Source organism: Xyrauchen texanus, chromosome 8, assembly GCF_025860055.1.
Source record: "Xyrauchen texanus isolate HMW12.3.18 chromosome 8, RBS_HiC_50CHRs, whole genome shotgun sequence".
In the NCBI taxonomy this organism is placed as follows: domain Eukaryota; kingdom Metazoa; phylum Chordata; class Actinopteri; order Cypriniformes; family Catostomidae; genus Xyrauchen; species Xyrauchen texanus.
The window spans coordinates 46,608,665-46,680,753 of NC_068283.1; the positions used below are offsets into that span (position 1 = coordinate 46,608,665).

General features: G+C 40.3%; 2 protein-coding genes across 5 annotated transcripts; both read left to right on the plus strand.

Annotated features, from left to right (window-relative positions):
- The first annotated feature begins 4,673 nt into the window (after window positions 1–4,673).
- LOC127648310 (nuclear factor 7, ovary-like) lies at window positions 4,674–33,860 on the plus strand. Of its 4 annotated transcripts, XR_007971152.1 has the most exons (7): window positions 4,674–5,270; window positions 6,239–6,334; window positions 6,431–6,664; window positions 6,747–6,769; window positions 6,839–6,957; window positions 8,631–9,266; window positions 33,625–33,856. XR_007971152.1 is itself a non-coding variant. In XM_052132965.1 (6 exons), the coding sequence occupies exons 1-6, from the start codon at window positions 4,890–4,892 to the stop codon at window positions 33,526–33,528; spliced, it is 1,464 nt and encodes a 487-aa protein (XP_051988925.1). In that variant the 5' UTR covers window positions 4,674–4,889; the 3' UTR covers window positions 33,529–33,858. The 4 variants fall into 4 exon arrangements, 3 of the variants coding, with proteins under 3 accessions (XP_051988925.1, XP_051988927.1, XP_051988926.1); XM_052132965.1 differs by lacking the exon at window positions 8,631–9,266 and having other exon boundaries at window positions 32,918–33,858; XM_052132967.1 differs by lacking the exon at window positions 33,625–33,856 and having other exon boundaries at window positions 8,631–10,298.
- Window positions 33,861–64,144: 30,284 nt separating this feature from the next.
- Window positions 64,145–71,945, plus strand: txn2 (thioredoxin 2). Its single transcript, XM_052133014.1, has 4 exons — window positions 64,145–64,192; window positions 66,095–66,345; window positions 68,312–68,435; window positions 71,204–71,945. The coding sequence occupies exons 2-4, from the start codon at window positions 66,095–66,097 to the stop codon at window positions 71,318–71,320; spliced, it is 492 nt and encodes a 163-aa protein (XP_051988974.1). The 5' UTR covers window positions 64,145–64,192; the 3' UTR covers window positions 71,321–71,945.
- The last annotated feature ends 144 nt before the right edge of the window (window positions 71,946–72,089 follow it).

Sequence of the window (72,089 nt, forward strand, 5' to 3'; positions counted from 1 at the left end):
ATATTTGTTTTGCAAGAAGAATAACTGGAGACAGAATTCCAAGGGGATCATAAATGGAGCTGACCATAGGCAAAATCCCTCTTCTTGTCAATGGTTTTTCCTGCAGATTCACTTTGAACTGAAAAGTGTCTGTCTCTGTACACCACTGCACTCCCAAGGCCCTTTCCATTGGCAACCTGTCCTTTTCCAAATCCAAGTCTTTTACTGTTTTTGCTCTGTCTTCTTCACGGACAGATGTCAACACAATGCGACTGTTGGAAATCCACTTGGTTAAATTGAACCCTCCAAATGCACATACAGCTCGCTGATCATGAATCAATGCAATGCAAATGCCGAGACGATGTGGCACCGAATAAATGAACAGCCGTCCTGTATTCTTCCATATTCAGTGCAGCGTCTCCTTTTTGCCACCACAGAAATCTCACCAGGTCTGAGTCTTTAGTGGGAACTCTAACCTGATGAAACATCCCTTCCATGTCTGTAGCAAAGGCAACCGACTCCTGTCTAAACCTAATTAACACACCAACAAGAGAGTTGTTCAAATCAGGCCCCTGTAACAGTTGAGAGTTAAGCGATATTCTTTGGTAAGCAGCTGCACAATCAAACACCACTCCAAGTTTGTGCTTCTGCGGTTGATACACCCCATGATGTGGGAGGTACCAAGTTCTACCAGGAATACCTTTAACCTCATCATAATTGATTTTCTCAGCATGACCTTTTACCAACATGTTATTTGTGAATTTGCAATACTCCTGATGAAAACCAACATTTCTTTTAAATTTCTTCATCAGAGAGTGAGCGCGCTGCACAGCAACCTCACGGTTGTTGGGAAACACTGCATCTTTTGTTTTTAGCGGAAGGTCAATCAGCTTTCTTGACCATCAACCAGCTTTATGGATTTAGAAACAGACTCCATAAACTGTCTATCCTCTATAGACATTTCCAACCTTTCAGCCTGCTGACATTCAGGAAAATCTTACCTCATTTGCTGCTGAGCGAGATTCTCTAAGCTTACCACAGAAATCATGTTAGCTAACACCTGTGGTGCTTCCTCATCTTTCCGAATACCCTCTCTTTCCAACGGTCCGTTCACAACCCAACCTAAAATGGTCTTGACAGCGTAAGGCCCATCTCCTTTGCTATTAATGACTTTCCATGGCTCGAGTGCCTTGGGTACGTTCGTCCCTATTAACAAACCAACTTCTGCATCAATTTGAGAGATATGTATCTCCTCAAGGTATTTCCATCTTTTAACATCCTCTTCATGTGGAATGTTTTCTCTTTTAACAGGTATTTTCCCTTTTGAGAGAACACATGATGAAGATCCACAAAATGATTATCATTCATACCGCTTACCTCTAGATCAGTGAGAACAGATCTTTCCTGACCTATTGTATGTAGGAGAATGTTTGACTTTTTACCAGTAAGTTTCAGCTCATTCATTAACTTCTCAGTGCAGAATGTGGCTGAACTACCTGAGTCCAAGAATGCATAAGTCATCACTTCTTGACTACTATTCTTTGACTTAACTCTGAATGGCACAATGGCAAGAGCACATACCAATTGACCAGCCCCAGTATAGCCACAAGTTTCATCACATATGACATTAGAATCTGCAGCAGTCGAGAAACTCTTAAAGAGCTCTTATCCATGATATGAAGCAGAGTTGGATGCTTCAGTGAACACTTCTGACAAGTAAGTCTTTGCAAACAACCCTTGCTCAGGTGCTCTGGCAACAAACAACCATAGCACAAACCCTTAGTCTTTAGAAAATCAAGCTTATCTTTGTGCGATTTATGCTGCAGAACTTCACAAGATTCTAACTTATGTTCATTGTTACAGCACAAACATAACGCCGCGGCTAACCTTAACTGCAGTCTTTTCTTTCACTCTTTGTTTCTTGAAATCTGAAACGAGCATTGCACTGGTTGCAAAAGTGATTTTATTTTCTTTAGCTGGTAGGCTATTTGATCTGTTCACCTTAAACATTGCATTGTCCTTTGGTGGCTTGATATCCTGAATATTGCCAAAAAGCGGATGTGAAACAATCTTTGCTTGCTTATCCACAAAACTAACCAGGTCAGAAAATTTGGACCTCCTACCTGTTCTTTCTTGATATTCACAAGCCATCACTCTCCATTTTTCTGTCAGCCGAAAAGGAAGCTTTGATAAGATGGTGCGCATATTGCTTGGGCTATCCATCTCTTCTACATACGCAACACTGCATACAGTATGCATACAACAACCAGTAAGAACCAGTGCTTCTTCCCTCTCAAGTTCTTGTTTTTGTTTCAAAGTACTAGCTCATGCCAACAACTCCGCTCTTTCTGTTTCAACTTTCAGTCTAGAAGATGCTGTTGATGAAACATCTTACACTACTTGACTGCCAGATTTTTTCCTACAGAGAGGTAGTTGTGAGGACGAAATAATCATTGAAACACTATCAATGCATTCAATCTCAGCATCACATTGTTCTGCTTCTTTAGTTTGAAGCTTCACTCTTTCAATCCAATTGAGAGTTTGTTATTATCACTTTGGCATCAGTCAAACTTTTGGGGACTTTCAGGCCCTTTTGATCAATAACTTCTGTTTAAATGTCACAGTGTGTAGCAGAGATGAGGACCCAAACACAGAGTTCAAAACCAAAATACTTTATTTAACAAACAAACACAAAATCCCACAAGGGGAAAACAACTAAAACCTCCCTGTAGGGGAAACAGGAATCCAAACTGGGGCAGAGGGAAAACGGGTGACAGGACCAACCGGACTGAACTGTAACCAGGAAGATGAACAGGACAGACAGGAACACACAAGAACTTACAGGATCTACAAATAACAAGACGAACTGGCACTATTACAGTACGTACAGCAAACATGAGGAGAATAAAATAGGGAGAGAAATCTAAAGGGTTAACTCAGGGTAGGTGTTACTACTGAAACAGTAATAAGCAAACAAAGAGGCAGGTTGTGACGTAAGACAGAAAAGCAGAAGCAATAACAAAGTCACATGCTCTCATAAGCAGGCAAAACGTGAGCACACATCGCCCAGACAATAAGGTGATATACACTCATGCCAATCGACCAACACAACGAGAGAGGACACTTGTGTGAGAGTTCGGCCACACGCACACCTGACACCTTACCGAAGTGACCGAACCTCAGCACAAACATGAATACAGCTTGTGATCCGGGTGCACAGCAAGGACACAAGAGATAGACACAAAGAGCAACAAAGTTTATTGACGTGAGTGCATGCAGCCAAGATGACACACGTGCGATGCACTTACGTCAATAACAGACAGACAAGGAGTATGAATGTCCAGGTCCTGACACAGACCGGAAATTAACTAGACAGGAAGTCAGGACACAGACACCATACTCCAGAAATGAAACACAACAGACTGAAGAGCATGCAGCCTGAAATAAAGCAGACATAGACAAATAATGCCACGGCCCTGTCAGACCAAAACCCAGACTGCCAGAGAAAGGACCATGACAGTTGAGTTCAGACCAGGCCTATCAAAGGCCATTTTTAAGTCCAGGGAAGTGCTGGCAACTCCCTTCAGGGCTAAGATTCGACCAGGAGGATAGCCTCCTCCTTGGCATGGATGAAGGGCGTGTCTCTATGACATTTGTTTGATTGCATTGTTGGGCTTCTCCTAACACCTTTGCTAAGTTTTACAACCTGCATGTATCTTCCCACAACTTTACAGAGGTTGATCACTGACCAATAGGTGTGAAGGTGTGAACATGTACGTACAATGTTTATTGCTTTATTGGCTAGTGTCATTGCACCAAAGCCCTTGACCAGGTGATCGCTCGTTCCCTTTATTATCGCTGACCGGGAATGGGTGCTGAGGCATTGCTCCACTAACCAGCATTGGCTGGTGTCTCTGTCTTGTCATCGAGCCATTGGTTTATTGTTTCCACCTCCCTTCCTATTACTCAATATGAAGGTGTGGCTCCAGCAATAACTTTGACTACTCTGTATTGCTAGTAGGCATTGTCAGCTCTATTGTGTGGTGGTATGTATATCCCTTAGCATCAGCTTCTGACAGAGCATCGCAGTTACCTTCTTGAAAGGGAATGTCTTGGTTACTTGTATAAACTTGTTTCCTTGAAACGAGGGTAAGACATGCTTCGATTCTGTGCCGCAGCAACAGATTGTTTGCTGTTATGTGATGAGAGATACGCTCTTTCCTTACAGTCGTAAAATTCTGGTGATGTGAAGCTGGTTCAACTTATGCTCATGATGATGTCTGCATAGGTGGTGCTAAGCTTCACCAGCCAATCAAACCGGCGTGATAATATAGGCTTTAATTTTTTTCTGATATAGGGTTTCAAAGTCTCGCCACCTAAAGGGTTCTCCCTTAGCGTCAGCTTCTGATGCAGCATCTCGTTGCCTTCTTTCAGGAAACCAAGTTTATGTAAGTAAATAAGACATTTTTCAGATATCAGAACAAAAGCACGCCATATATAACTGTAATGAGGATGCTCCATGTGCGGACGGCTTTTAAGGTTGGATGTCTGATGACAGATACAAATTTATATACAACATTATGATACAATGATCAGAGTTAAATGAGACAAAGATTCAAAGAACACAAGATAGATTCAGAGATCACAAAGACACAGAAACTCCACCCTCACACAACACTCACCAGGAAGTGACTGTCTCATTTCTCTCTTTGCTGTCGTACTGACTCTTCTGTGAATATTTGGATCAGTAATCAGTGCAGAACTAAGGGAAATACTTTCAACAAGGATTTTTGTGAAGTTAGTTTCAGAGTAGACAGCAGATCTTTGGTGATTCTGATGGTTATTCGTTCTTGAAAGCAACATTCAGAAAGTGAAAGTAAAGTTCAGATCGTCTTTTACAAACAGTTAAAATGGCTTCTCTACCTGTGGAAGATCTCTCTTGTCCCGTGTGCTGTGAAATCTACAAGGATCCTGTTTTACTGTCGTGTACTCACAGTGTGTGTAAAGAGTGTCTTCAAAAGTTCTGGAAAACCAAGAGGACTCAGGAGTGTCCCATCTGCAGGAGAAGATCTTCAAATGAACATCCACCTTGTAATCTGGTGTTGAAGAATTTATGTGATTCATTCCTAAAGGAGAGATCAGAGTGTGAGGAGATCTGCAGTTTACACAGAGAGAAACTCAAACTCTTCTGTCTGGATGATAAACAGCCGGTGTGTTTCGTGTGCAGAGATTCACAAAAACACACCAACCACAAATTTCTCCCCATCTGTGAAGTTGTTCCATCTTACAAGGTACTAAAAATGATCTTGAGCCATATCCAAGGATAAAACATGTATGTAGTTTATAAATAAACATTGTCACAAATGCTGTTGATTGAGTTAAACTTGTATGTATTTATTCTGAAAGTGCTCCATGATTTATAACAGATATCTGATCATCTGAGTGTTAGATGACATGAAGCGATGGCTCGAGATTATTTACATTGAAATCATGAACTGAGTTTTTATGAGAGTCAGAAACTGCACAAGATGAGCCTGAACTCATTTTTACTCCAACAATTAAAATGGTTGTTGTTCTTCGTCTTTTTTTAAATGTGTAAATGTTGAATAGAGTCACTAACAATTTATTAGGAACACCTGCACACCTACTTACTCATGTGATTATATAATCAGCCAATCGTGTGGCAGCAGTGCAATGCATAAATCATGCAGATGCTGGTCAGGAGCTCAGTTAGGATCATAGTGCTCCTAATAAAGTGCTCTGTCAGTATATGTCCCGCTATAGGGGGCGTCCCATGTGTGTACTGGAGATCTCAATCTTTATGCAGCTGATGCATGTCATTGACTATCTCTGAATGAAAACTTTAATCATCCGGCCTTTAGCTTTTATTTATTTACCTCCTTTAAACACTGATCGATCGCTCTCTATTCCCTATAGCAGACTATTGATTTCATTTCTCTCTCTTTCACCCTGTTATGCAGTTTTGAGTTTGAAGACTCGGTCGATCCCTGGACGAGGATCTGCTGACGACACACTCACTTTGAATTATTGATATTTTAAACAAAACTTCATTTATTTAAAGAAATAATAAATATTCTTCCAAATTAATTACAGTTTTAAGGATTTCAGTCCCACAAAAATATCTAAATGTATTTTTAATGAGAAAAACAATATACATCATATAATCGACCTCATGAACATATTCTGATCATCTCTCAGCAGCTTCAGTTTCACAGATTTTCACTTTGTTGAATTGCAGAAGAAACTCAATACAACACTGGAGTCTTTACAAGAGAAACTTGAACACACTGAAAACATTAAAGGAAAGTGTGATGAAGCAGTTCAACACATCAAGGTGAGGATACAGATGAAGAATCAAACACATTTGGTGATAAATGATGTGATGTGTGTGAATGCAGAACTGATTGAAGTGAATTTGATGTGATTTCAGACTCAAGCTGAGCACACAGAGCGTCAGATTAAAGAGCAGTTTAAGAAGCTTCATGAGTTTCTCCGAGATGAAGAAGAAGCTACAATCACTTCACTGAGAGAGGAAGAGGAGCAGAAGAGTCAGATGATGAAGAAGAAGCTTGAGGAGATGAACACACACATATCAGCTCTTTTACACACAATCAAAGACATGGAGGAAATGATGAAATCCAATGACGATGTGTCATTTCTAAAGGTGAACGTCAAACTCTCATCATTGATTTCTGCTCTTATTGATCATTTGAGGAGATCATCAAGTGTTTTTTTGTCTTTTGCAGAACTTTAATGTGACAATGGAAAGGTAAGTGTCTCCTCTCTATGGTTGTGAAGTGAAAGTCACTGCAGTACTGACTCCTGAATGTTCTTCCAGAGCCCAGATCTCACAGCCGGATCCACAGATGACTTCTGGAGCTCTCATTCATGTGCCACATTACTTGGGCAACCTGACATTCAGAGTCTGGAAGAAGATGCAAGACATTGTCCACAAGAGTGAGTCTATAAAACCAGGGGTGGATCTAGGGGAGGGGACACAGGGGCATTTGTGTGTTATATACCATAATAAATGAAAACAGGTGTGCTACCCAAACCCCTCATCTAAACTTAATCAATCAGTAGAGTGTGTGAACATGATATGAAGCTGTTGTGTGTGACAGAAGCAAGTAATTGTGACGTATTAGATGGAAACAATGTCCAGCGACTTAATTGGCTGTAGTGAAAGTCGTAGGAGTCGCACAATATCATATGAATTAATCAAATGTAGAAAATAATCCTGATGATTATAAACTTTTCTTCAATTGCATATACATGATCATGATTTTAGCGATGCAGCCCACGGCACCTTATTTTTGTCTGTATTTGGCCCCCGACCGAAAAGGTTTGAACTCCCGTGCTATACGGTACCCCATTTGGGCCTGGGACTGAAGTTGCCCTGGTTCTTTCTTCCACCTGCCTAATCTCACTCAACTAAGTGGAGTTACATCAAATTCAACTACTGGCACCGCTGGCAGGAGGATAAATCTGGGGGAGCCGAGCAGGCTGTGTTTACGGGGATCACCAAGTTTCATGTGGTCCTCCACCTCCTCATTTGCACACCAGCTTCCCACTCCTCTTCTCCTCCAGCAGACTTCTGGCAAACTCAAAAAGGTCCTTGAAGAACTTCACCCTTTTATACTCCACTGTCGAATTATCTCTGCCTTCCACAATAACACTACCTTAGCACTTGTGCCATTCCACAACACCTTCAAGCCCTCCTCATCATGCTCCTCTGTCCTCCTCCATGCCTTGTGAAGCTATCTACACTATTTCATCAGCTGGAATATCTGTCTGGGACCACTCTTCCTCACTCACGCTTCACCAAATCTATCAACACATTAATCATGAACAATGTCACTAAACATCTACATGACTAACACTGTCTAGAAATAACAAGAAACAACAACAACAGCTCAACAAAAACAAACTGACTGTTGTTGAGGGAAGTAGATGAAGGTGTAAATCTATTTGTGAGAGGAATGTATGCTGGTGTAGTGTGTACAAGAAACATTACTGTTAGTATTGCGAAAAACCTTCTTGGCATCTGAAATATGTTCATACTTATTACCTTGAAGAACAAAAGCTTTGAGCTACCTTAATTGTTACGGGAACAACAGGTTAGAGAACTCTCCAGCAACAACTTTGAACAAATGAAAGAGTTATAGTTATAAAGAGTTTGAGTATTATTGAATTAAATTTTGAACTGAAACACTATTTTTTTCACCATTTCTTTTGTTATTTTCACCTTGCTGTTCAGGACTTCCGTATCTTTGCAACCTGAACTTGTTCAGAACATTCAATCTTTGTGACACTTGCGCTAAAAACACACACACGATCTAGATACAGTGCAACGACTGAAACAGGACGCAGGTGTCCCGGCATGCATCTTTGAAACCTGAAGCTCTTATTAACTTGACCCAGTGTGTAAAAATGTGCCAGTCCTCCGTGAGACACTGAAGAAACAGCGAGACGCGGTGCAGCATGTATGAACGATCATCCAGACCCTAACCTGAACCCCTCTAAGAGCGCATGTGCCCATCATGTCACCCCTCAAACATTTCAAATTGATACTTTGTTTTTGTGTATATTCAGAATATGTCACAGTATGTAACAATTGTTTCTCTCATCAGCTCCTGTGATTCTGGATCCAAACACTGCAAATCCATTTCTGATCCTGTCTGATGATCTGACCAGTGTGAGAAACAGCTGGAACAATCAACCGATTCCTGATAATCCAGAGAGATTTGACTATTATTACTGTGTTCTGGGTTCAGAGGGTTTTAATTCAGGAACACACTGTTGGGATGTGGAGGTTAAAGACAATAGAAACTGGATTATTGGAGTAACTACAGCATCAAACCAGAGGAAGGAAAGTGTTTTCTTCAACACTGATGTCTGGAGTGTGTGGTATAATGAGTCTGGATTATTCTCACTATACATCATTAATCCCTCCACTGCGTTTCATGTCACACAATATCTTGAGCGTTTGAGAGTTCATCTGGATTATGACGGAGGAAAAGTGTCATTCTCTGATCCTGTAACTAACACACATCTACACACATTCACACACACATTTACACACACACTCTTGCCATTCTTCTGGAGTTATAATAATCTGAAGATTTTACCAGTTCAACTGATGGTGACAGAAAATCACAGTTCTGACTGATTGTGATTATCGATGATAAAATAAGAGAATTTAAGTGAAATCATTGTGAATTGTGAAACACTATGAATTGTTGATCTTTGTAAAGGACTGATATGAGGTGATTTTAGACTTTATTCTTTTATCTGTGTGGATGCGGCATCACACAAAAGCAGAAGGTTTCAGTTACAGATGTCATTGTAGAAATACTCCATTAACAGCTGTATTATTTTCATAATGCACACATGAAGTCTTTAAGTGTCTGAATATGTTGTGAAGAGTTTACTTGTGCATTAAACACATGTTTAAGTGTCATTTAAAACTCTCCAGAGAAATATCTCGTAACTTACACTTAAACACGTCCACTCAACTTCTGTGTCTGTGATATCTTCTCAGTGAAGTGAAATAATTCAACACAAACATTCAAGAATATATACAGTAGAAAATGAGTATTAAAGAGGGTTTCGTCAATAACAACATTGACAGAAATCACATGAAAATGTCACAAGAGTTTATTCATCATTAATCATCTGTATTTGATTCACTGATAATAATTATAATCTTATCAGAACTTGTTCTTTCAGTTTCTGTGATTCTGGAGCACATCACTGCAGTTTTCTTCTTTACATTATTTCATGTCTTATGAATGTATATTCTGATATATAATCACCAATAATCATAATTATTTAGGCATTTCAAGATTCATGGAATTCAACTTTTTATCATAATTTAATCCAAAATGAAACCAAGTGATCAAATATGAATCATCAAACAATCAATTAAACCACCAGAGGCTCCATCACCTGGGGATTGACTTCAACTCTCTGGACTCCATGTCCCATAATCCCCTTACCTGTCAATGATTACCTGTTCACCTGTGTCAAATCCTGTCAGATATTTAATTCTCACACTCATTCTCTGACATTGTGAAGTCTTGTTTTGCCCTGGCTGCCATTACTGAGTGTTCCCTGTTTTCTTTGCATTTCCTGTGTTTGATCTTGGACTATTTACCCGGTTTTGACCCGTTGCTGCCTGCCCCGATCTCTTGCCTGTTTATTGAATACCTGCCTCTGATATTACTGCTGCTGGTGATTTACTCCTGCCTGTCTGTATTACTTCATTTATGTTATTAAAATCTGCACTTGGATCTCAACCCTGTTGACTCATCATTACAGTCACATCTTTTCTGCTCTTCTACCGAACTAGAAACACAAGTTTGGGCTGTTTCTATGAAAGATGCTTAAACAATGGCGTAAGAAAGAAGTTCTGCACATAAAAGCATTTTATGGGTGAAAACCTGAAAACTGTTTTAGTTAAAAACATGTACATGACTGTAAAAGATGTCTGTAATATTAACTGTATTATACTGTAAAAATGCTTCGGTACAAACTCGTTAAATTGTTTACGGGAAGTTTCCTTAAAATATACGGTAAAACTGATAATATATTAAACAAAACAATACATGTAATTTCACGGTAAAAATGTTGTAAAAATGTAAAAAACATTTGATCAAAAGTGCATCTTTACGGTGTAAATTATTTGTTTAATCAAGTAGGCTACTATATTTAATTTAACCACCTCTGGCTTAAATGAATGGGGGCCTTCACCATTCATATCGATGGCAGTCGGGCACCTCTCAGGGCAGTGCTGTCCCTCGTTCAATTTGTCGCACTGTGTTCTTTTAATGGGGGAGTAGGTTGCAATGCCCCCCAAAGACCCCCAAAGAAAACTGTGCCACCCTGGTTGTCCACAGACCCACTATCATCCCTCTGACCAACTATTTTGCCCAAATTGACCAGTGAGACCCCCTGCCCACCCAGAGGTGGCGGGGCTGTCCATGGACCCACTATCTGCCCCCTAACCAACAATTTTTCCCAAATTGACCAGTGAGACCCCCTGCCCACCCTGAGGGGGTGGAGCGGTCCACAGACCCACTCTCTGCCCCCTAACCAACTATTTTTACCAAATTGACCAATGAGACCCCCAGACCACCCTGAGGGGGTGGAGCGGTCCACAGACCCACTATCTGCCCCCTAACCAACTATTTTTTATATTGTTCAAGCAAATCCACACTTCTTATTCCATCGCTTTCAATTATGGAGCTGTTCAATCTCATGATTTCTTCCTCTAGCTGTTCAATTTTCTTCTGAAGTTCTTTTGTATTATTTTTTACACACTGTTGACAAAAGGACTGAATTTGAATTTTCCCAATGTCCCACCACTGACTTAGGGACTTAAACTCTCTCCCCAAGCACTCCAAAAGAAAGTAAATCAATGTGAAAACATACGATCCTGCAACAAACTATTATCGAAATGCCAATAAGATTTATTAATAGTATTCAAAGTTGTGACTATGACAGAGACGTAACAATGATCAGAAATTGGTGTAGGATTAATTTTACTTTCGAAAAATTTTACTCTTCTACATTTCTGGACATATATCCTATCTAGTCTAGCCCCCGATATTATATTGGAATTCGTTTTCAGCCATGTATACTGCCTAGTTTTAGGGAAGAAATCTCTCCACACATCTGCAAGTGAGTGAAATATTATTACTTTCTTAAGAGCTTCTGCTGAATTGGGGTGGGGTTCATCATGATTCCTATCAACCGTATAGTCAAGGGTACAATTAAAATCTCCAGCCACAATAATTAGGTTATCACGAGGAATATTAGTCAAAGCTTCCTGTAATTTTAAGAAAAATAAAACTTGTTCATACCCAACATTGGGAGCATATATATTAACAAAGGAAAAAGACAGATTTTTCAGAATAATGTCTACCCGTTGCATTCTTCCAGGAATAATTTCTATCATATTGGAAGCATTCCCCTGAACACTTTCGGATATGAGATCAGCCACTCCAGCACTTACACTGGAACCATGGCTAAGAAAACCCTGTCCTTTCCATTCACTTAGCCATTCTGCCTGGTTATATACATCTGTGTGTGTTTCACAGCCGCTCAATTCTGATATCTCTATTTGATAATCGTTGTCTCCTATTTCGAGAAGGGTCCCTATTCTCTCACATTCATTATCTGAATCAGACCTAGTGACACCAGAGAAAGCGACTGACTGCAATTTTCAGTCACTTCTTCATCTGGTTTATTCTCATTTTTATCATTTACCTCTCCATAATCCATAACTGGATCTTCATCTTCTCTGTCTTAGATTGAGAATATACTTTTTGTGCTTTTGTTTTTGCATTCTTCTTTTCCACAACATTAGGTGGCACAATGCCACCTGCTGGCTGATCAGCTTCAATGTTTACTTTGTTTCGCTACTACTCTCATTTCATCCTATATTCTTCTCAGCCTCTTCATCAGTCACTTCATGAATGGCAGTATTGTTGTCTTGAACATTGTTTTTTGGAATTGTTTGTGACCCTGCCGCATCATTAACATTATCTTGTTTACTGGGACATGTCTGTCTAAGATGTTCATGTTCACCACACAGAAAGCACCGCATATGATCAACTGAGAGACACTGTGTGAATCTGTGTTATGTGTTTTACCCCCGTGTGTCACCCCAGTGTTCACCACAGTGACCCTCAGTGTAGGTGTGTATATTCATTTATGTGTAAGTATACCCTAGTGAAAAATAATTATACTTCTATATATTCTCTTTTTTCAATAGCATCTTTCAAATATACTAACAAAAATGTTACTATCTTTAAATATATTTAAAGTATATTAGCATCATGCTTTTACCAATTTTCACAATACAACTTTTAACACACTTTAAAATAATTTTACTTTAAAAATATATTTGAGAAATATATTTGAGAAAAATATACTTGAAGTGAAAATTCAGTTTATTTTTTAAAAATGTATTTATTTGCACTTTACTAAAAAATATATGTTATGGCCATCAGGCGCAAGTGTAACAATGAGCATTTCAGCAAGAAAAAATAACAATGTGTAGTTTGTGTTTGGCCGCTGTTCCAAAGGTATTTATTTATTTTGTGTTTCTTTCAGCGATCTTTTAATTTAAAAGCATGATTGGTGTAATTGCCAGTTTAAATTATAGCTGTTTATCCTGTTATTTTTGGTATCTATAGTAACAGTAGTTTGGAGGCGGAACTATTCATTGCGGCGCTCGTGTTCCGCCCGGAACTAATTAAGAAAACACCTGTTGAGCGAAGCGCCAAAACAGACGACAGAAATTTGGTTAATTTTGGCCCCACTTTTCATCCGAATGATAACCGAATCAAAATTCAATTCTAGGCTTCCGGAAACCTCTAACACAGCATCAGTTTCGCTTCTACTCAAACCCAATAAGGACCCGACTCTACCATCGAGTTATAGACCAATTTCATTAATTAATGTAGACACCAAAATCATGGCAAAGGCTCTAGCGATTAGATTGGAAAAGGTTATTCCATCCATAATTCATCCCGATCAAACAGGTTTTGTTAAAGGCAGACTAGCCGCAAGCAATACACGCAGAATGTTCAATATTATGCACCAATGTACAATTCAAGAAAATAACACAGTCATTGTTACATTAGATGCCGAGAAGGCATTTGATAGAGTCAATTGGAAATTCTTGTTTTCCACATTAGAGCGATTTGGCTTTGGGGAATCATTTATTAAATGGGTTAAACTATTATACACTTCACCGACAGCCACTATCACTACTAATGGACTATCCTCACAAAACTTCACATTGCACAGGGGGACTAGACAAGGATGCCCACTATCACCTCAACTGTTCACTATTTTCATTGAACCTCTAGCAGCCGCCATACGCCAAGACACACTCATCACAGGCATCAGGACGAAAAATATGCATCATAAAATTAGCCTCTATGCAGATGACATACTACTATTTTTGGAGAATCCTCTAACTTCAATACAAGAAACAATCAAAATCATACACTCATTTGCCAACATATCAGAATACTCGATTAACTGGGATAAATCATCTGTTCTTCCACTACAACCCAAAAGCTGGGATGTTGCAGCCAACACATTACCTATACCCTTATGCACGGATAGTATCACTTACTTGGGTGTAAGAGTTTCTCCCAGGCTGTCAGATCTATTTACATTAAATTTCACCCCACTTCTAAAATCAATTCAGGAAGACCTCCATTGCTGGGTAAACCTACCACTTTCCATCATGGGCAGGATAGCCACAATCAAAATGACAATATTACCCAAAGTAATCTATCTACTTTCAATGACCCCAATACAACCAACCACCGCCTGGTTTAAATCCGTAGACTCAGCAATTACAAAATTCTATTGGAAAAATAAGACTCCAAGAATAAAATTATCCACCCTTCAGAAACCAAAGAGCCTAGGAGGATTGGAAGCACCAAATTTTACATTATACTGTTTGGCAAATCATCTGCAATATGTACACAGATGGACTCACCCCAACCAATCCGATATCACCTGGCTAGACTTGGAACAAAATATGTGTGATAACATTCAGATCGCAGACCTGCCTTTTTTTACCCAGACAATTAAAAAACACTCCTGTTTCAAAGCACCCACAATTAGCTCAAGTCTGACAGCCTGGTGGAAATTCCACAATATTACTAACACAAAGCTATCGCATCTGAAACTCACCCCAATTTGGAATAACCCTGATTTCACTTGCAATAATAAAACACTCAATTTCAATTCCTGGAAAGATAAAGGTATTACTCACCTGCAACATATTTTCGTCAGTGGCAATTTCTCTACATTTGAGGACTTGGTCCAGAAATTTGGCATCACCGACAAACAATTCCTACAATACCTACAGATTAAATCATCAATTAAATCATTAATTAAACCAACCACTAACACTCCAATGGTCAATTTAGAATTCGCCCCAACTATCTCACAACTAATTAATATTCCATCCTCCAAAAAACTACTATCTCAAATCTACAAAATAGTGATACAAACAGACATTATCATAAGTCTCCCCACTGCTAACTGGGAATCGGATTTATCTATTCACACTGATGCCGATTTCTGGACTCAAGTCTGCAAAAACACTTTTCTCATGACCAAAAATACTAACCTACAGCTAATACAATACAAGACTATCCACAGGACTCAACTCACTGGACGGAAATTATTTCATATGGGCTCCACCTCAGACATTTGTCCACACTGCACTCAAAACTGCAGGGACACATATATTCATGCACTTTGGCACTGCATCCCTATAAAACAACTCTGGGAAAAGGTTACAAGGATTTTATCTGCCTTTTTCGGCTGCTCCATCCCATCGTCCCCATCTCTCTGTTTACTCGGAGATATCTCCACAATCAACCTGAATCACATGAACAGTAAAATTCTGCTGGTCGCGCTAGCTGTCGCCAAGAAAACCATCTACATGAATTGGAAAACAAAAAACAAAATCGATATCACTATTTGGAAAAACTTACTTTTGGATCACATCTCAATAGAAGTATCAAATACCCCCTTTAGAAAGAACTCAAATGATTCCCCATCCACCTGGCTAGCACTGTCCAAATTTTTAAATTCTTAGCTCTGCTGGCCCCTTTGCCCGAGATTCAGTTTTCGCGATTTCATTTATCAATCATCAACCTTAGCAAACCTGCTTTATTATCGTCTGCCATACCCCTTCATCACTTAGATAAATCATCTTTCACAACATTACATATTTACAGCATTAGGGACAAATCAGCAGGATGTGGATAACTCTTTCAACCTCTACTACAAGCCTCAAAATGCTCCCCTATATCTCCTCTCCAGAATGGCTCACCGCCAAACTGCAATTTTACTCTGTGCTGCTTTTGCCTCTAGGGGCCTGAGACTGGCTCCCTTGTGTGTGTGGGGTGGGGGGGGGGGGGGGGGGATGTCTACCCTGAGGGGGAATATGCCTCCCCTCTTCATCGTGCCTCCACAGACCTCCTCCTCCACTGCAACTGCTGGGGCCGGCTCTACTCTGCACACCTCACTTTTTAATGCTCCTCATGTTAGATAGCTTACATTCACAATCCTACTTAAGAATTAGGGTGTGCTGAGTGGAGGGCCTGAAGAGGTCGTGCACTGTTGCCCCCCTCTTCTTTTTAATGCATCTCATATCATTCACTTAATCACACAATCAGTCAATAGGTAGGGAAATGGGTGGTGCTTGAGGTGGTTCTGAATAAGTTCTACCCCTTGCGCCGCACCTCTTTTAATGCATTTAGACTTAATTTAGACCCTAGAAGACATAACACAGGGATAGTGAGGTGGGTAGATGAGCTGGCCCATCAATAGAACAGCAGTTGACGGCGGGGGCAGAGGAGGGCTGAAGTGGAGAGGGGTTCTGCCCTTGTGTGCCTCTGGATCAGGTCCCCAGCCCCCCCCCCCAGCCCCCGCGCGTTCGAAGCCTCACTCCCCCTATCTCTTAGGATTAATATGCTCCTTGGCCCCGGTGAGGGCTGGAACAGTCAGAGGAAAGATCCGTTGAGCCTGACCCAACCCAACCCATTCCCTCTTATAACTAGGACACAGTAATTTAATTATAACAATTCATACTATACCAATCCTGCTGATTCCAACATTTCAACACAAAATACTCAATCATACACAAACTTACACGCATGGTAATGTCCATTCTAGCACACACACACACACACATAGCCTTCCTTCTTTACCCTCTTGGTAATCTATCCAAAAAAAAAATTAAAAAAATATATTTTTCTCTCTTTGTGTTTTTTTTTTTTTTTTATCTATTTATTTCTGTTTTTTTTTTTGTTTTGTCCTGTCAATTACTGTTCTTATTTGTTTCATGTTGAATGTATGAAAGAAACAATAAAAAAAAAAAAAAAAACAGACGACAGAAAATAAATCAGCGTCAGCGACTCAAAGTAATAAACATGTAAGCAGACAAACATAGAAGAAAGAAGACGAGAAGAACAAAGTTATACTGTGTTTTCTGACTGTTGTATAGCCATGTGGGGCTTCAAATGTAGACAAAGGACATTCACACATGCTTTTATTTATTTTATTCCTTTAACACAGTTCTCACAGGTTGTTTTGGATGAATTAAACCCCGTCTTTTAACCATGACCTCGTGCCTTATGTCTGTCATTGGAGGGAGCTACAGTTGGTACATTTAGTTATACAATTATAAAACCATGTGAGATTTAAGTAAACACTGTCTGTTTTTTAATTTATATGTTATTAATTGTAATGGCCTTGTAGTGCATTCATCATTGGGTGAAAAATTCCCCCAAGAAATTCAGCCGTCAGTACGCAGGTAACACATTTAAAATACTGTCTTGTGTAAGATGATGTAATGTTTAAAGTATATTGTACACAGTATAGTTAAGTATACTTGGCATATTATGTATTCCCTGGTGGAAAAAAGTATATGCTGCGTATTCTTGAAGCCAGACTAATTATCAGTATACTTGAAGTGTGTTCATGATTAGTTAACTTTAAGTGTGCTATTTTGGAACAACTAATTTTGTATTAAGTTTATTTACAGAATCCAAGTTGATTGAAGTCCAGTGTGAAGTTTCCACAGTCAGTGATATTCAGTCAATTCAATGAGATTTTACAGCACTTCATGTTTCCATCTGCTGACAAGCTTTATGGAGATGCTCTCTTAAAGGGACAGATCACTAGTTTTATTCCCACTGTAAAAAAAACAAACACGTTTTCTCTCATTAATTCGCCTTTAGAGACGAAGCACCGAATGAGACGTAATAAACTTTATTAAACCCCAGTTATACACGTGTCTGGAAATCTTGAGCTGCTCAACATCCAAAATGTAATTATACATTTAATTAGGTAGTACAAAACATACACATTCATTCTACATGATAATGGTGTTTCATATGAAAAGCAACAAGATCACTACGGCTATTAGGCTATTATTATCAGAGCTGTTCAGCTGTAGAAGATGAATATTTGACACAGTCTACTTCATATCATCCTCATAAAACACCTGTTACATGTCTCATTTCTGGACCATACAGGTATTTTTGTTCTTTGTATATCAGTCAGTGTTGTTCTTGTTGTCTGATTTCATGTTATTTACACATTGTATATTCACAGATTAGGCCTAATATCTACCTACTGTATATTACAAATCACAACCGATTCACAGCACCCCACTGAGAGCAAGAACCACATTATAGTGACCATGAGGAGGTTACCCCATGTGACTCTACCTTCCCTAGCAACCGGGCCAGATTGGTTGCTTAGGAGACCTGGCTGGAGTCACTCGGCACACCCTGTATTCAGTCTTGTGACGCAAGGGGTGGTAGTCAGAATCAATACTCGCTGAGCTACCCAGGTCCTTGGGGGTCATTGTATTAAAAACATAAGATATGTACAAAATATTTATCTTTGGACATATTTTTTAAAGCCATGAATTTAAAAACAGCTATTTGTCATTTTTGGCAGGGCCAGTAAAAATCTGAAGCACTGGCCCAACCTGTCCAGTAGAAACAATTATTAGCGTTGAGCCCTGCAAGTGGACTCAGCAAATCGCATACAAAATCGGGAGTAACAGCCATTGACCAGGAAAAGAAAAGAAAATGGCACTCCATGTCAAAAAGGCTGACAACCCCTGATATAGGGTTTCAAAGTCTTGTCCCCTGAAGGGTTCTCCCTTAGCTTCTGATGCAGCATCTCGTTCCCTCCTTTCAGGGAACCAAGGTTACTTAAAGGTGCAACGTGTAACAATTTTCATGTAATATTAGACTTTTTTTTTTTTTGCCAATATTTAATTTAATTAATTTTAATTTAATTTGACCAATTGTCACACATTATACATACATTTCTGCATATACATGGTGAAATTATTTATTTTTCACATATCCCAGCTAAGCTGGGGTCAGAGTGCAGGGTCAGCCATGATACGGCGCCCCTGGAGCAGATAGGTTCAAGGGCCTTGCTCAAGGGCCCAACAGTGGTGTCTTGGTGGTGTTGGGGCTTGAACCCACGACCTTCTGATCAGTAACCCAGAGCCTTAACCGCTGAGCCACCACTGCCCCCAATATGTGAACAGCTTGTAATGCAACTTTAAAAATTAACCCTTCCCGGACTTCCTAGGTTGCCTATTAAGCAGGAACATGATCGTGGTCGAGTGAAAACTAGAGTGAACATCGGCAGGGCATTTGATTCCTGGAGGTTCATTCATTTGGTTTTGGGGATCAAAACCGACCCTGAATTGTCTTTCCTCTTTTTGGACAGGTAAGCTTACGTAACTGCAAATCATGTGAAATATAGTGCCATGAGGACTGATCGGTGTCATTTTAGCTAACTTGATCTTTGTGAAAGAGTGCAGCATTTGAGCTATACTATTAAGGCACTTAGGTGCTGATTACTATCAGTTTGCAACCACCAGAGAATGTCCGGTTAGAACAAATGATTTATGTCCGATTGAAGAGGAGATATATTAAGGCACCACTCAGAGAACCTTCTTTATTCCTCACATGTTGATGGTTAAATGTAGATTCAGTGGAGTAGTTTCAAGGTATGCGGGTGTGTGCTTCTATATAAAGAAACAACAATACTGTATGAGTATATACACATATATGCTGTACTGTCATTAAATACACAAACAATATTGAGTATAAAAATACTTGAAATATATTTCTGTAACTATATGGAATTAGCTAACAGATAGCAACATATACATAGCATGTGCTAAATCATGTGCAATAAGTACAGCTTAATGATAATAATAATTCCTTACATTTATATAGCATTTTTCTAGGCACTCAAAGCACTTTACATAGTATAGGGGAAATCCACCAGTGTGCAGCATCCACCTGGATGATGTGACTGCAGCCATAGTGTGCCAGAACGGCCACCACACACACCAGCTATTGGTGGAGAGGAGAGAGTAGAGTGATGTAGCCAATTCAGGGATGGAGATTATTAGGAGGCCATGATAGATAGGGGCCAATGGGGGGAATTTGGCCAGGACACCGGGGTTACACCCTTACTCTTTACGAGAAGTGTCCTGGGATTTTTAATGACCACAGAGAGTCAGGACCTCAGTTTAACATCTCATCCGAAAGATGGATATAAGACAAATCTTAATTATAAATGTATAAAGGCTATAAATGTAACTTACTATTTGATGCACACACACACACACACATGATACCAATTAACAACATTTGCAAAGAACATCTTTGATGAACTGGGATTATCCACAGTATCAAGAGCACTGGCACATGAGGTACAACAGAATTGCATCATCACTACTGGGTCCTTAGCATAAAATGGGTCCTAGTTATAGGTAAGCAAATGACTGCCTGATCAAAAATCCTAATAAGGATGTTATACTGTTACATTGCCACTAGATGATAGTACAAACATTCAACTGGCCCTCACTTTAATACAATCTTGCCTGCACAGTAACTGTCATAAACAATGTTAATCTGTAATTATTCAGCGAGGTAAACTACAATAACACATGAAATGAACGCTAGACAATGTTCAAGATAATGCAAAAGCTCCATTCATTTGTGTAACGTAACTCCGGTTATACTGACAATTTTCCGGTTGTACAGTCTATTTTATAAACGACTACTGGCATCATACACCAAATTTAGGTAACAGATATTGATATAGCTAATGTCAACATATTGTATAAATGCAGTCAATGTATCATGCAAAGAAAAATGATTGCTTCCCACACCTTGTGTTTGCTCAGCTTCAGGAAGCGGAAGTGCTGTCGGGTCTTTTCGGGAGTCCGGCCTACTTGCTGCATGAATGCTCTCTTCTGGTCAGCAGATGAGGAGGTTGGTTGCGGGGAGCAGTTGGGCCACGAGATGCACTTCCCCGGAGAGTGGCGGCAACAGTCACATGTTTGCAGTATTATAGAGCACTGCAGGCCAATTAAATAAATGATGCAGCTAATATTGTATAGGTGTGTTGGTACAGATGTCAGAGTGTGTTTTTATGTGTGTATTGAGCAATTTGTGTGTGTGTGTGTGAGAAACAACAGTGGCATTATTTTTTCAAACTCGGCATTTAAAGGGTTAAAATCCTAAAAATGAATATTTGGTAGTTATGATCAGGACTGATGAAAATAATATTAATATAGAATATTTTTATGGCAGTTTATGACGTGGACATTTTTCTGAGTAACTTTTTTTATTGATGCACAAGGGTTAAGGTTGGATGTCTGATGACAGATAAAAATCTATATACAACATTATGATCCAAAGATCAGAGTTAAATGAGGGAAAGATTCAAAGAACACAAGATCACAGAAACTCCACCCTCATACAACACTCACCAGGAAGTGACTGCCTCATTTCTCTCTTTACTGTCGTACTGACTCTTCTGTGAATATTTGGATCAGTGATCAGTGCAGAACTAAGGGAAATACTTTCAACAAGGATTTTTGTGAAGTTAGTTTCAGAGCAGACAGCAGATCTTTGGTGATTCTGATGGTTACTCGTTCTTGAAAGCAACATTCAGAAAGTTAAAGTAAAGTTCAGATCGTCTTTTACAAACAGTAAAAATGGCTTCTCTATCTGTGGAAGATCTCTCTTGTCCCGTGTGCTGTGAAATCTACAAGGATCCTGTTGTTCTGTCGTGTAGTCACAGTTTGTGTAAAGAGTGTCTTGAACAGTTCTGGAAAACCAAGAGGACTCAGGAGTGTCCCATCTGCAGAAGATCTTCAAGAGATGAACCTCCTCGTAATCTGGTGTTGAAGAACTTGTGTGATTCATTCCTAAAGGAGAGATCAGAGTGTGAGGAGATCTGCAGTTTACACAGAGAGAAACTCAAACTCTTCTGTCTGGATGATAAACAGCCGGTGTGTTTCGTGTGCAGAGATTCAGAGAAACACACCAATCATAAATTCAAACCCATCTGTGAAGTTCTTCCATCTTACAAGGTACTAAAAATGATCTTGAGCCATATCCAAGGATAAAACATGTATGTAATTTATCTACACATATACAGTATTTCTTGATTCAATAATAAAAGGCGCAACACTCTTTATGATAAAAAATTTAAAGAGTCTCAACTTAATTTGATTAAAACCTCATGATGTTTCATCCACCGACAGGGCCTTCATCAGACATCTGTACTATTGATGAAAGGTTTTGAAAGTCTTGCTCCAATAGAAAATGTATTTTTAAGTAAATAATAAAAGTATCTGAAGGTCTCACAGTGGAAGGTAAAGTCTTAAAGTGGAATAGGCCATATGGATGATCTCTTCTAAATGAGACGCACACTCAGTAACTTAAATAAATATTCCTGGTTCAATAGAAGTTAAGATCAATCAACAGCATATCTGCTCTAATAACATAAATTACAGCTGGTACAAAACTCAGCTGCACGGATTATTTCACAAACCCCAAAGTCTGTTCATATAACTCCTATTCTCCAACAGCTTCACTGGCTTCCTGTTAAACTTAACGTATCGATTACAAGATTCTGTTATTGACCTTCAAGGCTCTTCATAGACTTGCACCTTCCTATCTTCTCGAACTTCTTCATATATATTCTCCTACCCGCACTCATATATCCTGTTCCCTTCTCTCTCTTGTGATACCATCAGGTCGTCTGACTTTTATGGGGTCCAGATATTTAGCAGTGCTGCTCCACGATTCTGAAACTCTTCACCGCCAGATACCCGTAATTGTGACCGTCTGTCCACTTTCAGGTTCCTCCTCAAAACCCCCCTATTTAAATTAGCTTACTACAAATCACTCGTATTTATGAAGGTATTTATTCCTATGATAATGCTATTTTTTTACTTGTTATTTTAGGTTTTTATTTACAGTGCATCCGGAAAGTATTCACAGCATTTCACTTTTTCCACATTTTGTTATGTTACAGCCTTATTCCAAAATTAATTAAATTAATTATTTTCCTCAAAATTCTACAAACAATATCCCATAATGACAACGAGAAAGTAGTTTGTTTGAAAGCTTTGCAAATTTATAAAAAATAAAAAATCTCATGTACATAAGTATTCACAGCCTTTGCCATGACACTCCAAATTGAGCTCAGGTGCATCCTGTTTCCACTGATCATCCTTGAGATATTCCTATAACTTGATTGGAGTCCACCTGTGGTAAATTCAGTTGATTGGACATGATTTGGAAAGGTGCACACCTGTCTATATTAGGTCCCACAGTTAACAGTGCATGTCAGAGCACAAACCGAGCCATGAAGTCCAAGATATTGTCTGTAGACCTCTGAGACAGGATTGTATCGAGGCACAGATCTAGGGAAGGGTACAGAAACATTTTTGCAGCATTGAAGGTCCCATTGAGCACAGTGGCCTCCATCATCTGTAAATGGAAGAAGTTTGGAACCACCAGGACTGCTGAGCTGGCCGACTTGCCAAACTGAGCGATAAGGGGAGAAGGGCCTTGGTCAGGGAGGTGACCAAGAACCCGATGGTCACTCTGACAGAGCTCCAGCGTTTCTCTGTGGAGAGAGGAGAACCTTCCAGAAGAACAACCATCTCTGCAGCACTCCACCAATCAGGCCTGTATGGTAGAGTGGCCAGACAGAAGCCACTCAGTAAAAGGTACATGACAGCCCACCTGAAGGACTCTCAGAACATGAGAAACAAAATTCTCTGGTCTGATGAAACAAAGATTGAACTCTTTGGCCTGAATGGCAAGCGTCATGTCTGGAGGGAACCAGGCACCGCTCATCACCTGCCCAATACCATCCCAACAGTGAAGCATGGTGGTGGCAGTATCATGCTGTGGGGATGTTTTTCAGCAGCAGGAACTGGGAGACTAGTCAGGATCGAGGGAAAGATGAATGTAGCAATGTACAGAGATATCCTTGATAAAAACCTGCTCCAGAGCACTCTGGACCTCAGACTGGGGCAAAGGTTCATCTTCCAACAGAACAACGACCCTAAGCACACAGCCAAGATAACAAAGGAGTGCCTACAGGACAACTCTGAGAATGTCCTTGAGTGGCCCAGCCAGAGCCCAGACTTGAACCCGATTGAACGTCTCTGAAGAGATCTGAAAATGGCTGTGCACCAATGCTCCCCATCCAACCTGATGGAGCTTGAGAGGTCCTGCAAAGAAGAATGGGAGAAACTGCCCAAAAATAAGTGTGCCGAGCTTGTAGCATCATACATAAAATGACTTGAGCCTGTAATTGGTGCCAAAGGTGCTTCAACAAAGTATTGAGCAAAGGCTGTGAATACTTATGTACATGTGATTTTTATTTCCAATTTTTTATTTTTAATAAATTTGCAAAGATTTCAAACAAACTTCTTTCACATTGGCATTATGGGGTATTATTTGTAGAATTTTGAGGAAAATAATCAATTTAATCCATTTTGGAATAAGGCTGTAACATAACAAAATGTGGAAAAAGTGAAACGCTGTGAATACTTTCCGGATGCAATGTATCTTTGTTCTCTCATTGTAAACTTGATTATGTCTGTAAGGCGTCTATAAATAAAATTTATTATTATAATGTTAACACAAAAATAATTTTGTCTCGTCCCTCCTTGTCTTTAAAAAAACAAAGAAACTAACAAAAACCTCTGGGTTAAAGTGAGGCACATACAGTAGAAGTGAATGATTCCAATTTTTGGAGGGTTTAAAGTCAGAAATGTGAAGCTTATAATTTTATAAAAGCACTTATATTAATATTTCTGTTAAAACCAGTGTATAATTTCAGCTGTAAAGTTGTTTCAATCGTCCTTTTCGTGGGATTACTGGGTTTTTGACATTACGTTGTCATGGCAAAAAATGAGTAAAATATGATAGAACTTTACACAGAAAAGGTTAGTAAGTGATTTTTTTATCATGTCAACATGTATTTTGTTCAACATGTACTTTTGAAACTATATGTATTTTACACGTACCAGGCAGAGCCAGCATACAGACCACTCATCAGACGCACAAAACCGCTTCAGAAGCAGGTGAAAACCTGGCCAGTAGGAGCCATCTCTGCTCTTTAGGACTGTTTTGAGTGTACTGACTGGCACATGTTCAGGGAGGCTGCAACATATGGTGACTCTACCATCTTGGAGGAATACACAGCATCAGTGATCAGATACATCAGCAAGTGCATTGATGATGTCACCTTCTCCAAGACCCTCACCACACGCTCCAACCAGAAGCCGTGGATGACTGCGGAGGTGCGCGCGCTGCTGTGGACCCGAGACTCCACCTTCAGAGCAGGCGACAAGGCAGCCCTAAGAACAGCGAGGACCAAACTGTCCCTGGCCATCAGAGAGGCAAACGCGCACATGCCCAGAGAATCCACAGTCACTTCCAGGACAGTGGTGACACACGGCACATGTGGCAGGGCATCCAGGCCATCACCAACTACAGGACAACATCAGTTGCCTGTAACAAAGATGCCTCCCTTCCAGATCCGCTGAACAAATTCTACGCTCTGTTTGAGGCACAGAACGATGTGGTGGCGAGGAAGACCACCCCTCCTCCCAATGACCAGGTGCTCTGTCTTACCACGGCTGATGTGAGGAAAACTCTATGTAGAGTCAACCCACGGAAGGCTGCTGGACCAGACAACATTCCTGGCAGAGTGCTCAGCGGATGTGCAGACCAGCTGGCAGATGTTCTTACCGACATCTTCAACATCTCTCTGAGCAGCGCCGTCATGCCAACGTATTTCAAGGCGACCACCATCATCCCCATGCCAAAGAAGTCTTCAGTGTCCTGCCTCAACGACTAACATCCCGTCGCACTCACACCCATCATCATGAAGTGCTTTGAGAGGCTCATCATGAGGCACATTAAGACCCAGCTGCCCCCTCACTAGACCCACTGTAGTTCGCGTATCGTCCAAACCGTTCAACAGACGACGCCATCGCCACCACCCTCCATCTGGCCCTCACCCACCTAGATAAAAAGGACTCGAATACGTTCGAATGCTGTTCATAGACTTCTGCTCAGCATTCAACACAATCATTCCTCAGCACCTGATTGGAAAGTTGAACCTGCTGGGCCTGGACACCTCCCTCTGCAACTGGATCCTGGACTTCCTGACTGGGAGACCTCAGTCAGTCCGGATCAGGAACAACATCTCCACCACCACCACACTGAGCACTGGGGCCCCCCAGGGCTGTGTGCTCAGTCCACTGCTGTTGACTCTGCTGACTCACGACTGTGCAGCAATGCACAGCTTGAATCACATCATCAAGTTCGCCAATGACACGACCGTGGTGGGTCTCATCAGCAAGAACGACGATACAGCATACAGAGAGGAAGTGCAGCGGCTAACGGACTGGTGTAGAGCCAACAACCTGTCTCTGAATGTATACAAAACAAAAGAGATGGTTGTTGACTTCAGGAGAGCACAAGGTAAACACACTCCATTGAACATCGACGGCTCCTCTGTGGAGATCATCAAGAGCACCAAATTCCTTGGTGTTCACCTGGCGGAGAACCTCACCTGGTCCCTCAACACCAGCTCTATCACCAAGAAATCCCATCAGCGTCTCTACTTTCTTCAAAGCCTGAGGAAATCTCCCACCCCCCTTCCTCACTACATTCTATAGAGGGACTTTTGAGAGCATCCTGAGCAGCTGCATCACTGCCTGGTTTGGGACTTGCACCGTTTCGGACCACAAAGCCCTGCAGAGGATAGTGAGGACAGCTGAGAAGATCATCGGGGTCTCTCTTCCCTCCATCAAAGACATTTACAAAAAACACTGCATCCGCAAAGCCACCAGCATTGTGGATGACCCCACACACCCCTCACACAAACTCTTCACCCTCCTGCTGTCTGGCAAGAGGTACCGAAGCATTTGGACCCTCACGGTCAGATTGTGTAACAGCTTCTTCCCCCAAGCCATCAGACTCCTCAATACTCAGAGACTGAACTGACACACACACACACACACACACACGTGTCCTGAGTTGCACTTTAATTATTGTTACTTTATATCTAGCTGCTACCTCAATAACTGCTATGTGCTGTCAGTCAAATAGAGTCACAAACACTTTATTAGGAACACCTGCACACCTACTTACTCATGTGCTTATCTAATCAGCCAATCGTGTGGCAGCAGTGCACAATATCATGCAGATGCAGGTAAGGAGCTCAGTTAGGACCATAGTGCTCCTAATAAAGTGCTCTGTCAGTATATGTCCTGCTATAAGTGGCTCTATATTTATGCAGCTGATGCATGTCATTGACTATCTCTGAATGAAAACTTTAATCATCCGGTCTTTAGCTTTTATTTATTTACCTCCTTTAAACACTGATCGATCGCTCTCTATTCCCTATAGCAGACTATTGATTTCATTTCTCTCTCTTTCACCCTGTTATGCAGTTTTGAGTTTGAAGACTCTGTCGATCCCTGGACGAGGATCTGCTGACGACACGCTCACTTTGAATTATTTATATTTTAAACAAAACTTCATTTCTTTAAAGAATTAATAATAAAGATTCTTCCAAACTAATTACAGTTTTCAAGGATTTCAGCCTCACAAAAAATATCTAAATGTATTTTTAATGACAAAAACAATATACATCATATAATCAACCTCATGAACATATTCTTATAATCTCTTAGCAGCTTCAGTTTCACAGATTTTCACTTTGTTGAATTGCAGGAGAAACTCAATACAACACTGGAGTCTTTACAAGAGAAACTCAAACACACTGAAAACATTAAAGAAGAGTTTGATAAAGCAGTTCAACACATCAAGGTGAGGATACAGATGAAGAATCAAACACATTTGGAGATAAATGATGTGATGTGTGTGAATGCAGAACTGATTGAAGTGAATTTGATGTCATTTCAGACTCAAGTTGAGCACACTGAGCGTCAGATTAAAGAGCAGTTTAAGAAGCTTCATGAGTTTCTCCGAGATGAAGAAGAAGCTACAATCACTTCACTGAGAGAGGAAGAGGAGCAGAAGAGTCAGATGATGAAGCAGAAGCTTGAGGAGATGAACACACACATCTCAGCTCTTTCACACACAATCAAACACATGGAGGAAATGATGAAATCCAATGACGATGTGTCATTTCTAAAGGTGAACGTCGAACTCTCATCATTGATTTCTGCTCTTATTGATCATTTGAGGAGATCATCAAGTGTTTTTTTTGTCTTTTGCAGAACTGTAATGTGACAATGGAAAGGTAAGTGTCTCCTCTCTATGGTTGTGATGTGAAATTCACTGCAGTACTGACTCCTGAATGTTCTTCCAGAGCCCAGATCTCACAGCCGGAGCCACAGATGACATCTGGAGCTCTCATTCATGTGCCACATTACTTGGGCAACCTGACATTCAGAATCTGGAAGAAGATGCAAGACATTGTCCACAAGAGTGAGTCTATAAAACCAGGTCAGGGGACACAGGGGCGGGGCTAGTGGAGGTGACACAGGGGCAGATCTAGGGGAGGGACAGGGACGATCTAGGAGGGACAGGGGATCTAGGGGAGGGGACACCTAGGGAGGGACACAGGGGGATCTAGGGGAGGGACACAGCAGGGCAGGGATCTAGGGGAGGGGACACAGGGGCGGATCTAGGGGAGGGGACACAGCAGCAGATCTAGGGGTGGGGACACAGGGGCGGATCTATGGGAGGGGACACAGAGGCAGATCTAGCGGTGGGGACACAGGGGCGGATCTAGGGGAGGGGACACAGGAGGCGGATCTAGGGGAGGGACACAGGGGCAGAGCTAGGAGAGGGGACACAGGGGTGGAGCTAGGGAAGGGGACACAGGGGCGGATCTAGGGGATGCAGTGGCATTGCTCTGAAATAAAGGATGATATTTACTGCAGTGAAGTTTGTTTTTTATTATTATTTTATATTGTCTGAAATTGTTTTGGACTGTTTTGGTCTGTGCAAGTTTCTCTTGTAAACAATGACACACTTCCTGCCTCCTCCACATGATCCCTGACCTTTCCAATGAGCCGGGGCGGTAAAGTGAGGTAGAGGGGTGAAGAATCACCTATAGAATCGCTCCCCGGGTACCGGCGGGGGAAAGATTAGTAGCTACACACACTTTGTCCCGTAACAAAACTATCCATGCATAAATCAGACCATGAAACAAATATAGTACATTCGTGAGTAGTGAAGGTACGTAATAATGATAATAAAATGATTATTTCTATTACTATTTCACCAATGAATGGACGATCATGAAAGAGCGAACACATCCCTCACTGTTACCATAGTAACGGACATAACCTCTATGCGTGATCATCGGTGCCAGGTTAAATACACGCTATAAATAACATTGTGGCATGGGGGTCGTGGTCGTGTGTCGGTCTGCGGGAGAGAGAGAGAGAGAGAGAGAGAGCAGTAAGGCTTGTCACCTGGTTTGTAATTACCTCTAACACCTGTGTATTATTATAGTGATACGGAGAGAGACATTTAAGGAACGCCAAGTGTGAGAGCGAGAGAGAGAGTGTCCAGAAAGCACGACAGACGAGAGAGTACGTCCCAAGAGTGCTCACATATATAGATATATATAGATATATAGATATCTTACTAAAAAGTAGTAGTGAATAGTTATAGATATATGATCATGGAGGAGATAGATAGTCTTCACTACAGATTAGTCAGTGAATAGCCTCACCAACATCCAGCAGACACAATACCATGCCCTCTTGTAGGTTTGCCGGGAGCAAGAACAACGCTTCCAAGCCTTGCTCCAGGCACAGGCCGAGGACCGGCAAGCGCTGCGGAGCCTGATCGCCAGGGAGGGGGCTGGTGCTGCGTCCTCCTCGGAGCCCGTCCCACCGCATGCCCTCGCGAAAATGGGGCCAAGCGATGATCCGGAGGCCTTCCTCGACCTGTTCGAGAAAACTGCTGAGGTATGGAGGTGGCCTCCCGATCAGTGGGCGGCCCGCCTATTACCCCTACTTTCCGGGGAGGCGCAGCTGGCGGCACAACAACTTCCCGCCGCCAGCCTCCTGGACTATAGCCACCTGAAGAAAGCCATCCAGCAACGGGTCGGTCGGACCCCGGAGCAGAGTCGACAGCTTTTCTGCTCATTAAGCTTCGGGAAGGACGGCCACCCGTCCGCGTTTGTGCAACAGCTCCATGACGCCTGCTGGAAATGACTGTTGGTGGGGGAAACCCGCGACGTCGTGGAAGTGGTCGACATGGTGGTACTGGAGCAGTTCGTCTCCCAACTTCCCTGAGGCATGTCGGAGTGGGTCCAGTGCCACCACACGGTGTTGTTGGATGGGGCCGTCCAACTGGCAGAGGTCTACATGGCGGCGTTCCCAGGAGGCGGCGAGGCAGTATCTTATCTCTCTCTCTCTCTCCACCCCTGTGTCTTGTGTTCCCTCCCCTTCCCCCCGTTCCCCTCACTTCCGGCTCCTCGGAGGTGGGGAGGCCCGCCCCTTCAAAGGTGGGGAGATCCGCCCCTTCAAACCCCCTGTGTCTCTCCGCTATTCCCCCCAGGTTGGCGAGCCCACCCTCACGAGATGGGAAGGAAGACCTGGGCCGGTCTGCTGGAGCTGCGGGGAAGCCGGACATAGCCAGGAGCGGTGTCCAGTGATGAAGGTTGGGACACTGGTTCAGATCCCCGACGCTCCACAGACCGCCCCCGATCGGGCAGGGATGTATCGCATACCGGTAAGGGTGAAGGGGGAAACACATCAAGCTTTGGTGGATACAGGTTGTTGTCAAAGCTCGATCCACCAACGCCTTGTGCAAGGTGGGGCATTGGATAAAAATAAGCTGGTGAGGGTGAGGTGTGTGCATGGGGACATTCACAAGTATCCAGAGGTTACCGTTGAGATACGATTTAGGGGAAAAAGGCATAGAGTCGAGACCGCGGTTAATTCCGCCTCACCCATCCACTAATCCTGGGCTGGTTTTAAAAATGTACTGAGGGTAATGTGTGTGGAAGGGTCCTGCAGGTGTGGCGTGTGATACTATGGCTGGGGAGGCGGTGCCGGGGCCGTCAACGTCGTCTCCGCGCCAAGTGGATGCAGACGAGGGAGTTCCCGTCCTCAGGGGTTTCCCTGAGGGGGATTTCCCTCTGGAGCAGTCGCGTGACTGGTCCCTCAGGCACGCCTTCGATCAAGTGAAAGTAATTGATGGTCAACAACTCCAGCCTGGTCTTGCGCTCACATACCCGTACTTTTCTATTATCAAAGAGCAGTTATATCGAGTGACACAGGACACTAAAACCAAAGAGATTACAACGCAGCTGTTAGTACCGAAGAGCCGTCGGGAAACACTCTTCCAGGCGGCTCACTATAATCTAATGGCCGACCACTTAGGTCACGAAAAGTCTTTGAACTGTATAATGGCCCGTTTCTTTTGGCTGGGCATTCACGGGGACGTTCGCAAGTGTTGTGCGGCGTGTCGGTTAGGCGAAATTTTACTCGACGCTGGACTCATCAAAGGGGTATTGGCAGATCCCTTTAACTCCAATGTCCAGAGAAAAACGCTTTTTCCACACCGTTCGGATTACACCAATTTGTGACACATCCGTTCGGTTTGTTTGGAGCCCCGGCCACGTTTCAGCGCCTTATGGACAAGATCCTCAGACCGCACACGGCATATGTCGCCACAAATCTGGATGACATTATAATTTACAGTAATGACTGGCGGCGGCATATGCAACATCTGAGGGCTGTCCTGAGAGCGCTGAGGTGGGCGGGACTCACGGCAAACCCGAAGAAGAGTGCAATTGGGTGGGTGGAAGTTAGGTATCTGGGGTTCCACTTGGGTCACGGGCAGGTGTGTCCACAGGTTGACAAAACCACAGCGATCGCAGCCTGCCAGGCACCCAAGACCAAAAAGGGGGTAAGGCAGTTTTTGGGGCTGGCTGGCTACTACCGAAGGTTTGTGCCCAGTTATTCTGATGTCACCAGCCCGCTGACTGACCTTACTAAAAAGGGGGCTCCCGATCCGGTTCAGTGGACAGAGTCGTGCCAACAGGCCTTCCTTAAGGTAAAATCTGCACTGTGTGGGGGCCGCTTTTACATGAACCTGATTTCTCTCTCCCCTTTATTTTGCAGACTGATGCATCTGACAGGGGGCTGGGCGCAGTGCTCTCGCAGGTGGTCGGAGGGGAGGAACGGCCAGTGCTTTTTATTAGTCGCAAGCTCTCCTTCAGGGAGACAAAATATAGCACCGTTGAGAAGAAGTGCCTTGCGATTAAGTGGGCGGTTCTGATGCTCCGCTACTACCTGCTGGGGTGAGCCTTCACCCTCTGTTCCGATCATGCCCCTCTGCAGTGGCTCCACCGCATGAAGGATACTAACGTCACGGATCAACCGTTGGTATCTGGCTCTCCAGCCCTTTAAATTCAAGGTGGTCCACAGACCAGGGCGCAGATGGTTGTGGATGACTTTCTCTTCAGAAATGGGGGGGGAGTGGGCAGGCCGGATGTTGCCCCGGCCTGAGTCAGCAGTATGTCCCAAGAGTGCTCACATATATATATATATGATATCTATCTATCTATCTATCTATCTATCTATCTATCTATCTATCTATCTATCTATCTATCGATCAACTGTCTATCTATCTATCTATCTATCTATCTATCTATCTATCTATCTATCTATCTATCTGTCTGTCTATCTATCAACTGTCTGTCTGTTTGTCTATCTATCTATCTATCTATCTATCTATCTATCTATCTATCGATCTATCGATCGATCGATCGATCTATATATCTTACTAAAAAGGAATAGTGAATAGTTATTGATGGTGAGACACTGAAGAAACAGCGAGACGCAGTGCAGCATGTATGAACGATCATCCAGACCCTAATCTGAACCCCTCTAAGAGCGCATGTGCCCATCATGTCACCCCTCAAACATTTCAAATTGATATTTTGTTTTTGTGTATATTCAGAATATGTCACAGTATGTAACAATTGTTTCTCTCATCAGCTCCTGTGATTCTGGATCCAAACACTGCAAATCCATTTCTGATCCTGTCTGATGATCTGACCAGTGTGAGACTCAGCAGCGAGATCAATCAACAGATTCCTGATAATCCAGATCTGATCCTGTCTGATGATCTGACCAGTGTGAGAGTCAGCAACTATCAATTGATTCCTGATAATCCAGAGAGATTTGACTATTATTACTGTGTTCTGGGTTCAGAGAGTTTTAATTCAGGAACACACTGTTGGGATGTGGAGGTTAAAGACAATGAAGAGTGGATTGTTGGAGTAACTACAGCATCAAACCAGAGGAAAGGAGATGATTTCTTTAACACTGATGTCTGGAGTGTGTGGTATAATGAGTCTGGATTATTCTCACTGTACATCAGATATCCCTCCACTGCGTTTCATGTCACACAGTATATTGAGCGTGTGAGAGTTCATCTGGATTATGACGGAGGAAAAGTGTCATTCTCTGATCCCGTAACTAACACACATCTACACACATTCACACACACATTTACACACACACTCTTGCCATTCTTCAGGAGTTATAATAATCTGAAGATTTTACCAGTTAAACTGATGGTGACAGAAAATCACAGTTCTGACTGATTGTGATTATCGATGATAAAATAAGAGAATTTAAGTGAAATCATTGTGATTGTGAAACACTATGAATTGTTGATCTTTGTAAAGGACTGATATGAGGTGATTTTAGACTTTATTCTTTTATCTGTGTGGATGCAGCATCACACAAAAGCAGAAGGTTTCAGTTACAGATGTCATTGTAGAAATACTCCATTAACAGCTGTATTATTTTCATAATGCACACATGAAGTCTTTAAGTGTCTGAATATGTTGTGAAGAGTTTACTTGTGCATTAAACACATGTTTAAGTGTCATTTAAAACTCTCCAGAGAAATATTTCAGTAACTTACACTTAAACACGTCCACTGAACTTCTGTGTCTGTGATATCTTCTCAGTGAAGTGAAATAATTCAACACAAACATTCAAGAATATATACAGTAGAAAATGAGTATTAAAGAGGGTTTCATCAATAACAACATTGACAGAAATCACATGAAAATGTCACAAGAGTTTATTCATCATTAATCATCTGTATTTGATTCACTGATAATAATTATAATCTTATCAGAACTTGTTCTTTCAGTTTCTGTGATTCTGGAGCACATCACTGCAGTTTTCTTCTTTACATTATTTCATGTCTTATGAATGTATATTCTGATATATAATAACCAATATTCATAATTATTTAGGCATTACAAGATTCATGGAATTCAACTTTTTATCATAATTTAATCCAAAATGAAACCAAGTGATCAAATATGAATCATCAAACAATCAATTAAACCACCAGAGGCTCCATCACCTGGGGATTGACTTTAACTCTCTGGACTCCATGTCCCATAATCCCCTTACCTGTCATTGATTACCTGTTCACCTGCGTCCAATCCTGTCAGCTATTTAATTCTCACACTCATTCTCTGACATTGTGAAGTCTTGTTTTGCCCTGGCTGACATTACTGAGTGTTCCCTGTTTTCTTTGCATTTCCTGTGTTTGATCCTGGACTATTTACCCGGTTTTGACCCGTTGCTGCCTGCCCCGATCGCTTGCCTGTTTATTGAATACCTGCCTCTGATATTACTGCTGCTGGTGATTTACCCCTGCCTGTCTGTATTACTTCATTTATGTTATTAAAATCTGCACTTGGATCTCAACCCTGTTGACTCATCATTACAGTCACATCTTTTCTGCTCTTCTACCGAACTAGAAACACAAGTTTGGGCTGTTTCTATGAAAGATGCTTAAACAATGGCGTAAGAAAGAAGTTCTGCACATAAAAGCATTTTATGGGTGAAAACCTGAAAACTGTTTTAGATAAAAACATGTACATGACTGTAAAAGATGTCTAATTTTGACGGTAATATACTGTAAAAATGCTATGATGCAAACTCATTAAATTGTTTACGGGAAGTTTCCTTAAAATATACTGTAAAACTGATAATATATTAAACAAAACAATACATGTAATTTCAGGGTAAAAATGATGTAAAAAATTTTAAATGGTAAAAAAACATTTTATCAAAAGTGCATCTTTACGGTGTAAATTATTTGTTTAATAAAGTAGGCTACTATATTTAATTTAACCACCTCTGGCTTAAATGAATGGGTGCCTTCGCAATTCATATCGATGGCAGTCGGGCACCTCTCGGGGCAGTGCTGTCCCTCATTCAATTTGTCGCACTGTGTTCTTTTAATGGGGGAGTGGGATGCAATGCCCCCCAAAGAAAACTGTGCCACCCTGGTTGTCCACAGACCTACTATCATCCCTCTGACCAACTATTTTGCCCAAATTGACCAGTGAGATCCCCTGCCCACCCAGAGGGGGCGGAGTGGTCCACAGACCCACTATCTGCCCCCTAACCAACAATTTTTCCCAAATTGACCAATGAGACCCCCAGACCACCCTGAGGGGCGGGGCTGTCCACAGACCCACTATCTGCCCCCTAACCAACTCTTTTCCCCAAAGTTGACCAAAGAGACCCCCGGACCACCCAAAGGCTGCGGGGCTGTCCACAGACACACTATCTGACCCTAAACCAACTATTTTGCCCACTTTCACCTGAAAGACCTAGGTGTGTAACCAACAAACCGACTATCTGCCCATTTCCAATTGATTATATAGCTGTATGTCCACCAACAGACTAACTGCCCTTTTCCAATTGATTGTAAAGCTGTGTGTCCACCAACAGACTAACTGCCCATTAGCAATTGATTTTATTTGTGTATTTCCCCTGTGTCCACCAACACATGGGCAGTGGAATTGTTATGTTTTGAATGGTGCACTTTGTCCAGGGGGAGTCCTACAGTCACCTAAATGTGATTTTATATTATATGTCATAAATTTGATCCTGGAGTTATAAAAATGATGTCCACCAATCAATTATTTTTGGCCCATTACATTGACTGGAAGTGGGACTACCCACAAGCAATTTATTTGCATTGGCTGAAATCATCACTTGGTGGACATCATTTTTATAACTCCAGGATCAAATTTATGACTTAAAATCACACTTAGGTGACTCAGTGAAGCCCCCTGATCAACCTAAGCCCTTCAAAACATACAAATTCCTCTGACCACGAAACCTTTATTTCTGTGAATGGGACAAATTGTACGTGTGATGTCCAGATCTCAGCTCTGGACAGACTTAGGAAGCTGAAACCTGTATTTCTGTTCTTCTCTCATCCTCCTCTTTCTATGGTATAAATTTCAAGAAGATCTGAGGAAATAATTTGGCGCAAAATGTAAGTATTTTTGCACAAAATTTTGACATCCTCAGATCTTCTTGAAACTCACAACATAGAAAGAGGAGGCTGAGATTAGAAAAGAAACACAAGTTGGTCAGGGGGGCTCACTGGACAATTTGGGCAAAATAGTTGGTCAGGGGGCAGATAGTGGGTCTGTGGACAGCGTACAATGGCAGATGAAATTAATGGGTAAATTTCCACAAACCCTCTAAGTTCTCTTACCAGGTTTGAAATATGAGTAGCATTAATTTTCATGTGTTCAGATAAGTCATATCCGAAATATGAACAAACCATTTAAACAGATCAACATATTGCCACCAGAAATGTCCTCACAGTGTTTACTTGTAATATATCTGTGTGCCAAATCCAGTGTCACGATATCAAAGAACTAATGACTCGTATGTGACTTATTCACCATTTGTCATCAAGGACAATGAGAACCACTTATTCAAGAACTCATGCTTTCAAAAAGATGTTTAAATACACAGAACCTGTAAAGATGAGCTTAGGAAGAGATGAAACAAGGTCAGAGATGTTTGCCTATTATGTTCCTTTGAAAGAGACTCTGAAATGTCTCTTACAGTCTGACCTATGGCAGAATTTGTCATGTGCAGATGTACTTTATGATGTCACTGATGGTCACGTATATAAAAACCCAACATGTCTTATGTCTTAACTAATTTAGTACCCATATGCATTTGAGGGGGTGATTAGCCTCAGCAAAATACAGTTACAAAGTACTAGCTGTGTATCTTTCACTGGCTAATTTACCACCTCATATAAGATCAAATACAGATCACATGTCACTTGTAATGTTGTGTCGAGAAATAGATTTCAAACACTTTGGCCAAGACAAACATTTCTCAGAGCGAATTGCAGACTTGGAAGAAAATGGAGTTAAAGGAACAGTTTTGTGTATTGGAGGTGACAATTTGGGGTCCCACAGTATTGGTGGATTCACCAAGAATTTCTGAGTGTTTCTGAATATTTCTGCAGGTATTGCCGAATAACAAGAAGGGATTTTCAGGTGGCTCCAAATGCAAGTGGTCCCGAAAGCACTGCTGCAAGTTACAATTCTGCAGTACACGTTTTACAGTAAGAGGAACGACAAAACGTTGAAGGTATAACAATTAATTCAGTTTTTAATTCCTTGAATTACTTCAATGTTTGCTTGCCTGGTCTACCATCTTGTTTAGGCCATGACATTTTTTAGGGTATCCTTTCCTGTGATTTGTCCCTTTACCTGAAGTACTTCATTAAGCAGAAGAAATGGTTCACCTATTCAATTCTGAATAGATGCATTAAGCGATTAAAATGCAGTGCCTCTGATGCCTTGAGTAAGCCATGTGAGGTCAGCTCCAATAGGGTTAAGCTTTCTGGACAGGCAATTCAGAACTGGAATTCTCCCTGTGATTGTGTGTGACAATGTGAAGGATCCACTGGAAGATATTTGGCAGTTGACCCTGCAGCTGAAAGACATTGTTGAGATGATTTGTGCACAGAAAGTTTCATTACCACAGGTATCTTATCTTGATGTGCTCATCTATGAATACCTTGCTAGTAGAATATCTCTATTTCCCAGACATAGTCTAAAACCCAAACACCATTACTTGTGACATTACATTACCCTGCACTGACATTAAAGTTTGCCCTCTGATCAGATTGTGGACAATGTGCTTTGAAAGTAAGCACAGTTACTTTAAAAGATGTGCTAGGAACTTAAAACCTTTCAAAAACCTCTGCCTCACTCTCTCTGAAAGACATCAAATGTTCCAGACTTATCTGTCAGAAGGGTCAATGCGCCATCTAACTTTACAAGTTAAAGATAGCACAGCATTTTACCCAGAGAGCTATATGGTGATTCTGCCAAAAAATAAAGTGAGGCAGTTTGGTTTCACAGAGAACAATACCAAAGTCTCGGCAGAAGTAATGTACAGAGGTATGTTATACAAAAAAGCCCAGTTCCTTGTGACAGATAATGTAGTCTCAATGGAGTTTGGAGAACTTACACTATTCTGATAACAGATGAAGTTGTTCATTTTCTGCTGAGAACATTTGGAGCGGAGTTCATTCCTGAGTACCATGTGCATGAATTGAAAAACACGAGTGAAATAATGCAATGTGTGAACATCAGTGACCTGGCAGATTTCTATCCTTTACCATAATATATGATAAATGAGAAACTGGTGATTCAATAGAAGCATACTGTGTTGTCACACTGAATGAGACTGAGGACCAGGACCTGTTTTTCATACAAGTGGTTTAGTCATTTTTCTTGTTGTTATGGTTCAGGGCTGAACACTCCAAATATTAGCAGTGCTGTTGCTGCTTCATTACCAGACCTCCCAGTTAAAACTAAAACATCTCTTGGAGTGGAAACACCAGAAGATTTCAGATTTCTTGAGGAATCAGATCTGGTTGCTCAGTCTGTCCATCTCCAGCATCAGTCTGCCCATCTCTAGCATCAGTCTGATCATCTCCAGCATCAGTCTGTCCATCTCCGGCATCAGTCTGTCCATCTCCAGCATCAGTCTGCCCATCTCTAGCATCAGTCTGATCATCTCCAGCATCAGTCTGTCCATCTCCGGCATCAGTCTGTCCATCTCCAGCATCAGTCTGTCCATCTCCAGCATCAGTCTGTCCATCAGTCTGTCTATATCCAGCATCTGTCCATCTCTAGCATCAGTCGGTCCATCTCCAGCATCAGTCTGTCCATATCTAGCATCAGTCGGTCCATCTCCAGCATCAGTCTGTCCATCAGTCTGTCTATCTCCAGCATCAGTCTGCCAATCTCTAGCATCAGTCTGTCCATCTCCAGCATCAGTCTGTCCATCTCCAGCATCAGTCTGTCCATCTCCAGCATCAGTCTGTCCATCAGTCTGTCTATCTCCAGCATCAGTCTTCCGATCTCTAGCATCAGTCTGTCCATCTCCAGCATCAGTCTGCCGATCTCTAGCATCAGTCTGTCCATCTCCAGCATCAGTCTGTCCATCTCCAGCATCAGTCTGTCCATCAGTCTGTCCATCTCTAGCATCAGTCTGTCCATCTCCAGCATCAGTCTGTCCATCAGTCTGTCTATCTCCAGCATCAGTCTGCCCATCTCTAGCATCAGTCTGTCCATCTCCAGTATCAGTCTCTCCATCTCCAGCATCCGTCTGTCCATCTCCAGTATCAGTCTCTCCATCTCCAGCATCAGTCTGTCCATCAGTCTGTCTATCTCCAGCATCAGTCTGCCCATCTCCACCATCGGTCTGTCCATCTCCAGTATCAGTCTCTCCATCTCAGCATCCATCTGTCCATCTCCAGTATCAGTCTCTCCATCTCCAGCATCAGTATGTCCATCTACAGCATCAGTCTGTCAATCTCCAGCATCAGTCTGTCCATCTCCGGCATCAGTCTGTCCATCTCCAGCATCAGTCTGTCCATCAGTCTGTCTATCTCAAGCACCAGTCTGCCCATCTCTGGCATCAGTCTGTCCATCTCCAGCATCAGTCTGTCCATCAGTCTGCCCATCTCTAGCATCAGTCGGTCCATCTCCAGCATCAGTCTGTCCATATCTAGCATCAGTCTGCCCATCTCCAGCATCAGTCTGTCCATCAGTCTGTCTATCTCCAGCATCAGTCTGCCGATCTCTAGCATCAGTCTGTCCATCTCCAGCATCAGTCTGCCGATCTCTAGTATCAGTCTGTCCATCTCCAGCATCAGTCTGTCCATCTCCAGCATCAGTCTGTCCATCAGTCTGTCTATCTCCAGCATCAGTCTGCCCATCTCTAGCATCAGTCTGTCCATCTCCAGTATCAGTCTCTCCATCTCCAGCATCCGTCTGTCCATCTCCAGTATCAGTCTCTCCATCTCCAGCATCAGTCTGTCCATCAGTCTGTCTATCTCCAGCATCAGTCTGCCCATCTCCACCATCGGTCTGTCCATCTCCAGTATCAGTCTCTCCATCTCAGCATCCGTCTGTCCATCTCCAGTATCAGTCTCTCCAACTCCAGCATCAGTATGTCCATCTACAGCATCAGTCTGTCAATCTCCAGCATCAGTCTGTCCATCTCCGGCATCAGTCTGTCCATCTCCAGCATCAGTCTGTCCATCAGTCTGTCTATCTCAAGCACCAGTCTGCCCATCTCTGGCATCAGTCTGTCCATCTCCAGCATCAGTCTGTCCATCTCCAGCATCAGTCTGTCCATCAGTCTGTCCATCTCTAGCATCAGTCTGTCCATCTCCAGCATCAGTCTGTCCATCAGTCTGTCTATCTCCAGCATCAGTCTGCCCATCTCTAGCATCAGTCTGTCCATCTCCAGTATCAGTCACTCCATCTCCAGCATCCGTCTGTCCATCTCCAGTATCAGTCTCTCCATCTCCAGCATCAGTCTGTCCATCAGTCTGTCTATCTCCAGCATCAGTCTGCCCATCTCCACCATCGGTCTGTCCATCTCCAGTATCAGTCTCTCCATCTCAGCATCCGTCTGTCCATCTCCAGTATCAGTCTGCCCATCTCTAGCATCAGTCTGTCCATCTCCAGCATCCGTCTGTCTATATCCAGCATCAGTCCATCTTTGGCATCAGTCCATCTCTGGCATTAGTCTGTCCATCACCGGTATCAGTCTGTCCATCTCCAGCATCAGTCTGCCCATCTCTAGCATCAGTCTGTACAGCTCCAGCATCAGTCTGTCCATCTCCAGCATCAGTCTGTCCATCAGTCTGTCTATATCCAACATCAGTCCATCTCTGGCATCAGTCTGTCCATCTCCAGTATCAGTCTCTCCATCTCAGCATCCGTCTGTCCATCTCCAGTATCAGTCTCTCCATCTCCAGCATCAGTATGTACATCTCCAGCATCAGTCTGCCCATCTCTAGCATCAGTTTGTCCATCAGCCTGTCCATCTCTAGCATCAGTCTGTCCATCAGTCTGTCCATCTCCAGCATCAGTCTGTCCATCAGTCTGTCTATCTCCAGCATCAGTCTGTCCATCAGTCTGTCTATATCCAGCATCAGTCTGTCCATCTCCAGCATCAATCTGTCCATCTCCGGCATCAGTCTGTCCATCTCCAGCATCAGTCTGTCCATCTCCAGTATCAGTCTGTTCATCTCCAGCATCAGTCTGTCCATCAGTCTGTCCATCTCCAGCATCAGTCTGTCCATCTCCAGTATCAGTCTGTTCATCTCCAGTATCAGTCTGTCCTTCTCCAGTATTAGTCTGTTCGTCTCCAGTATCAGTCTCTCGAACTCCAGCATCAGTCTGTCCATCTCCAGCATCAGTCTCTCCATCTCCAGCATCAGTCTGTCCATATCCAGTATCAGTCTGTTCATCTCAAGCATCAGACGCATTTCCCTCACCTCCGGTCCCAGGACTGCTCAGCCCCGGCAGGCCAGCGCTGTCTCTAGGACTTCTTCCTCAGTCTCTAACTCGCCCCCTGCCAGTTGCACGGAGCAAGATAAGTGCCTTGAGTCTTTTCTCAGCACCCAAGCCTCGGGACGCTCTTCTGCCTCCCTAATTACCTGCTCCACCCGCCCGGTACATCAAAAGCGATCGTCCCATTAGTGCCCCTCGTGCGGAGTTTGGATGTGTGGCTTTCACTTCCCGCTTCTTCATGAAGATCGCAGAGGCAGCTCTTGCCCCGCTAATGGAAGCATTTCCCCCAGTGAGCCTTCTTGCACCGGTGCTGTGCAAGATCAGGGAGGACGAGGAACAGGTCATCCTGGTGGCCCCTTACTGGCCCACCCGGGCCTGGTGCTTGTAGAGTCCCTCCTCATTAGGTTGGACCTACCACCGCGCCAATTCCCACATACGGCTTCACAACCCTCGTGGTGTATTTGCCACATGTTACCTCCCCCTAGACTGGGCAGGATGTGGCCTCCGCAGGGTCTTTTCCCCCTGAAAGAATAGGACTGGGAAGGACCGCCTTCCTCGATGCATTTCATAGTGTTAAGATAGCCCAAGCCACTTCACGTCCTATGTGAGAGACATAGTGAGAGAAAAGGCGCGGCTGCTGGGCTTGCTCCCATGCTAGTCATGTAGCACCTGTTCCCCCCTCAGGGGTGCGGAGAACCTAAGGTCTGTATGTGACACCTCTTTGGGGGCGTTGGGGAGGGCTACATGCAGCCGACACAGTTGCCTCTAGCATGCAGTAGCCTGCTTGCACCTGTCTCGGCAGTTCACGTAACACAGTCGGTGTGTGGCGTTTTTATATGGGACCCCTTGTGTCACTTAATTCGACACAACATCAAGTGAGTGACAGAAGGGGAGCATCGTGTTACTGTTGTAACTGGAGACGTTGTGTCTCTCCTGCCACAGCACTAGACCTACCACTGTAAACGGCCGTACCTTATTTTCAACTCCTCAGTGCACAATCCTGACTGGCACTCACTACCCCTCTTCCCTTTATACCCGTATGTCCAGAGTGGGGCATGCAAATTCTGTCTGCCAACTTGAAATTGGCCTTTTCTCAGGTTCAGAGTTTCGTTTGGCGTCCCAGGAAGACCCCTTGTGTCACTTCATTCGACACATGTCTCGTTCCTTCCCTCGAGGAACAGAGGTTACAACAGTAACCACAATGTTTTCCTCGATCACTTCAGTGTGCTTAATCCTCCGTAAGTGTGATGTATGTAATATATACGTACATCAACATTTAAATTGATATCAGATTTCAGATATGTGCCTTTGGATAGTTCCATCATGCCTTACTCAGAATCGTGCCTATCCAGTCTGACAGTGATACTGTCTCCTTAAGATGAATGGATTATGCTGTATCCTTCCTCAATTTGTAAGTCACTTTGGATGAAAGAAATCTGCTAAATGAATAAATGTAAATGTAGATTTGTGTGGTACAGTGAAACCCAGCACATCAACAACTCAGACAGTATATCTAATATAAATGCACAGTTTGTTGAAAAAGTTTGTTGAAAAATATTGTTTCTACTTACACAGACGTGCCAACATTGCCAGTTATAGTTTGACCTCATCTGAATATACCACAGTTTTTATGACTCATTTTACTACAGCATAATTTGTGTAATTCTACAGGTACTTGACCACATCATAGATTTATGATGAATAAAATATTTGAATAAAATTATATTGGAATTATTTATTTAATTGTGTAACTCATCAGGACACAAGAAAAGGATATCAAATGATTTTTCAGTTTTAATTGCTTGATAATAATTGCATTTCTACAAATCTATCAAAATGCCTGTGAGTTCAAACTAAATGAAAAACAAACTACACAGTTTTATTTAGTTAATTCTAGATATGTGAAACACAGGTCAAGCCAAACATTGGCTAGACTGTTAAGAAAAATGGAAACGCTTTTCAATAAGTTTGGATGTTACTTCTAGTTAACAAATTTACTTAGCATGTATTAACAGTGAACAGTACGGCATTTTTTTAATTGATTAATGAATAATTGTGTTTTTATTAACTAACATTAACAAAGATTTAAAATGTATGTATATGTTATATATACATATATACAGTGGATATAAAAAGTCTACACAACCATGTTAAATGGCAGGTTTTTGTGATGTAAAAGAATGAGACAAAGATAAATCATGTCAGAACTTTTTCCACTTTTAATTTCACCTATAAGGTGAACAATTCAAAGTGAAAATTAAAACCTTACAATAACCCTGTTGCATAAGTGTGCACACCCTCTTATAACTGGGGATGTGGCTGTGTTCAGAATCAACCAATCACATTCAAATTCATGTTGAATAGAAGTCATTACACACCTGCCATCATTTAAAGTGACTCTGATTAATCACAAATAAAGTTCAGCTGTTCTAGTAGAATTTTCCTGACATTTTCTTAGTTGCATCTCAGAGCAAAAGCCATGGTCCGCAGAGAGCTTCCAAAGCATCAGAGGGATCTCATTGTTGAAAGATATCAGTCAGGAGAAGGGTACAAAAGAATTTCCAAAGCATTAGATATACCATGGAACACAGTGAAGACAGTCATCATCAAGTGGAGAAAATCTGGCACAACAGAGACATTCCCAAGAAATGGACATCCCTCCAAAATTGATGAAAAGACGAGAAGAAAACTGGTCAGGGAGGCTTCCAAGAGGCCTACAGCAACATTAAAGGAACTGCAGGAATTTCTGGCAAGTACTGGCTGTGTGCTACATGTGACAACTATCTCCCGTATTCTTCATATGAATGGGGTAGGGTGGCAAGACGGAAGCCTTTTCTTACAAAGAAAAACATCCAAGCCCGGCTGAAGTTTGCAAAAACAAACATCAAACAAAAAACTAACGTCTCCCAAAAGCATGAGGGAAAATGTGTTATGGTCTGATGAAACCAAGGTTGAACTTTTTGGCCATAATTCCAAAAGGTATGTTTGGCAAAAAAACAACACTGCACATCACCCAAAGGACACCATACCCACAGTGAAGCATGGTGGAGGCAGCATCATGCTTCGGGGCTGTTTTTCTTCAACTGGAACTGGGGCCACAGTCAGAGTGGAGGGAATTATGAACAGTTCCAAATACCAGGCAATTTTGGCACAAAATCTTCAGGCATCCATTAGAAAGCTGAAGATGAAGAAGAAGTTCACCTTTCAGCACGACAACGACCAAAAGCACACATCCAAATCCACAAAAGCATGGCTTCACCAGAAGAAGATTAACGTTTTGGAATGGCCCAGCCAGAGCCCAGACCTGAATCCAATTGAACATCTTTGGGTGATCTGAAGAGGGCTGTGCACAGGAGATGTCCTCGCAATCTGACAGATTTGGAGCACTTTTGTAAAGAAGAGTGGACAAATATTGCCACGTCAAGATGTGCCATGCTAATAGACTCCTACCCAAAAAGACTGAGTACTGTAATAAAATCAAAAGGTGCTTCAACAAAGTATTAGTTTAAGGGTGTGCACGCTTATGAAACCAGGTTATTGGGAGTTTTTTTTTTCAGTTTGTTTTTAAATTGAATTGTTTACATTATAGGTCACATTAAAGGTGGAAAAAGTTCTGACATGATTTATCTTTGTCTCAGTCTTTTACATTACAAGACCCTGCCATTATAACAGGGGTGTGTAGACTTTTTATATCCATCCATGTATATCTGAAACATGTCACAAAAATGAACTGAAACTCACGAATACTTATCACACAAAATGGTCTGCACTTATATAGCGCTTTTTTCTAACCTCAGAGGTTACCAAAGCGCTTACCAAAGCGCCTCAGAGGTTATCAAAGCGCTCTACACAAAACATGAAACATATGTCTAAAGAAAGCTTAAAATGTCTACTTTTAAATAAAACAATTCAAATTTAAAATAAATATTCTCATGCAATTTAAAATGTATGAAACAAAGCGATGTTAGTTGACATGCTAATTTATATAAACATGTACATATTTTACTAGTGGGACTGTTTCCAGACTTGCCAGACAGCATTCAGAGTATTGAAATATGTCCTAATAGGCAAGTTTTAGTTACATTTAAATGTTGTTTTGGCTAAAGCAGGTATTTAAATTGTATGCTGTATAATATAAATATGATATGGAATATGATATAAAAATTATATGAATGTTTAGAATAAATTGTATCTAGTGTTTATGCTGCCTCTTTATCATCAATGCTTGTGCTTGCAAATATGTGTTCAGGTTAAATGAGTAAAATACACTTTAAATATGCCCATATTAGAAAATCAGCATCTTATAATGATTTCTGAAGGATCATGTGACACTGAAGACTGCAGTAATGATGATGAATTCAGCCTTGATCACGAATTACATTTTACAATATATTCAAATAGAAAACTTCTTTTAAACTGTAAAATGAGTTCACACAATGTTTTTACTGTATTTTGGATCAAGTAAATCCAGTCTCTGTGAGCAGAAGAGACTTCGTTTAAATGGTAGTGTAGGTCTAAAATTAAGTAAAGTCTTTATGTTAAGAAAATGTATAGTCAGATTACTTCTTTTAACTTAAAACTTGATTTTGATCATTAAGTCTCCACATTCATACTCTTTCTGTCACATTCCTCATTGATGGGCCCAGGGGAGGGGTCTTTTGTCTCCTCAGGTGTGAATTAAAATCAATATTTATGATAGTTCATGCCTCCTCGCATATGACCTTTCAACACTAAAAGTGTCTTACAAAAGTTAAAGTACTATATTGTTTTGTATGAATGATTGATCAGGATGGTTTTCACATCATTGTGTAGCAAAAACTCAAGGCTACTAGATCCAGTTCTCAAAAGTCTTGTGGACAAATGGTTAGTATGTGTTATATGGCCTTATTTCAATGACTTAATTTTAGTTTTTTCAAAAACCACGCATAAACGTTATTTTCTCAAAAATACAAACATGTACAAACCTGTACACACCTGTTGCTCACATATTATTGTAGCCCAGTTTGTGCTGAATACAGTGTTATCAGACTTTAGCCATTAATATGTTTTTAAGAAACTGAAAAAAGCACAAATGTCAAGGCATGTCAAAACTTCTCCAGGGCCCAAAACACCCTCAGACCCCAGAGGGTTAATTGTAGTGCTCCTTCCATCCATTTTTTGTATGTATATTTTCCTTCTTCTCCTCAGGAGCACTATTAATGTATTTTGGGACAGGACCACAAACCACCTCCACCGATGAAACTGCTAGTGAATGGCCCTTACTACAGTTCTGGTAACTTATTGCTAAAATTCTCTCTCTGAAATGAGAGCTTTTTTATTTAGAAAATATATAATTTATCTTCTTTGTGGCTGGTTCAGAAACCTGTATGTCCCCATACACTATTTTTGTTTAGGGCCCCCAAAACCCTGTTTTGTAAATGTGGCTTCAGTATTGAACAGTGCTTGTTAGCAATTTAAAAAAAACTGTATTGTATTGTTGGCAATTATCATGTCAACAATGGCAATTTACTGCACATCTGAAAAGATTCTGCCTCTCCCTCCTCTCGGAGGCAACCTTTGGATCCTAAAACACAAACATTACTGTATTGTAATAGGTTTGAAAATATCAGTACATGTCAAAATGTAGACATATTGGATTGTACTGTAATATGTAGTTCAGTTATCATCAAAGGGTGCTCATGATACCTGTTGTTTTGCCGGAAAATTCTTACTATTGATGCAACTGTTGAACGGTGCAGATTTGGTTGCACCCTTAGACCAGCATTTCTCAAAGAGAGACCATGCTTTACAACATGCTCAATAACTGTATATATCCCTACCTTGCACATACATTACCACTTGTGCATGCACATACGCCATTCAGTTACCTGTCCTATTAGTTGTATATCTATTTATACTCTTAACTTGTTTTATATTCTGTGACTCACTGTAATGTTCAGTGTGCACTTGCTTCTCCTATCACACAAAGCCATTCCTTGTGTACACGAGCACACTTATAAAGCTCATTCTGACATAACTTCAGTGGCATTGAAATGACACGGGGAAACTTTGTGCTTTAAGAATAATGTGTTGTGATATAAGACGTATCTGACAGAGAAGCAGGGTTAGTTTGCTTGAGCAGAGATTTAATGAGCAACTCTCTTCTGTGAAAGATACAAATACAGAATCAGTTATCAAATTATCAAAAACAAACCAGGCAATTCAAATGATCCAGTACAGATAAAACTAGTGATAAACAATCCCAGAGACCGTGATCTTTCTCTCTGAATCACGAGTCATGTACACTAATCCACACAGTGTTACATTTTCCCAATTTCATCTGGCTTGTTTGCATCTGGATATCTTGATTTAAAGGAAATAAAATTCAAGTAAGTTCTCCACACTCCCGCAGGTTCTTCGTCATGAAGCCCCACCAGCCTGAGAGAGGACGAGAGAAGATTAGACAGTCAGTAACTAAAACGACAGCATGACAATGATTCTCAACTAGTGGGTCAAAATCCAAAAATGGTTTGCAGGTCTGATACAGTCATCCTCAAAACCATCAACAAAACTACTCTGTACCCGAGGAACTTTTTGTTGTCAGTTTTCTTCCAAATGTTCTCCAGGAGTTGCACAGTGGCATCAATAGCAAGATTTGAAGCTGTGTTATGAAGATCACCATGACCGTTGTTGTGTTCTTTGTAATCCTTATTTATACCATCCCAGCTTTTCCCAAGGCCAGTTGTAGAGTCTAGAATTCCTCCATGACTGCACTTTCCTATCAAGAAATGACAGTGGGTATGATTATTTTACTGTGTTTGAAAGCAAGAACAGCGCCAATCCTCATCTTGTGCGGTCTGCTGTGGGTAAGTGTGGTTTGTTCACTGGATAAGCTTTGCATTGCCCATATAGCTGGAGTTTCACTTACTGCCCCCTGGAGAAAACAGGTGGTACTACAAGCTTGAATTGCTCAGATGGAAGGAATCTTCCTTAATACAGTCCACAGACACGTTTAATTGCATTTTTTTAATTAATAATAAAAATGAATAATCAATTAATACATGGTGGCTCAGCGGTTAAGGCTCTGGGTTACTGACCGAAAGGTTGGGGGTTCAAGCCCCAGCACTGCCAAGATACCACTGTTGGGCCCTTGAGCAAGGCCCTTGACCCTATCTGCTCCAGGGGCGCTGTTTAATGGCTGACCATGTGCTATGACCCCAGCTTAGTTGGGATATGTGAAAACAACTGCATTTCATTGGCTCTGCACAATGACAATAAAGTTGAATCTTAATATTTGTAATTAATATTACATTAACTTAAGAAATAAAGTGGTTGGAGTCACTGCACGATACTGGATGTCTGTCAAGTTGACACGTGTCATATAGCATTGGTAGTTTACAGTGCTCAAATCTCCGTTTGAGCTTCTATTATTTTAAAAGCTTTAATGCAGACATTATCCAGCCCAACAGCCTCTGACGTTAATGGTTTGTGGTTTCGTGCAGCAAGTTTGAGCTGTTAGTGAAGCAGGTTCATAAGACAATGATTGGGTGGGTCTGAATACTAATGGGTGGCACTGGCCCACTACCGGCCCACCGGTCATCACCTGTAATTGGAAAAAACATTTACCTTTTGGTTTTTTTTCTGGTAATAATTCAAAGTATCCCGATGTCAGAACCTTTAAGTCTTCCAGAATTTCTGCCCCACAGCTGCTCTTTTGACAAACTTCAACACACGTTTCTTGACTTTCCCCTGGAGAAAACATGCAAACAATTTATTACTTCACATAGACACACACACACACACACACACACACACACACACACACTGATCAGACATTTACCTGCGAGGTTGGTTAGTCCTTTAACTGGATCGATGAGGTCACTGTTAGGTTTGGTGTTTTTCAGCTCAATCCAGTTACTGTGACTGTAGAAATCCTGTCATGTGTCAGATTGAACATGTGTGAGTATGTAAATCTACAGACTTTGTTTATAGCTCTTAGTATAAATCAAACTTTATGTCTGTGATTGCACTGAAACCTCCATGTGCTGTTGCAGAGGCATCATACACCAGTATCACACTTCCCGTCTGATAGCAGAACGTGTTACTTGATTGGACTGACCAAATGTAGACTTGTGAATAAAGATTTCTGCCACTGCATTATTCTTTTTACCGATAATAATTGTCCAATTTGATTATCAAACTAACTAAATCAAAGGGGGTTTGTGCAGTATGAATGGACATGACGCCTCTGTGCTGTAGGTCTCATTGATCACATAAATGATGAATGCTTTAATTGTCATTGACTTGGAAATTTAACCCACCTGTAAAGTATGCAGAATTCCCCCAAGTGCCTTTCTTGCATCATCAAATTTTCCATTTTTCATGTCATTTATGGTTTTGTCCATTCCATCGGTTATGAGCTTTTTCCCCTCCTTAAATTTCTCATTGTCGAAATGGTGTTGCGCACTGAGGATATGTGCCAGGTCTACCATCGCATTGTGATAGCAGATCATTTTTATGCCTGATTCAAAATTATTTTTATACTGCATTTTGCAGGCGGTTGCCAGTTCCTCTTCATTCAGCTTTACTGGCTGTGTTCACCAAACACCACCAGCAAATAAAAAAGACAAAATTCAATATAATGAAACTGGGAACATGGAAACAATACATAATGATATACAGTACAGGTCAGTCTAAATGAATATTATTATGTGTTGCTTGATTACATTAACCAGTTTAGTTTTAAAGGCGCACTCAGTAACTTTTTGCTTGTTTCATCTAGGACTTACAGTGACATCTAGTGGTGTGGATGCAGCATAATTTAAAATCAATAGTTTTCAGTTTCAGATGCCATCGTAGAAATTCACTATTCACAATCAGCCATGATTACTTTAATCCAAGAGTGAAAGTGTCCAATAACAAGACGGTTACTGAGAATAAGTAAATAGTATTCAGCTGGTCATGTGACTCTAAAATGGCCGCCCCCATGTCTGGACCCTCTCCATGTAGAATAAAACAGCTTTTATAAGGTCACTGATATAACTAGAGTCCTCATCTCATGTGAGAGCTCATGATTTAATACACATGTTGCAAAATAACTATTGATGTTTTTAGGAGTTAAACTTCTTTAATGGGGGTGCACCTTTAATCTTTAATTACTGTAATTATTTTTTCTATTGTTGATCATGCAATAGATCATGATCAACAATAGATCAACAATAGATCAACAATAACAACAGATCAACAATAGATCAACAATAACAACAGATCAACAATAGATCAACAATAGATCAACAATAACAACAGATCAACAATAGATCAACAATAGATCAACAATAACAATAGATCAACAATAGATCAACAATAACAATAGATCAACAATAGATCAACAATAGATCAACAATAACAACAGATCAACAATAGATCAACAATAACAACAGATCAACAATAGATCAACAATAGATCAACAATAACAACAGATCAACAATAGATCAACAATAGATCAACAATAACAATAGATCAACAATAACAACAGATCAACAATAGATCAACAATAACAATAGATCAACAATAGATCAACAATAGATCAACAATAGATCAACAATAACAATAGACCAACAATAACAATAGATCAACAATAGATCAACAATAACAACAGATCAACAATAGATCAACAATAGATCAACAATAACAATAGATCAACAATAGATCAACAATAACAACAGATCAACAATAGATCAACAATAGATCAACAATAACAATAGATCAACAATAGATCAACAATAACAATAGATCAACAATAGATCAACAATAACATGACAAAATAATATGTCTCTATCACGTGTCTTCTTAAATTAGATAACATGTTAAACACAATTTATAAAGATAAAAATTATGTTTCGTTTTCTTTTATCACAATAAAACAATTAATTGAACATAATAAATATTGGTTTATATATTTAGATTTTATTCCTGTCAATCCTCTACGATCATGTTGGAGAAAGAATCATCATTGGATAGTGCATTTTAGTTTATACTCGCCAGACTTTTGACGACATAGCACAATGTAACAAAAAAATCTATTAAGAAAACAGTGAGGGGGCTCTTCATATCTATTCACACAATATAGTGTATTGTATTTTTTTATATAGATGTTTTGCTTTATGATTTTAATCACATTTTAGCTTTTTAAAAATGTACAAATTTCACTATTAATTTATGTCATGAAATCACATTTTTAATTATGAAACAAGCTGTTGTCACTGTTTAAAAGTTTATACAATTATCAAAATATTTTCATACATTTAAACAAAACAATTCACAAGGTAGGAACCTAATAATGAACATTAGGGGTCACGATTGTGAAATTTGGCTGACAATTAATTCTCAAACAAATAATTGTGATTATGACAATTAATTGCCTGTTTTAGGTGTTTCACAAATATGATGATTATCATACAAACTCACTATGTGTGCTTCATGACACAACAAAGTAATTTATACAAATGCAGCTTGGGTCATATAATAAAATAAGGGTATATGATTCCTTGACAGTCAAATATAAAAGTATAAAATTGTAATTAATTAAAATAAATGTTTAATGATCAAAATTTTTATAAATAACTAAAATATATCTCTCTTATTTGTCCGATTTACTTTTGATCCATCGGACTATTTCAATGTTTTGTTTTGTCTTTTGTAATCCAGCTAACCTGTATAGCTATTATATTATATTATATTATATTATATTATATTATATTATATTATATTATATTATATTATGCAATAGTAAAATATTTCTGCCTTAAATTCTTCACTTTCGCACATTATTTTAAGGTTCTCTAAGTAACTTATTTCTCGTGAAGGAAAACTTTCAGATTGTGTTTCTTGCATTTGATCATCTCAGAAATAGAGCTGGACATCTCTGTCTCGCTGCCTGTTATTAACACTGCGTGAATACACCCACAATGACCACGGACATTTGAATTTATATGGCCGTTAAATGAAACTGCGGCACTTTGCGTTCACAAAATGAATCCGTTTATAGGCCTACCTTGTTTTTATTTTGGCGGGAGTTTGGCGCAAAAGAGCTGCCCTTGTGATGTCAGCGATGCGGTTCCCTGAGATGAGATTCGAGTTGAACTGAACGAGACACAAGTGCTTTTTCCTGCACGCGCATGAGACAACATGCTGGGAAAGATGAGGCTGAATCAACTGCTTTTATTCAGTAAAAGGGCCTACATACACACATACACACACACACATACACACACACACACACACACACACACACACACACACACACACAAATATATTCATACCTCTTTAAAATCTTTCTCCAAACTCTTGCAGACATTTGCAGTAGCTCGTAGGATGGCCATTCTTGTGATCTCTTGATGATTTTGGGATTTTGGTTCTCTCAAAATATGAAATGTCTGAACACCAATCAGAAGACTCAGCAGGAGAAATATGCTCCTCACCCTCCTCATGATGATGAATATGGAATTAACAGACAATATCAATGTATTCCTGCAAAAACAGTTCCCTGAGTTACTGGTGTTGCCACTAAAACTGTAAGTGTTTTGTTAATGGATATAATGTGAATTGTAGATAATATCTAAGAGTGGATACTTGCCTGAAGAGTTCTCGAAAAGTTCAGTTTCCCCCGATCACTTCAGTGAGCTTAATCCTGAGTACGTGTGATGTAATATATATATATACATTTAAATTGATATCAGATTTCAGATATGAGCCCATCATAGTTCCCATCATGCCTTACTCAGAATCGTTTGCCTATCCTGATATTACAGTTTTTTTCCAATTGCTAACACACAATTTTTCAAACTAGGCTGGATTTATCAAAATACTTAAACACAATTCACAAAACCACACTGCAAAATACCTCATATATCCTGCAAAATGAAGCACTGCAACCAAAACTACACATAGCATTATCAAAATCAAACGTTTGCACGAACACACTTCATTCATATTAGCAGATTTTTGTCTAACCAACTACACACTGTTGTGCATAATGAAAAGCACTCTCATCTTTAGTGTGCTTTGCCATAATACTAAAATAGTTCAAATTGTAGAAAATTCTTCAGATTTTTCACATGCACAGAAATATTTGCAGACACACACACGTGCTGTTGAAACATTTATTTTTTTATTTTTCACCAAACAAGTCAGTGCAACATATGCACAGCAGATATATTACAGTTTTTGCCCGTTGCTTGAACACGTTTTGCAAAACTTGTCTCATTGTGTCAAAACTCTACACACAAGCAAATAAGACACACTGGGAAATAAACCATTCACATCTATGTCAAATTGAAACTCTGCTATCAAAACCAGACAAAATGATACCCACTTGCATCATATGAATACACTTTCAGATCAGGAGCAACACACTAGTCTACTGTATATAAAACACTGCAGTCTTTTGTGTTCACTGTTTTTATTCAGATCCACAGAGGGCATGTTTTCACAACAACCAAAAAATGAAATACTGAATTCAAAATCATTACATTACAGTAGTATATTTTACAGTACAGTAAATTCAGTTAAATCAAAAATAAAACAAACAATACACTACTGTAAACACAGAAAAACACAATTGTGCGCAAGTGGGCTCATGGATCCGGCCGTGTGTTGGGGTCTGGCCACAGGATCTCATCAACATCACAAGCAATGTCTTCTCTTGCTAAGCATCGGGGAAAATATCCCCTTATGTGCCGAATCCATCCCTGGATTGACCTCACCTCAATGTCTCCGCAGGCCTGTTCCAGTGCCTGCAGAAGAGGCATTCGGGCATGTGGTTGACGGCTATACGTGCCATCTCCAAGCGGAAGAAAATTCCTCTATAGGATTTAGAAATGGCGAGTACGGGGGCAAGTACTCAACTTCAAATTGATCATGGTTGGTGAACCAGTTCTGGACCAGAGAAGCCCGATGGAAACTAACATTATCCCATAGCCCTCGAAGACTTATGGCAGCACACAATGTGATATTTCCCCCACGCTGCCCCGGGACGTGCACAATTGCCCTTTGGCCAATTAGATTACGTCCCTGTTGTCTGTTTTCGCTAAGGTTGAATCCAGCCTGGTCAATGTAAATACATTCATGCGGCTGGGCAGCTCCATCCATGTCCAAGATTCTCTGTAACAAAAAATACATATTGTGGATGGCTTTACTCAAAGCACACACCTACACTACTACACATACAGAACCGACCCACCCCACCACACAGGTACCTGTGTAGCTTTCGGAATGTATCTATGTGGTACTAATCCAGTGGTACATATTCATCTGTTACTGGACTGCACCCATTCTGTATTGTAAATGTAAAGGACTGAAACACTTACCTGTACATATTCATGTCCAAGTTCTTTGACCCTGACACTGTTCCTCTCAAATGGGACCCTGTACAATTGCTTCATGGTCATGTTGTGCTTTACCAAGATGCGTTTGATAGTGGTAATGCTTGATTTATGTTGTTGAATATCTGCAAGTATTTGTTGCTGTAGCTGGTGGAGATGGATTGCATGGTTTGCTCTGACTAGGTTCACTATGGCAAGTTCCTGCTGTTGTGTGAACAGGCGTTGGCGTCCACCCCCAGTAGGTCTTCTAGCCATTCTGTAGAAAAATGCTACCACAAATTGTTCTGGTTTGCTTCTTTTTTACAGTACTGTGTATACTCTAGATACAGTCTGAGTAGAGTAGAGAGTTGAAGACATACCTGTTTTCCAGTCAGAATGACCTGTTTTCCAGTTGGAATGTCCTTATTATGGATGAAACTGTGAAACAGCTTAGATTAGGGTGGACTCTCTGCCCAGCTTCCCTCATAGTCAGGCCATGGTTTATGACATGGTCCACCAAAGTTGCTCTTATGTCATCCGAAATAATGGTCCTTTGGTCCGAAATAATGGTCCGAAATAGTCAGCCTCTTCGCTCTCTCTGTCTTCCTCTGCCTCTAGCTCTCCCTGCCTCCATGCTTGCAAAGTTCTCAAAATGGCTTAACTGAGGCCTTTTTGTAGCTGACTGATTGGTGTTCAGTTTTGTAAGTAAGTATTTTCAGGTGTGTGTCTTCGTCTTTTCAATTAACCGATGTGTGTTATATTTTGAATAGATGTGTTTTCCCAATGGTACCCTGAGATTTCATTTTTGAACTAAGTGTCTTATGTATGAATAGTGTGTAGTGTCTAGGAGCCAGTGTGTTACAGAATTGCAACTAAAGTGCAAAGCAGCGCTTTTGTTTAAGGTATGGTTACACTTTGTTTAAGGTATAGTAACAACAACTTCAAGTTATGTTATTTTGGTTTAAGCATGTGTCTATAATGTTCAAGCAATGGGCAAAAACTGTAGCATTGAACTGAACGAAAATATGCTAACAAAAAACAGTAAACAGAAAAAGAAAATTAGGCAGCATCTTGCCGCACAGCTGGGTCTTCTTTGGCCATGAACTCCTCTACCAGCTCTACCCCTACCTCTCACTCCCTCTTCCTCTTCCTCTCTCTGCAACGTCTTCCATTGTTATTGTAAAACAAAAGGTGCTCACCTGTGGTCTGTTCATAGTGCTTACTTCCTGATTGAAGTGTTAACAATTAACCATTGAGGTGTTTGGCCAGGTGGCACATGTATTGGCCAATTAGCTCATATAGTGTCATTTTGAATGGCAGTGCTTTGAAATGGCAAACGTGACTTTATGTCAGATTGTTGTGTCTTATGCAGAGTTTGTTGAAAAATATTGTTTCTACTTACACAGACGTGCCAACATTACCAGTTATAGTTTGACCTCATCTGAATATACCACAGTTTTTATGACTTCAATTGTCTTACTACAAAACAGATGATATGGTCTCATTTTACTACAGTGTCATTTATTCTACAGGTACTTGACCACATCATAGTTTTATGATGAATAAAATATTTGAATGACATTATATTGGAACAGTTTATTTAATTATGTAACTGTGAGATATAAGATTAAATGAGACATTGTACTTTTGCATAAGACTAACTGCTGAACAAGCTGTTCGTTCTAACGTGTTTTTCTCTTTCTTACTTGGTTCTCTTTCGTGGAAGAAAGTATTCTGCTATTGCGTAGCCCACTTTGTTAAACTAGGTCAACACATATACGGTGAAGAAACTATTCTGCTAAATTCTATTGGCTTATACTGCTTTACTGAATGAAATATAAAGATATGCTTGAACAATAAACGACAAGAGAAGGAACTGAAACACTCGGTGTAGTTGTCATTTGTTTCTCTTCCCTCATGAGGTTCGGAGGCGCAAACTCAACGAATGCAGACTGAGACAAACTATTGATAGAGGGACCAAAGAAAACCAATCCTTACTAAGTAAACTCCAGGGTTTTCTTACAGTAACTCATCAGGACACAAGAAAAGGATATCAAATGATTTTTCAGTTTGAATTGCTTGATAATAATTGCATTTCTACAAATCTACCAAAGTGCCACAGTTTATCTATCAAACTACACCATTTTATTTAGTTAATTCTGGATATGTGAAACACAGGTCAAGCCAAACATTGGCTAGTTTGGATGTTACTTCTAGTTAACAGCTTTACTTAGCATGTATTAACAGTGAACAGTACGGCATTTTTTTAATTGATTAATGAATAATTGTGTTTTTATTAGCGGTGTAATGATACACTCAGCTCACGATTCGATACGTATCACGATACTGGGTTCATGATACGATAAGTATTGTGATATTTTGAACAAAATTTAAAAATGACACTGAAATTCAAATAACAGTTTTATTTCCAAAACATTATCATTTTCAATAACTTTCTTTGTTGTACATACAACTTAAAGAATTTACAATATTTCAAGATATAATTTAACCTTCTGTACGTAAATTAACAATTGACTAGGTGTGTCACTGAACAACAAAACTGAATTTTAACAAGAAGTTGCTGGAACTGTGAGGTAAGCCTTGGCAAGAGGGGAACGAATTGGGAACATTTCAGCATTTTCTTTCCTCCATTTCAGTGGACTGCTAGTGAGGGGAATATCTATCATCGTCAATCTCTACTTCAATAAGACTTTTGGACGGGGTGACTGCTGGTTCAGCAAAAGTTGCACCAAGGAGATCTTCCAGTGCTGTCTTTTTGCTAGGTGGCTGTTCTTGCTCAACTCTGTGTGCTGTATCTCTCTGATCTGCGGCATCAGTGGGATCAGCACCACTGGCACCTCCCTCTTTTCTGTTTGCTCCAAAGTGCCAGCCTAAAAAAAATAAAATAATGAAGGTGTAGTATAGTTTCAGTTACACACACATAAAGGTCTGCACAAACATGCAAATGGAGTGACAAACACACACACACAAATGCAAATACACAGATTCTCACACAATTAGTAATGCAGACATACCTGCTGTAACTGGTTCGATTTATTCTTCAAACGGTGGAAAACCTCTTCGCGTTGTTCAGGGAGTAAGTGGGGCAATGATCGAAATCTGGGGTCCAAGGCAGTACTCTCTTGCAGATAGTCCTGTTCCTCTGTGTCTCTGCTTGAGAAGTCTTCATGTTAGCTATAGTTGTAGAGTCTTTCTCGTCCAGTGTCATGTACTGTTCGATCATGGATATCAAGGGCACAATGAGTGACATGGTGGCGCTCGTTTCATCAGACAGGACAGTAGTGGCTTTTTTTAGAGGTTTAAGAAGTTTACTATTTCTTCGGCATCACTTATGTCGGTGGTATCCAGAGTATCGAGTTGATGGGCATTTTTGTGCACCTCTGTGCTCGAGGGCTGCCGTTATAGCCGCTTGTTGCTCGAGATAGCGTTCCAGCATTTCCAAGTACATACCAAGTCTCCGTTACGGATTCGAAAGTGTCACTTTAGACCTACTAACGGAGATTTGCTGGAGTAAAGTGTGTGTGCGTGAGTATGAGCACTGGAAAGAAAGCGTTCAGACTGAATGTTTGTTGAAACACTGTTTACTAGCTATAGCAAGTCAGTCGATAAGCTGTTATTTTGCTGTTGTTATTCAGGCTCTTGATAGTCTACTGAATGTTTGTTGAAACTCTGTTTACTAGCTATAGCAAGTCAGTCGATAAGCTGTTATTTTGCTGTTGTTATTCAGGCTATTGATAGTCTACTGAATGTTTGTTGAAACACTGTTTAATAGCTATAGCATGTCAGTTGATAAGTCACTTATAGACAGTTAAATATCTACTTGGGACGATCAAAGTAAAGTGTTGCCTTATTAATTATTAAAGGTCTCAGTAAAAGCTAAAATTCTTGTAAATGGTACAACTGGTTTAGCATAATCATATATAATTATTTATTTTAAAAAGGAGCATTTTAAAATTATGATTAATAATATAGAAAATCTTTTGTACATCAAATTCAAGTCATATGGGGTAACCAAGATGCAGGTCGCCATTCTGTTGTCATGTGACAAAAACAAAATATAGAGGACCCCTTTTAGATCCTCATGACAGATAATTTGACATTTTTATGAAGGGGGCACATTTTGTTCAGGTCAAATGGAGTAACCCTAAGAAAACGCAAAAATTCTAGTTTTTTTACCTTGAAATATGTTTTTAACTTTTTTTAATGAATGATAATGTACATTCTCATGTATTCAAAGTGCAAGGAAAGTATTGTAATGTGTTTTGTCAGATAAACCTAGTTTTAAAAGTTGATTGAACTTTCTAATGTAGAAAAGGTTGAGATTACTTGAAGAAACAATCAATAAAGTCAACCTTTCTGCCCTTTAAGTGAGAGCAAATTACATTTGTAAACAATAAGTTCAATAACTTCACAATGTGAAGTGTGTTGGTGATGGTAGAAATGACAGGCTTTTGAGCATGCTCCGTATGATCACTGATTGATCAAACCCAGTCCCCAACCCACCACCCCCGATTCATTGACATTGAACATGTTCTAATTTAATATATAATGTATTCATATTTTCATCATGCTGTTGAAAAGCATATTATTATATTTGGACCTTTTCTTACTATTTAACAACATGTATTTTTGGCAAAATAACTGCATGGGATTGTCCATTAAGTGGATTTACTAGTGAACCTCTGTGAAATGGAAACTTCATTTTACTGTTGTAAGGTGTCGCACCGACATGAAAAACAGTAAATATTGAGAGAAAGTGACATAACTTCTAAAAGTACTTTTTACCTACACCACCTTCTAATTTGGACCAACTATTTGGTATCTTGGATGAAATGTAGATCTGCTTCATCAAAAATATATTTTTGTGTTATTTTCTAAAATCTTGGACAGCTGTACTTTAAAATGCAAGTTCATGGAACTTACAATCCAACTTGAATTGGTAAAATTGTACACACATTTTTCAGAAGTTGAGTAAACTGAAAAATATTATGTTAATAATAAAATTACATATACGTTTATTAAACTTTGTATTTTTTTAAAGTGCATCACTTTCAACAGTCAATTCAAATCTGTACATGTTTTTCGAAAATGTAATAAACCAACATTGACAGGAAAATTACATTTCTACCAACTTGAACATTAAACTAGTTTTTTAAAATAGTTGTCATTTGTATCACTCCGGACAACCTTATTTGTTAATGATAAATAATGAAATGTGTTTGAATGTGTTTGATGTGATTCACACTGTTTTATTTGCATGCACAAGTTAACAGAAAAAACATTTACATACTGACATATTAACAAAATATGAACATAACTAAACAGAGTTCAAGGAATATAAATCTGGAATCTATACAAAAAGAGTGGCGACTTTGTAGATGTCAGTAGTTTGCAAGTTAATGTAATCCTGCAGTGAGGATAGTGTTAACATTTGTAGCTTGCTGTCCCTGGCGGAGGGATCGAGTGTTCGAGACTTGACCTGAGCTCGAATGCCCCACAGACTGGATTTGTATTGATGGAATAGATAGGAGCAGATGGGGAGGTGGTGTGAACCACATTAAATGAACTCGCTCCTCCCAAACATAGTTAATAAAACATCATAAAATATAAGATACCGTTGATTCATTTAAACATTTTTGCTCACTAAATAATATACTTCCATTATGTTGTTTGTTGTCTTTACTATTATGCTAAAACTGGTACATTCCACAAATGAACATTCACTTGAAATTGGAAAGAGAGACAGAGTCATATTGAAGTGCGTCATCTCTTCTTAGGCTCAAATGTCTCTTGTTTGTCTGGAATTTGGGAACTGAAAGTGGGAAGAACAGGACGTCTGATGGCGAGCAGCGCGAAGGAGGTGGTGAATTATCTGGAAGTGACATTGGGACGTTTAGCAAACAGTCGCTCTGAGTTATAGGCGGCAGGAAGTGTGGCCGTCGTTCTCTCCTCGTGTGCTCTTCCCCTTTATCTAAAGGCCCCTCCTTGTAGCCACGCCCCTTTGATTTAAAACACACCTCCATTTTAGAGCCACTCCCACATGATTGGGTCTCGCCGGTGAGGGTTTGTACCTTCTTCACATCCGTTATCTTTAATCTCTCGATCCAGACATCGGACGCCTCGTCTCGAGAGTTCAAAATAGTTTTTTTTCTTGTCCACGTCACTCGCGGCCCTCGATCCATCCACTCTTCTTCGAACAAATACTCTTCCTTTTTCTTCCGGATAGGAGACGCCTCATTAGTGTTTCTACCTTGAGCCCTTGCTGTTGGATTTAGTCGTTTATTATAATGCCAACGTGGAAAGCTGAACGTTAGCGACGGTTTACTTGCGAAGATCTCGTCGTCTGTTAACAGAGGGGTTTTACTTGTCAAAATGTCGGACAAGGGCTTGTCTTGCATCTGGATTTGTGCGAGTTGATTTGAGGTGGAACTTAAGAGCATGTTGGGGGGAAGTTGAGACGTCCTTGAGCTGCGGATGGGACGTTGTGGCCACGAGTCAATGGACTGTCCAGCATCAGCGGTCGACACCGTGGCTCGGGTCTTGTGGACGAATGAACGCAGGCGACGGTGGGGCGGGAGACTAGCAGACAGACCTGACAGACCAATTGTGCGGAAGAGCGGTACGGGATGGGGGTTAACTAGATGAGGCTTCCTGACATCATCACCAACTTTGGCGGCCTTCCAATGGTTGTCGATTAGCGATTAGCCCTAATCCAGATGAGCTGTCTGGAGCCTCTTCCATACTGGAATCTAGAAGAGGAACGGAAATATTTGTCATCAGTTGAACCAAGATTTAACAATCATCTTTGAACCAATGAGAGAGACAGATTAATTCTGCTTAAACGTGGAAATAAATATATTGTTTGTTTTATTTGCATTACAATAATGTCTAGATTTCTCAATTATCCATAGACAATGTGAGTGGTACAGGTACAGGTACAGTACAGTGCTAGAATTATGTACAGGTTGGTGAGGGCATGTTTAAAACACTTGAAACATTATTTTTGACACCGGTGCAAATACAAACAGATCTGCATTTATTTAACAAATATTCTGTGCATCACAGCCATGCATACATGTAGTACCGAATCAATACACTGCATTGAAAGCTTCAAAACAATCCACAAATCCACACGGGGCATTTTTGTTTCTTCAAACGAATGCACAAATAAATGCAATTACGCCATTGTTATTGCCATTCGCTGATTGGTAATGTAATTGAAAATGTAATCATGTAATCCATAAACGAGTAACTGTAATCTAAGTATGCACATTCATTTTTAAATGTAATTTAAACTAATTACAGATATGAATTGTTGTAATCTGATTATGTAATCCAGATTACATGTAATCCGTATAATGATTAACTGTAGTGATATTCAACTGAGTAATCACCACAAGGGGAACTAGAAACACACATTTACGTTTTTCAATTTCATCAAATTTCATCAAATTGAATTGAGTAATCATTAATAAAGTACAATTAATTAAATATAAAAAAACAAAATATGTTTACACATTTTGTCAATTTAATTATGCTCAATATTTCACAATTGAATTCGATGGAATTGAATGTAATTGAAGTAAATCTTGAAAATGAGCTCAAATATTTTTGAGTGCAGAAAACACAGATTTTTCTTTCTATGTCTGATTAGGAAATAATAATAAAAACCTTCATATTAAGATGTTATTTAGTAAGATTGACATTAGTGAATGAAATGATGATAAGAACAATAGAGTACACGGATATCTCAAGCAAAAGAGAGAGGATGAATGGAGAAAGACATGAGTGTGAAATGAGATATGTGATCAGATATAAACACATGAGACTTACGGACCGATGCTTCATCTGCTCACAAACACTTCTGTATCTGTTGCCATGATGTTGCAAGACTCTCATTCACACACAGTTTATCTTTCTTTTTATTACTCTCTTTCCCTCTCTCTCTCTCTCTCTCTCTCTCTCTCTCTCTCTCTCCCTCCCCCTCTCTCTCGCTCTCTCTCCCTCTCTTTCCCTCCCTCTCTCTGTCCCCCCCTCTCTCTCTCTCTCTCTCTCTCTCTCCCTCTCTCTTTCCCTCCCTCTCTCTGTCCCTTTCTCTCCCTCTCTCGCTCTCTCTCTCTTTCCCTCCCTCTCTCTCTCTCCCTCTCTCTCGCTCTCTCTCCCTCTCTCTCTCTCTCTCTTTCATCTTTGCCCTTCGCCAGTATGAAGTGTGTTCTGTTTGTCTCTTTATATCTGTCTGTCCATCAATTATGAAACAAAGGGCATCATGAATGCAGAAGCTCTGACCCGAACTGGGAACTCTCACTCCACTGATGTTGGAATGAGACAAAATTATCTTCTTATCCAAGAAACTGATTAGAGAATAATAATAATAATAAAAAAATTTAATTACAAAAGTAAATAATGTTATACAACATGTTCTATAAAAACATGTCTATGTCTAAATATTAAATTTTTGAACCATATAAACCATTTTAATATGAATAATAAATAATATATATATATATATATATATATATATGTAGATATATATATATATATATATATATATATATATATATATATTAATATTTATTAGTTTATTATTATCAGAATATTTCATTAATATTTATTAGAAATTAGTTTTGTAGACAAAAATATAATTGTGCCACCATATTAATATATTTAATTATAAAACTAAACTTTAATTAAAAAAAAAAAGCTTTTGAAATTGATGACTTGGACCAAATAATTAAGAAAAGCAGCCAATAAGTGCCCAATGTGTTCAATGGGAACTCCTTCAATGCTGTTTAAAAAGCATCCCAGGGTGATACCTCAAGATGTTGATTGAGAAAATGCCAAGAGTACATGTCTGAAAATAAAGATATAGTGTGTATTAAACACAATAATATACTTAATATACATAAATATTTAGATAAATGGTTAATATTTATTTATTACCTTTAATTAAATATTTAGATTTCATTTTAAAATTTTAACTATAGTTATTAAATTACAAATTTTATTTTATTTTTATTTATTTGCTTGCTTGCTTATTACCACAAAATAAACATAAAAATCCGTTAAAATAAAGATTTATTGAATTTATCATGTGATATTTTAGTTGGTTTTCCTGTTGTTGCAGTTCCTGCTGCCGCGCCCTGGAGTGTCGCTGTGACGCTCAAACAACTCCACTTAAGCGGAAGTGCGTCAGTGGTCCGTGTGACCAGTGGACTCCAGAGCTCACGGTAAGTTTATTTAATTTATTTTAACAATTAGAAACATGTAAAACACGACTGAAGCAGAAATAATGTAATGTGATTTTACATATGCGTTCATGAACTCACGAGTGTTCTTACAAAAACACACGTGACACAAAACAAGCTCAAAGTCACATGGAGGTTAAAAACAGATTTCAGAAAAATAAAAATCATTTTAACATATTAAACAATCACAAATATAAACATATGATGAGTACATGGAGTGATTATATCAGCTGTCCGACTATCACGAGTGTGTTACCGTAAATAGTGTTTCATAACATCATCTGTGCACATAACAATATCATTGTGCTCATTTAACATGATAGTTTCTTTAAAGTGTGCTGTAGAGACTGTTTACACAAATAAAATGATTTTTGTCTTCAGTAAGCACACAAAAGTCTGAGGCTATTCGTGTAAATGTGTCTATGTTAATACAATATTTTATTATCAGCAGCACAATAATTTAAGTGAAAAGTTGAATAGAAAAATGAACATGATTGTGAGAATGTTCCAAAAAAGAATGTTCATATGATCATCAAATATTGATTCCATTTGATGAATGACCTAGAAATAATGCAGAATTATATTTCTCAGTAGTTTTTATCACAACTTTCTTGTGTTTTAAAATCTATTAAATCCTAAAATGCTTCGATTATTTTCAGGTTTAAGTGTAAAAAAAATAAATAAAAGAAACATTGCAGGTTTTTATTTTAGCCACTTTTCTCCCAATTTGGAGTGCCCAATTTCCAAATCATGAGTTCTCGTGGTGGTGCGGTTACTCGCCTCAATCCGGGTGGCGGAGGACAAGTCTCAGTTGCCGCCGCTTCTGAGACCATTAATTCTCGCATCTTATCACGTGACTCGTTGTGCATGACACCGCGGAGACTCACAGCATGTGGAGGCTCATGCTACTCTCCACGATCCACACACAACTCCCCACACGCCCCACTGAGAGCGAGAACCACTAGGAGGTTACCCCATGTGACTCTACTCTCCCTAGCAACCGGGCCAATTTGGTTGCTTAGGAGACCTGACGGGAGTCACTCAGCATGCCCTCGATTCAAACTCGCGACTCCAGGTGTTATAGTCAGCGTCAATACTCACTGAGATACCCAGACCCCCTAAAGTGCAGGTTTCAGTTTAGTCTCAGACTTTTGTAACCCAATGCACAACCCCAATTACAAAAAAGTTGGGACTGTATGGAAAATGCTAATAAAAACAAAAAGGAGTGATTTGTAAATTATATTCAACCTGTGCTATGTTGAAACACTGCAACTAAAACTTATATGATATTTTACCTTATATACATTTCGCTGCCGTCTGGGACTCACCAGGAAATGATATTACTGTACATTTTAAATAAACAATTAAATTCACAAGGCAAAACATCATATAATGTGTAGTTGTGGTGTTTTCAATATAAGTAAAGGGTGAATATAATTTACAAATCACTCCTCTGTTTTTATTTTCCACTTAGTCCCAACTTTTTTAAATTGGGGTTGTGTATGAATGTAAATGAAGTGTATATTTTAGATGCTGTAACCATTTATTTTAAGATTTTCCACCTGTTTTAATCTGCTTTTTGTTTATTTGTGGTTCACCAAATAGTCTTGCTGTGTGATTGGGTGTTTTAAACCAATAAATATTCAATGCAGTCTCTCATTTAATATAATTGAATATGAATTATAAACATGTCTAAATGATTATAAGTATAGCAGGTCAAACTGGTCATATGGTTGTATTCTTGCAATTCACAATGTTGTTCTAGTATTATTAGTACTAGAGTAAATCTAATCTTATGTTCTTATAATGTACAGTTATTAGAAATGAGTAAAGTGAGGATTGCCTTTACATTTAGTGACTAATAATGTCTCTCTGTTGTCTCAGATGGCTTCCAGACTTCTCATGCGGAGAGTTTGTTGTGTGTTAGTGCGAGATCTCTGTCGTCACCCCGTCTCAGTCACATGTTCTTCATCATACTCCTCTCTGACCGCATCTGCCGCCGCACAACCGTTTCTCTCGCGCACGCTCCCACGCATCTCCTGCAGGAGTGTGTCGTTTAACGTGCAGGACCACGACGACTTCACCGAGAGAGTCATCAACAGCCAGCTGCCCGTGCTCATAGACTTCCACGCACAGTACGTATCAAACATCACCACACACACTAATTATCGGAGTTCATGTTCAAGTAGTTTTGGTCTTTTGATGAAAATTGCCTTTAAATTTAGTCAAAACTTCGCCATGTCATGAGTAATTTTTTTCAAATGCAGTCATTTTTTATGCTTTTTCTTTTCCCCCTTCATATACTGTTCGTTCATTGCTTTAGTCTGTTGTGTTTGTTTGTCGACACTAAATGTGACGTCAAAATCCTGCAGATCACTGATTGGTCAGAGAGAATCGTCACTACCAGTGTCACTGGATTAGCGACTAGCGGTCGTGTTATTGTTTTGGTCAGTTTGTGTCATGTTTAAGAACACCACAGTAGTGGCGACGTAAATGTGACGATCAGTCTATAATCCCACCCATGCTGAGGCGGCACTAAACTGCAGTGGAAATGCAAGCTCAGAAAAGTAAAGCGAATAGAGTTGAGTCGAACCGTAACGGTTGTGGACGGGTATCTATTTGGACAACCAATGGAGGACGGGGGAATTTTCTGCAATCTGTTTGAAAGTGTATTTGGTGCAGAAATGACACACTTGAGCTTTAAATGAAGTACATTTCTTGGACATCTTGTTGAGAGCCTGCAATAACAAATAAAATGTGATTGTTTAATTTGTTTGTGTTATACGTAGTGTGTGTGTGTGTGTGTGTGTGTGTGTTTGTTTAATTTGTTTGTGTTATAGGTAGTGTGTGTGTTTGTTTGTGCAATAGGTGGTGTGTGTGTGTGTTTGTTTGTTTGTGTAATAGGTGGTGTGTGTGTGTTTGTTTGTTTGTTTGTGTAATAGGTGGTGTGTGTTTGTTTAATTTGTTGGATTGTGCAATAGATGGTGTGTGTTTGTTTGTTTGTGCAATAGGTGGTGTGTGTGTGTTTGTTTGTTTGTTTGTGTAATAGGTGGTGTGTGTTTGTTTAATTTGTTGGATTGTGCAATAGATGGTGTGTGTTTGTTTGTTTGTGTAATAGGTGGTGTGTGTGTGTTTGTTTGTTTGTTTGTGTAATAGGTGGTGTGTGTTTGTTTAATTTGTTGGATTGTGCAATAGGTGGTGTGTGTTTGTTTGTTTGTGCAATAGGTGGTGTGTGTGTGTTTGCTTGTGTAATAGGTGGTGTGTGTTTGTTTGTTTGTGCAATAGGTGGTGTGTGTTTGTTTGTTTGTGCAATAGGTGGTGTGTGTTTGTTTGTGTAATAGGTGGTGTGTGTTTGTTTGTTTGTGCAATAGGTGGTGTGTGTTTGTTTGTTTGTGCAATAGGTGGTGTGTGTTTGTTTGTTTGTGCAATAGGTGGTGTGTGTTTGTTTGTTTGTGCAATAGGTGGTGTGTGTTTGTTTGTGTAATAGGTGGTGTGTGTTTGTTTGTTTGTGTAATAGGTGGTGTGTGTTTGTTTGTTTGTGCAATAGGTGGTGTGTGTTTGTTTGTGCAATAGGTGGTGTGTGTTTGTTTAATTTGTTCGTGTTATAGGTGGTGTGTGTTTGTTTAATTTGTGTTATTGATGATATATGTTTAATTTATTTGTTTGTGCTATTGGCGGTTTTTGTTTGTTTAATTAGTTTTATTGTTTGTTTGTGTAATAGGTGGTGTGTGTTTGTTTGTTTGTGCAATAGGTGGTGTGTGTTTGTTTGTTTGTGCAATAGGTGGTGTGTGTTTGTTTGTGTAATAGGTGGTGTGTGTTTGTTTGTTTGTGCAATAGGTGGTGTGTGTTTGTTTGTTTGTGTAATAGGTGGTGTGTGTTTGTTTGTTCGTGTTATAGGTGGTGTGTGTTTGTTTGTTTGTGCAATAGGTGGTGTGTGTTTGTTTGTGCAATAGGTGGTGTGTGTTTGTTTAATTTGTTTGTGTTATAGGTGGTGTGTGTTTGTTTAATTTGTGTTATTGATGATATATGTTTAATTTATTTGTTTGTGCTATTGGCGGTTTTTGTCTGTTTAATTAGTTTTATTGTTTGTTTGTGTTATAGGTGGTGTGGTCCCTGTAAAATTCTCGGCCCACGGCTGGAAAAAGCCATTGCCAAACAGAAGGGTCGAGTCGCCATGGCCAAAGTTGACATTGATGAGCACACAGATCTGGCCATTGAGTACGGGGTACGAGACACAGCACTGCCGCTCACAGCAGACACAAAAGACCTGTACAGTACCCAACATTAAGTCGTACTACTGTAGGACTGGGCGATATTTAGAATATTAAACTTTATAATCTAGATCATTTTGCTGACAATGTATAATTTACCAATATTGTGAATATCGCAATGATTTAATGTGCTTTCATTTGGCCATTAAGTTTCACAAAGAGCGCATCAGTAGACTCATTTCCCGATCCTTCAGGGCTGCACAATTAGTCAAAATAACATCAATATAGCGAGTTGGTCATGGCCACGAAAGGCTGCAATTTAAAGACTGATAAACACGTGTGATTCAGAACAAACCAGTGATGTGCTGATCTGTGTGCACGAGCATGACTTCACTCTCACAATCAGATCAGGTGCATTGTGAATTCAAAGTAATGCAGGTTCAAGTATTTGCGAAATTCCAAACGTTAGTAACCGCTACAAGTTATTATACAATGCTACAAACGCGGCACAGAATAATAGAAACCAGGGACGGCACGTGACCCATGTTTATGATGGTAGCCGTGAAAGGAAGAGTGGCGCGCTCCTTCCCTCCGTAGTGTTAGGGTCTTCTCCTTGGACAAGAGAGATCAACCCTCAAGCCCCCCTTGCTAGGGTCACAGCTATAAAGGTTTTTCCACCTCTCTGTAAGAACCCAGAGTTTAATAGATCCCTTTTTTACCTCTTTACTATTATAAGAAATAGGAAAAGAGACCACTCATTTGCCGTGAGTTGCAGCCCGTGTCGGTAGAGGAAGAGATCCTGGTCCCTGAGAAATGCGGTTTGCTGCGGACTCCATTATTTCAATACGGTATTTTGGCTCCTACTTCACTAAGGCAGGAGGTTTGAATGGCTCGGTCCAATCAATCGGCTGGTCAAGACTTCATTTATGCATTTGGCAGATGCTTTTATCCAAAGTGACTTACAGTGCACTTATTACAGGGACAATCCCCCTGGAGCAACCTGGAGTTAAGTGCCTTACTCAAGGACACAATGGTGGTGACTGTGGAGATCGAACCAGCAACCTTCTGATTATCAGTTTACCAGTTATGTGTTTAGACCACTACACCACCACTTGCCCTGGGACTGCTCTATGTAGAATAACTGAACATCAAATATTACTCAGACTCCCAGTAGGCATTGGCTAAGGGTCAGTCAAGTAAATTGATTAACTTGTTGCTCAATTTGTTTGAGTATATCATCCCTGTATCCCTGATGCATAATCTACTGGAGATCTGCGGCGATGACCCTCTCCTTTGGGCTCCAGTGTGGTTGGGGAGCAGACATGATGAAACTGAAAAACTAAAATATAGCTAAAAAACATGGACATGGACACTGATAATACTTCAGAATACAAAGGTGCCTCTATAACGAATAACGATGACTTTCCGATCAGCAATCTTTCCCCTTTTGCTATACATAAGGGTATTGCAGGAATTGCAGGTGCAGTAAAGGAAGTGAAAAAGCTTAGATCTGGTCGAATTCTTGTGGAGTGCAGTAAAAAGGCCAATGCTGAAAACCTACTACATGCCAGCACATTAGCTGGAGTACAGATAAATGAATTCACTGTTGCTTTTTCTTCATAGAACCATTAAAATGGGGCTTTTCCACTGCACAGTTCAACTAGTCTCGCATTTTGGGGGTTTTCCACTGTGGATGGTATCTGGTACTTTTTTTTTAGTACCACCTCGGTACTCCAAGCGAGCCAAGCCGACACTAAATGTGACGTCAAAACTCTGCAGATCACTGATTGGTCAGAGAGAATCGTCACTACCGGCATCACTGGATTAGCGACACAGGACATCAATGCACTAGTCTTAAAGTTAGCAACAGCGATAGCAGTATCATTTGTTCACGTGATTTTCAAATTGTGTAAAAAGAAATGGCTGTGCGGAAAAACCCGTGGTCAATATACGAGGTGCAGACGGTCCACTCGTTAGCAACGAACGAAACGACGCAAAACTAAAGTCTTTCAGATAGTAAGTATCTCAGCTGTTGACCGCACACGGCTACCACCGGACCTACCAACGGTGTAGGGAAAAGTAAAAAAATAAAACTTAAAAGTGGAAGTGTTTCGACCAATCTAAACTGGCGAGCAATGGGAGGGAGTGTGCGCTGGACTCGGCCACGGAGTTATTGGAGTCACGATGGAGGATGGTACGTTTTGTTACGTTAACTCTATACTCTGATTGAAAGCTTCACTTTATTTAGTTGAGCAGATAATGGAAAGCTTCTAAAACCACCAATTTAACTGTTACACTTGTGTAAAATCACCATGAACATCTGCTTTATGCAGCACAATGAGCTAGTAGCTAACAGCTAGCGGTCGTGTTATTGTTTATGGTCAGTAATGTTTGTGTTGTGTTTAAGATGATGTCACAGCAGTAGAGGCGGCGCAACTATGACGATCAGTCTATAATCCCACCCATGTTGAGGCGGCACTAAACTGCAGTGGAAATGCAAGCTCAGAAAAGTAAAGCGAGCGGAGTCGAACCGTAACTTGCGGTGGAAAAGTGCCAAGTGTTGCAAATTAGCTTAAATCTAGATATGAAATGGTTTAAATACCGTGGTAAACATTTGGTGATCACACTAAAGCATCGTCTATAGATCGCAACAGTCTGGAAGTAAAAATGTCATTCAAAAGATCTCCCTGGCGTAACACATTTACAGCGACAATATATAAACTTCCATTAATAACTGCTGTTTTGAGTTTAATAATGGTAGTGTGATTTCTTCACTTTCTAGGTGTCGGCTGTTCCCACGGTGATAGCAATGCGGGACGGTGATGTCATCGACCAGTTTGTGGGCATCAAAGATGAAGACCAGTTGGATTCTTTTGTGCAGAAGATAATTGGACAGTGAAGCTGTCAGTCACTATGCCGCTCTTGTTAAAGCCCGTCTCCCATTGGACACAAACTCCGTTACAACACTCACACACATACACACACACACACACACACTCACTCGCACACTCACAGACACTCTCACACTCTCTCTCACACACACACTCGCACTCTCTCTCACACACACTCACTCACTCTCTCAGAAACACACACACACTCACAGACACACTCTCTTACACACACACTCGCACTCTTACACACACACAAGCGCGCACACTCTCTCACACACGCACACTCTCACTCTCTTACACACACACACACTCACTCACTCTCTCTCAAACAAACACACACTCACAAACACACACTCTCTCTCAAACACACACTCACTCAAACAAACACACACACACACACTCACACTCTCTTACACACACACACTCACTCTCTCTCAAACAAACACACACTCACTCTCTCTCAAACACACACTCACACTCTCTCTCACACACACTCACTCTCTCTCAAACACACACTCACACTCTCTCTCACACACACTCACACTCTCACACACACACACACACGCGCGCACTCTCTCTCACACACGCACACACTCACACTCTCTTACACACACACTCACTCTCTCTCAAACACACACTCACTCACACACACATCTGTATCCTGGAATGTATTTGCTTCTGCGCTGCTTTTGTGTGTGTGTGTGTGTGTGTGTGGTCATTCACTTCAGTTGTCTATTGGACTGTAAAGTGTTTGGGACAGAGTTTAGCACAGTAGAA

What these genes read in the sequence shown, in the direction of transcription:
- LOC127648310 (XM_052132965.1), top strand. Translation starts at nt 4,890, where the DNA reads ATGGCTTCTCTACCTGTGGAAGATCTCTCTTGTCCCGTGTGCTGTGAA. An exon ending in AAGCAGTTCAACACATCAAG is followed by an intron (nt 6,335 to 6,430) that starts GTGAGGATACAG and finishes ATGTGATTTCAG; the next exon opens with ACTCAAGCTGAGCACACAGA. An exon ending in TTTAATGTGACAATGGAAAG is followed by an intron (nt 6,770 to 6,838) that starts GTAAGTGTCTCC and finishes ATGTTCTTCCAG; the next exon opens with AGCCCAGATCTCACAGCCGG.
- txn2 (XM_052133014.1), top strand. Translation starts at nt 66,095, where the DNA reads ATGGCTTCCAGACTTCTCATGCGGAGAGTTTGTTGTGTGTTAGTGCGA. An exon ending in CTCATAGACTTCCACGCACA is followed by an intron (nt 66,346 to 68,311) that starts GTACGTATCAAA and finishes TTTGTGTTATAG; the next exon opens with GTGGTGTGGTCCCTGTAAAA. An exon ending in ATCTGGCCATTGAGTACGGG is followed by an intron (nt 68,436 to 71,203) that starts GTACGAGACACA and finishes TTCACTTTCTAG; the next exon opens with GTGTCGGCTGTTCCCACGGT.